This window comes from Cottoperca gobio, chromosome 17, assembly GCF_900634415.1.
Source record: "Cottoperca gobio chromosome 17, fCotGob3.1, whole genome shotgun sequence".
Taxonomy (NCBI): domain Eukaryota; kingdom Metazoa; phylum Chordata; class Actinopteri; order Perciformes; family Bovichtidae; genus Cottoperca; species Cottoperca gobio.
Window position 1 is genome coordinate 15,128,562 of NC_041371.1, and position 70,243 is coordinate 15,198,804.

Here is a 70,243-nt window from a genome sequence, read left to right on the forward strand (position 1 = left end):
ATATAGGAGGACCCCATCCCACAGCTGTCTGTTGTGATGAACGACTAGGGACTTCCTTATAATAACTGACCTCCTTTGGTCCTTCAAAGTCTACTTGCTTCTCTTGACTGCGACTGAAGCCACTGAGTGTTGATTCTTCTGTAATGTAAGATAAATGAAAGTTAATCCTTGCCTGTTAATGTCATATTTCAAGTTTCTGCTGCACAATTTCACATTACATTCTATTTATTTTTATGTTCAGCACAAGTTAACAGTAAAACCACTTAAATCGCAGGATATAAAGAGAGTATTCTTCTGGAAAAAGTCCATGTTTTGCGCCCTGAGCAATGAGCGCTCTTAATGTCCCTGAATGAGTGGGGTTGGATGCACCAACACAACAGCCTTTGAGGCAGCAGTGCTCTCCTTTATCTACTTCTTTATTACAGCATGTCCCTGCTGTACCATGTATACACCAAGATGTGCTCTAATCAATATAATAAAAATGCTTTAAGTGTAGTGTATTCAGCAACATCAGGCCATTACGTAAGCATATATTACATACAGCATTTAAATGTTATAAAAATCATTGCAAATGTTTCGTTTCGGGCAACTTATCAATAAAGGGCAATAATATGTGATTGATGTCAGTAACACAATGGTGCTTGTGGAATATATTGTGAAATATGTCAGGGTTGTATGTACAGTACTGATAAATATAAATAAAGACTCCAGGAACACTGCACCTGGCCATGATCTACATGTCATAAGATATAACGTCTGTGAGATTTGAAGGTGCTGTAAGGCTGATGTTTTTAATCTTTGGACAGAGCCAGGCTCCCTCCTCCCCCTGAATTCAGTCTCAATTTATTTCATCTTATTTCATGGCGGCACTAATTCCAAAACAATTCCTCAAACAAAGGAGACTGAACTTGGTGCAGTTATCACAAGAGATAAATGACCATCGTTGACAGCATGAAGAAAGTAAAGTTCGGTTTGTGGAGAGATATCTGGTAATAATTTGGAAGGTATCAGGCATCACTTACTCCCAAACTGTGTACTTTCCCCAATGAGTCGTACCAAACATGTTTAGGTATAGACTTTGGTGTCCAGGCATCCTGTAGCAGTAACCTGCGTCTGCTCCCTGAACCACAGCTTGACCTCCCAGTGTACCATCTGTAACAACAAGGACAGTGATGGAAATGTTGAATTTCATAACCGTGCAGGCTGGAGACTCTAATCAATTATGACCCCAGTGGGCGGCCTGCTGGAGCACTGCTCGGTGTGATTTGATTACCAGCCCCTTGAGGACAGTGTGACAATGCACGGACTATTAATTAAACCTACAGGGAGATGTCATGCGGCCTCAGGCAGGGGAGATGTGGATGTGTACAGACTGCAATCTGTCCCAGTGTTTGTACAGTTTTAATTGTGTCAATTAATTACTTCTCACAGTCGGTGTCAGGAGCTGAGCCACAGGTGCAGTCAGGTTGCTCCACTTGTTTTGTTCCACGTCTTAATCCAGTACATTTCTTGCAGTTCAGCAAAACCTGCAAAGCAGTCTGACGTTAAACACAACTAAATAGTCTTATACAACCGACAATAATGAAGAAGTATTTCACCAAGTTTTTTTCTCTCTGAGGGAATTCCTCATAAAATCCACAACTGCCCCAAAACAAACCAGATTACATTGTTAGAAAGAAATGACGGACGAGTTACCCTTTTATTCTGTTTAGTTTGAAGCCCTCTCCTCGATTCAAGGAATAATGGTGAGAATAACTGAATCCTGGGGGGCAGGCTAGAAATAGGTCTTCTGGAATTAGCCTGAAATGTGTTCATTTGTAATTGTATTAAAACGCACCCAAGGTTGCAAAAACGTTCAAATTCTCAGAACAAATACAGAGGACGTCAGTGTCCTCAGTACTACAGCCCTCCATAATGTGATTACAGTTAGGGTCTCATCCCATTCGTCTTGTAATATATCTATTGCAAGAACTCCATTGTATAGTTCTTGTGAGTCACGGGAATTAGGTTATATTCAAATCCAGTCATTTTTATATATACAACCCAAAATTATAAATAGTCGAAGCCTTACAATTTGTAACTTTTTGTATTTTTCTTCGCACCTGTCACATTTCGACGTAACAAACGTTGTTTTAATTCGTATAGGATCGCTCTAGGAACATTTCAGTAATTATTTTGGAGTAAACAGTGGTATAACTCATGATGGCTGCATGCTGCCCTGGACCATCAGTGTCCCTGCCCTATGCACTTCTCTTACATAAAGCAAAAGCCACACATGGCTCCCGGCGCTTTACTCATCCAAACGAACAGATTATGTGTGCAGTCCATGCAGGCACAGTCATAAGTGGGCAGGGAGGTGGGGCGGATCTCTCAAACTGAGCAGACTTAAAGCTCCTGACAAAGCAGAGGAGGTGCTGCAGGATGTGACAGAGTTCAGACTTGAAGCTCCCGCGCGCAGGCTGAGCGAGCCCGGAGCTGTCTGCGGTGCTGAAGAGCTGCTGCTGCTGCTGCTGCTGCTGCAGGATCATCATCACAACTTCGTGTTTGTCATTACATGTCCTCACCTGCAACAACAGCCAGAAAGTAAGTTCTCTAATCGGATTGTCCTTTAGTTTGTCATCGTGTGAATTTCTGTATGTAGTCTGAGTGGAGATGTTATTGTCACACGTGGAGTTAGGCTACAACTTTGTGCTGTTGTGTAACTACATGTCACATTAAATTGAAGCATGAAAATGCAATGTTTCAAAAGAAAGGAAAATATTTGAATCCATCCCTTATTTAGACAGGGGTGCTACAATGAGATAAATACAGCATTGCGATAACACATGCATTATTAATGTCAGAACTTTTCTCCACGTCATTGTGCTTTATTTTTATAATATTGATTGATGAGGTGCCAAGATGTTAAACTGTACTCATGGTATCAGAGTTAATGAGCAAAGCTACACAATATAAAGGCAGATTCACCCACTGCATGATGTTCATCTTATGATATTTGAAATACATTGGAGTAGTTTTAAGTTTCAGTTGGTTTTAGAAAGAATAAATGAACAATCTGCTTCTTTCACTTTGTTTTAACAGCAGTTAGACAATAGTCTTTAAATCTTTAAACTAATTCATGTGATCAAGAAATGCTTTTCACCAGAAGAATAAACATGAAGCTACAGAAAGCCTTTGGGTGATATAACCAAAGATATTACCAGCGGGGATTAGAAACAACAGTGTTGTGTTGCACAAAGCTATTGTGCAGATGTCATATAATCAGAAGACAGATAGCTCATTGCTTCATAAATATTTGACTTTGTTTAGCAGGGCAGTCCTCTATTCTACTCAACATCATTTTTTATTGGGAGAAGTCCTTGACATTTTCAAAGCTGCCGTCATAATCCACAGGTATATATGGGAGGTATTACAGGTATTACAGCCATGAGGGACGGCCATATGTCCCTGCATGTGCTCTGTCCTCAGAAGTCATTGGCATTGCTTTGTGAGGCTTTAGTAAATTAACTTTATTTTATTGATGTTTTTAAATGTGAAACAGTGATTCTGTGACATTTGTCCACATTTGTCCTCCGATCCGGAGTCCAGAATAGCTAAAAGTAATTTTTAAATCAGATGTGGTCGGGCACCACAGTGAGATTTATCTGCTGCTTAGAAACCAAAGCAGGTCTCTCAATGAGGATCGATGAGCCATGAAATTGATGTTGGTCTTTCTTTTATATTCCTTAAAGCTATGTTTGTTTTTCTCCTTGATGTGACGGGGTTTCCATCCCCTATGGGGTTTTTATATCTTGATGACCTTGGGTAACCTGCAGAGACCTTTTGAAACCCCATCTTAAATGGATCCACATATCTGCTGAGCTTGCTTGTGAATAAGAATAACTTGGCAAGTTTGTGATATAAAAACAGTGTTTGCTCGACTTCCTGACTTGTGAATAAGCTGGGTCATGGGATAAAAAAGTGTAGGATGGAGCTGAATAATGTAACCCTCTCCTACTATATATTCTGCCAATGTAGCATAAAGTGAACTGTCAAGCAGAGTTGCAGTGAGTAGCAAAAAATGTTTCTTGTGTTGCGTAACTCTCTATATAAGTATATTTTGACTGGGCAGATAAGAATGTAAAAATCCAGTCTTGTGTTATTTTCTTTCATGTTTTCTGGCAGATGATAAAAACTTAAACTATAAAATCCTCCGTGCAGGAAAAGCAATGTTATGCAAGTAATTAAACAACATCACTTTCTTCAACTTCTATTCCCAGTATTCATTAGCAGCCTTGTTCTGAGTGCTTTGCACTTACTGACTGACTAATGTGGTGTCCTGTGCAAACTTACATGGCTCTCCATTGACTTTTGAGTCTTGTTCATTTAGCTTCTTTCTGTACAGTGATGTGAACTGTCCGGCCTGATGTAACCATTTGATGATTGATACTGATGCAGGCAGTTTCTTTCATTACTTCTTCAAGTCTCCTATTAAAGCTTTGCTTGGCCCTTAAGACCCATCATCCGGAGAGCAGGGAAGCTATCAACGTGTCTTTGCGAGGAGGTAAAGAGGGAGACGAAGCCTCCTGGAATAGAATCTGCTGACTGGGGACAGCAGGAAATGTCTCTCTACTCCGAGGCCCATTAAAGAGCCGACAAGAGTGCAGAAACTCTCTGAGGGTTTCCTCCACATTATTTCATCCGTCATCAATTTATTTATCTTGTACTAAGCTGCACCTGAGTTCAGGAGAGGGGTAGAGCTTCAGCCTTGTCTCAGTTATCTTTCTCTCAAGAAAGATTAGAAGGTCGGACAGGGAATGTAATAACAGTTTTAAAGTGAGACTGTGTGCTTGCAGGGGTACTTCTAGGTATCGGCCCCCTGAAACAGTAACAAACTATAATCCTTCACATGTTTCAAGGCCCCGGCAAAGCTCTGAACTCCTGAATCAATCAGACTTTTTCGTTCCATTCAGCACCTCTGCATGCTGGAAACTCACTCACTCACTCACGATGCGTCTTTTCTTTGTTTTTCCCCCTCAGGTATCTTGATGAATGAATCCCCAAAGGAAGACGTTCCTGGTGACTCAAGACATAAAAAAAGATCTTTGCAACACGGCCAAACCATTCAAGTGATTCATCATGAAAACATTCTCTGAAGCACCACAACGTGGATCTTTGACGGCCTGCGAACACTTTGATTGATCTATGGAACATCTTCAGCCACTCGATTGAGATTTATGCGTCACGTTGTAATCACAATAAATGCCCCTATAGGGCAGCTATTGGACAACACTTAAAATATTGACAAATAAACTGAGGACTCTGCAGATGATTTGAAGTTGAAGTAGGGACCTCAGCTTTTGTATTGTTAGCTTCTTTTGGGAGCAAGTGAGCCTCTGTGGGAGAAAGAGAGCGGGCCAGTTAAATCTAATTAAACCTGAGTGAGCATGCCTCAGCTTGCTGCTCGGCTCATCAGAGGGCTTAATCATTTGCACTACTGATTTGTCCCGTTATTTCTGCTGGAGCAATTTCTTTGCCCTCTGGCTTGTGGGAAGCACTGTGGTTGACCTCTGTCAGATTTCACAATGTGATCTCCCTCTGTGTTTAGAAATCACACTCACTAACGAAGATGACCCTGCAGAGCCATGCTGTCCCTCATAGCTTCTGACTGCGAAATAAAACGTATACATTAAACAATTTCAACCTTCAAAGCATTCCCTCACTTCCAAGATGAGCGACACAAACTACTGGGTTGTGAACTATGAGCTCTCCTCTCCTTCTCCACCCGGGTTCCCCAGGGGCCCGACGGTGCTGCAGCCCATGCCGGGGCACCCCGAGCAGGGAACGGCCCTGTGTTTCGTTGGCCTCCTCGTGCTGCTGCTGCTCTTTCTCCTCGTTCGCTGCGTCCGTATCTTATTAGACCCCTACAGCAGCATGCCGGCATCATCGTGGACGGACCATAAGGAGGGGCTGGACAGAGGACAGTTTGACTATGCACTGGTGTGAAGACGGAAGTGATCGGGACATCAGGAGAGGGATGAATAAGCAGACCTGTACAGGTTCTTGTGAGGGACCTTTGATGGGTGATGTTTGAACGGTGCCCTGTTAAAAGCTTCCAAAAGTGTCAGCTCCTGAAAATGAAAGAAACTGCAGTATGTTTGTGGTTTGGTTGGATAATGTAATGCAAGCTGTAAGAAATACAGCATAAAAACCCTTGAACAGTATCTGTACAAGTATTACATTCAGAGAGAAAAGGAGCAGACACACCAAATGTCCTGCATTCATTTTAATTCACAGTAATTCATGTATCATTGGAGTATCATGGTGTGTATTATGTTAAACTGCAGCTTGTACACCGACGTACCCTGCAGGAAGACAGGGATTAGCATCGCATCATTACATTATGACTCCTGTTATCATGTCATTTTGTAATTCTATAATGTTTTTACAAATCACAGGACTGAATTATAAACATAGAACAGAGCTGCTGCTGCTGCAAGAGATCCTGATTGAATAAAAGAGAAATACAATTAGTTTAGGGCAGACATAGAAGTCATTTAGACAAAACTAATACGCACTGTTAGAGCAGATTTATAGCAAGACTGTCAGCTTTACATGTTGATTTACTGTCAAAATGTAAACGTGACAGTTTTGAGCCTTTTTGGAAGTGCAGCGAAACAAACAATTAAGAAGATGTCATATTTCCTTTGCAGCTGGAAGCCTCTTTTTATTTATTTTTTTATGTGAACCATGCTGGATACCACATCTGTCATGATCCTCAGGTAAAATTATTTCTAACTAACAAAAGCTTCTGTAATTCGAAGAAATAACCTCCCGAAATTGAGCTTTAGCTGCTATTTGTATCACTCTTTGTTCTTTGAAAATCACTGTGTGCTCAATTTCAATCTTATCCCACTATAAAAGCGGATGTTTATAATACATAACAGTTCATACAACATATTTTATTTGGGGTTTTGCTATTTCATGTCGCGTCCCTTTAAGAGGCTTATGAGGCTCAGTGTGGAGGGTCGCAGCGCTGACTCAATATGTGTCACATAAAGTTATGATTATGAAATGCATGTACACCAATTTCCTACCCGTAATCCTTTTTTGCCTTTAGGCCCCGTCCACCAGCCAAATCTGTTCAACAGTGCCTGTAGGAATATGAGAAAAGCTAATATCTATTTCATACTAATGATACTGCTCCTTTTGCCACATGTTTTGTAATATTGTTTCTTCCCTTATTATACTGTAAAGTCTTCTCTTTATAAATAAAGTTTAGTATTGATATTTTACTGATTTGTTGAAACTATTGTACATGGTCCACCTTCCTGGATGTTGACACTTTTGCTGGAAAAATTAGATATTTTCCTAATGTTTCTTTAAAGTGGCATTTAGTTTTTTAATGAAATAAAATGCTTTTGTCTTGTCTTAATTATTAGAAAGTTTCGTGACTTTAGAGAACTGCAGTACACACACACACACACACACACACACACACACACACACACACACACACACACACACACACACACACACACACACACACAATTGGCGGCTCAGACACACAGTCAGTTCATTTTTGAGGACCCCCCCCCCCCCCCTCCAGATGAAATATATCTGAGTCAAACTGAGTGACTTAGACCCTCATCACAGCACTCTGCTTGTTTGGATGAGAGAAACATACTCAGGAGCAAATCAGTGGTCAATTGTTTCAAAAGACCCACATGAGTTATCCCAACAAAAGAATAGTAAAAGCACTAATCAAGAATGTTTAACGTGATTTAGGTAATAATTATTTGGGACTCAGTGCTACTCCTTCCACATCATTACTGTAAAATGCAGCTGATTCAGATCAGTAGTTAGAACGTTTTAAAGTGCATTTCCTGAAAGCATCTTAATTTGTGTTTCAGCAGGAGTTCCCCATATTTCCCTTTGCTTTGCTTTAGCTCTGTGGTAGATCTGCCTGGCCTTTGCTTCAGTTTGTGGGCGCTCTCGCTCAGGAACTTAGCTGATGAGCTATGACCTCTTCTGGATAGTTTGAGAACTACGCGTGTGAGTCAACTGATCACTGTGGGATCAATCAGCGCTCAAACGTTCTTCTAATCTACACCATGAGAAAACGCTTTTTACAATACATACAATTTAATTGAAAGAAAATTATTTTTGAGATAGAGGTGTAAGTGAAATGAGGAGAAAAGACGTGTCAAAATGAACGTGTCAGTGTGCTGACTAAATAATGATGAACTATACATGTCGAGTACACTTCCACCGTGCATATATTCAAGAGCTTTCCTGATATTATCTTATTTAGCTACTGCAGTTAATCTTATTACTTAAAGTGTAACAACTGTTGGAGGCATGATCACAAATACATTCGTGTCCCCCTCAGTATGAAATGTAGTAACTTTGGTCACTTTTTTCATCAGGTCAAAATATGATTATGAATAAAAACTTCCTATCAGCCTCAGCTCTTCTTTGTGTTTATTGTTAATTAGCTAATGTTAGCATGTTAATACGCCAAACTTAGAGGGTGAACAAGGTAAAGATTATACCTGCAGCAGATCTGCACGTTATCAAGGTCATGTCAGCAATTAGTCAGGGCACATTAACTGGTGTCCAAAACTTGACTTAAAAAAACAAATCAAGACTAAATATGATAACTACTAACGAGGACATTTGACAAAGGACTAAGACTAAATAACAAATAGCTGACGAAACAGCCAGACTAACTGGACTAACAGCTTGGCAGTTTACAGCTCACCAGGCTCCAACAGATGGTTGGAAGCACAGTGAGTGTAACACCCCCACCTCATTAGTCCGGCAATTAACGAGACTTTGCTTCAGTGGATCCTGACAATTAACATTCTTTGATAAAACAACAAAGGCATTCACTTCCTATCACCCTCTCACACACACACAAACATGTGCAATGTACACAGATACACACATATTACTGGATTACAGAAAAAAACATGACTTTTTCATTTATTTTAAGACATAAAACAGTTCCCTTCATTTTGAGTAAAACGTCTGTTGCGGTAATGGCAGCTGTTGCAGGCTCAGCTGATTGTATCTCACTCTCTCACATTTTACATGCAGACGTTAGACACCTGTCTCAGCTCATGGACACACATACAAGGCAGGTGGAAAACAGTATGCAAATACCTTCCTGAATCTGGACAGGATAATTTTCTGCTAGTCTGACTCCCACAGATGCACAGAAACACACCTGCACTTACACTCCCCACAGCCCACATCCACACGCATGCAAATCACGGAAGTCTGGTGTAAAACATACACAAACTCTTTCCCTTAGCTTCAGTATCTCCCAGTAAGTCCTCTAAACACATTTATCACAAACTTTACGCAAACACGACTGAATAATACACCTAAGCTTTACACATAACACAGCTGTGCTGACTGACCTTAAAATGATAGCTCATCAGCATAACAATAATGATGTTATCAGCAGACAGGCTCCTTATCTCCCTCAATGACAACACAAGGACTGGAGTGTGTGGTGTGTGTGTGTGTGTTGGCATGGGTTTAGGAGAAGTGTGTGACTGTGTGTTTTAAGGGAGTGTGTGTCATTAGAGTTTGTGTTATAGCAGCCGAACACAAAGCCCTCGAAGACACAATGCACATTTATTCAGTTACATTTGTGTGCTCAGCCCCCCCCCCCCCCCCCCCCCCCGGGCTAACCCTACCCCCCCCGGACTATGCACACACTTGTATGTTTACCTTCAAATGATGAAGTCCTGGAAGTGTCCTGGATTGTTGCTATGAGTGTCATCAGCTGCTTTCTTTGAGAGTGGTAACCCAGGAGATGTCTGTCTTGAACATAACCTACAATGGAGTATAAGGAAACGTAATAAGATATACTTAATACAACTTCTGGTGGAATATAAGGAAATATAATTACATATTACAATGCAGTGATACTCAATTTATGTCCTCTGGGCCAAATCTGGTCTGTGACGAATGTAAATAAGATGTCAGAGTGCATTAAAAAAAAATCCTCAAAATAGACTAATAGAGCTTGTTTATCAAAAGAAAATGCAATGCAAGGGGAGGATTCCCCAGACAGATGTTTGGGCCAAGCCTAGTCCCCTGTCATTTTGAAGAGTTGCTCCAGGACAAATTAAATGAGAATCCGCATTGAGCAATAGCAATTTCAAGTGAATGCTAAATGCTTAAATGTAGCATAACAAGAGCTCCAGTAGAGGAGGGGTCAAAAAGTCAGTGTCAGTTGCAGCAATATCTAAAGTTCGCTAACCTTAGCTCGCATTAACCTTGACATGTGTTTTATTTTATCATGCTTTCAACTTTTCATTTGAATGAAGATTATGTTTTCTCCTTTCAAGAGTTACATAGTGTGCAATCAATGCTGTAAACCCTAACTCAATATATTCAGTTTACATATCTATAACGCCAGTTTTAGCCTAAACCATTTCAGTTTTTATTAGACCCTATAAACTGTAGCCTGCTGATTCCCAGTGTTTCATGTGTTGCCCATGCTGAGTTCATTGTGAGCAGGAGACGCAACGTGTCTCGTGAAGCTGCATCAGACAAAGAATACCGAACGCCTTCAGAATAAAGGTAAACCTAAGTTACCTTTACGAAAATGGAGATATACCTAATTAAAGATGTTTAAGGCATCTGCACTTTTCTGTTTGTGTTGTGTCTTCATGAAGACTTGCTTTGGTTTCTTTGCAACCGCAGTTTCAGTTTGGTGCTTTAAAATCATTACAAACCGGTCTCTCACCGATGCTATTATTTTGAAATTCGTAGCATCTTCTCTTCGTCGTGCCTAACTTTACAGACTGAACGACTTTTTTCTTCTGTGGTGAAGTCGTTAGGGATACAGCGTAACTGAGGCGCATCTCTAGCCAAATAAAGCTGAAACAAATTTAGCTAAGGATTGATCTCAACATTTCTATAGAGCTGCTGCCAGGTGAGTTTCTGCTCTGCAGACTATTTCTTTCAACAGTTTGACTACAACTTAGTGTGTTATACCGTGAAAAGGAAAACACCTACTTTACTTCTAGCTGGTTTTCAACATAGAAAAGATATTGTTGCAGTGTGTCGTTTTTTTTGTATTTGCTTGTGGTATTCTTATGGTTCTTATTCTGATTTTTATAATACAGTGTACTATTATTTTAGGGCCTTTTTTAGTTTCACAGCTCTGTGAACTACATGTCTGGTTGTTGTGTGGCATTATTGACAATACACTGAATAATATTCCTAAAGGATGTTAAACTGAATGTATTGTTTATAGCTTTGCTATGACTAATAAATTATATTTTGATGGCAATTTTGTATTTAAGGTAGAGACAGGTATCAGATGTTAACAAATATGTAGTTGTCCATAAACCTTCAAGATTTTTAAGATATGCCAACATAATGTTCCGGTTTTTAATCTCCCTCCCTCCATCTCTCTCTCTCTCTCTCTCTCTCTCTCTCTCTCTCTCTCTCTCTCTCTCTCTCTCTCTCTCTCTCTCTCTCTCTCTCTCTGTCATGTGCCAACATACCTACCTACTGTACACAAACACACACAAACACACACAGACAAGGATTTAGAGACCGTGCCGAAATCACATGGGGTTGGGCTGAGGCTTAACTAGTTGTAAATCTAATTTTTAAACATAATCTTCACCATGTTTACTTATTCTTCTTCACCTCTGCCTGTCCCTCCACGGCAGAATGGACCTGCTGCCTGACATATGGAAGCAGGACTATTGGCTTCCTCCAGGTGTGACCTGGAGAGACGTGGAACAGCTGGCAGACTCTGACAGACCACGACCCCTTGACCTTCTCATAGCTCTGCCCCTCGCGCTGGGCTTTGTTGCCCTACGCTACTTGTTTGAGAGGTAAAACACACCTGTTCTCTTTGTTCTGTAAAGATCTGGGTGATGTGTTTGGGATACTGTTGTTCTCTACAGGAAGAAAATCAAACACTTATCCGGCCTGACCTGAAATAACACCCGAAACACAATCGTCTGAGTTTTTTTGAAAAAGCCAGTATTATTCAACATGGTTCTAAAATGTATTCAGCATTTCAGGCATGTCCTGTGGGTGAGCGAGCAGGTGTTAAAGCAGAGCAGGCATTGTTATCATCAGGAAAATAGAGGGCTTTGGGGACTAGAGAGAGAGAGAGAGAGAGAGAGAGAGAGAGAGAGAGAGAGAGAGAGAGAGAGAGAGAGAGAGAGAGAGAAATGTTCTTTCCTAAATTGAGGATTATCAATGTAAACATTATTTTGAATTAAAGCTGTAAACCAAAATTTGATTGAAATTGATTTTCAAAATCTAATGAAACACATGCCCAGTTGTCATCTTGAAAGAGAAACTATAGCTATAAGTAGTTGCATACTATAGTTGGCGGTGCAGTGGGCTTGTTAGGAGTGCACAACAAGCCTCATAGGCATTTTTACACACACACACACACACACACACACACACACACACATACACACACACACACACACACACACACACACACACACACACAGGTATTCTTCAGGGGTTTTGATTGGTTGATTACATCCCCAGAGTATTCACTGTTGTAACATTCGGTGAAGAGCCAGTGGACTCAAAAGGCTTGTTAAACCCAATTAAAATGTAATTGTTATTCCTATACTATTCTACTTCATTCTGTTGTATTCTGTTATCTCATGTATACTATATTAATTGTGTGTTTATATATACTGTTCATGTTATATTTGTTATTTTCACACACATTACATTATGCTTGGTTATGTTAATTTTGCATACATGCTAATATATACACACACTATATATATAACACCCGCCTGTACTTTGTACATTATACAGTACAGCCTTCAGTTATCTTAATTCTGAAGTATTTGCTTTAGACTGACTGTTAAATGGCTTCCTATGTAAATTGAGTAAACAACTGCAGGCTGGTGGCTTGACTGTCCCACAGTGGGTGTTACCGGTACATCATCATTTGGTAAGTTGTCTTTTGTTGCCTCCAGGTTTTTTGCTCCACCCATGGGCAGATGTTTGGGGGTGAAGAATAGGCAACAAGTGACTGCTGCCAATTCCCCAAAGCTAGAGGCGTTTTACACCCAGAGGAGCAGACAGCCGACACAGGTTAGTTTCAAAAGGCCTCCGCATAAAACATGCAACAGTTCAGCTCAATTCTTTGCACGTTTTAAGTTGGTAAAGGGTTTTTAATTTCTCCAATGCTCATTTAAATCATTTACGTGCTCTTGTTAGTTCGCTGTTGGGATAATATTCTGTGTAAAAAGCACAGAGGAGCATGAGTGTTGTAATGGTAACACATCCTGGTAAACCTATCCTGGGGGAAAACACCACGTTTACAGTCATATACACTCATTATTCTCTCTCAGTTTTTGGATACACTGGAAATGCTTCCAGGAAATTACTCATATTTATTTCTCTCTATGTATATAGAAAATACTTACAAAGAATATAAAAAGGATTTATTGCCTCCCACAACCCAATTTAATAAATCCCAGCAGGCCTGTTTGTTTAAAACCTGCAGATGATCAGGATACATAAATAAAATGCTTAACTTGTTCACTTTTTGCTGCGACACTTTGGGAGTAAGTTAACGGCAGTGTCCATTTAGAAGATGGTGAAGTTTAGATCTCTTTGCCCTTCATCTGTGTCTCACATCCTCCTTCTGTTTACATTATTCTCCCCATTTCATCAATGTCTCCCTTCAATTGTTGTTTCAGAGTGAAATTGTTAGTTTGACGGCGCTGTGTTGCAAAACCCAGAGGCAGATTGAGACGTGGTTCAGACTTCGCAGGAACCAGGACAGGCCCTGTCAAACCAAGAAGTTTGGTGAAGCTGCGTAAGTGCTCTCTCTCCTCAACCCTGTCATTGTTCAGTTTACAGATGACTTCCCTCAAGAACACTTCCGTCACCACTCACTGCTAAATACAGAGACAGTTGGGAAATAAACCCTTGAGAACCTTTGCAAGAGTTACCTCTGCAAATAGAGAATAGAGACTTGTTTACATTTTTAAAGAGCCTTTTGTTTCATTGTTCTAAATGTTTGATCTCAAGGGTTTTATTTTGCAGCTGGAGGTTCTTTTTCTACCTCGCAGCCTTCATGGCTGGACTGGCCTGTTTGATTGATGTGAGTATGAGCTTCAAAAAAGGTTTGAAGCAATAACATTGCTAATGAAGTGTTACGTGTTATAGCTTTAAAACTATCTTTATCTTTTCTCTACAGAGACCGTGGTTCTGGGACCGAAGGGAATGTTGGAAGCAATATCCAGTTCAGGTGAAACCATACATCTCACTGTGGATCATTACTGTGTCGTATTTCATTGTTACATTTTGTTGTTACTTTCCACCTATATTAAATGGAAAAACGTCGTAAGAAAAGCCTCGTTTGTGTGGAGTTTGAAGATTGCATTTGTTTTAAAGAGGAAAACAAGCGTACTATGGTGAACTAATCTCTTTCCTCATTCATATTACTGACAACAATGAATAATCTGTATGACTAATTTAGATTAAATTACTAATTTTATTGTTTTTAGTAGTTTTGCCAGAGTTCCCTCCTGCCATTTAAATCTTGCTATGAAAAATTGTGTTTTTTTAGCTTCCATATATTGATATTCAACTTCCTGCATCCAGAGCAATATATTTGCAAAACTAGAACTTTCATTTTAGTGCGATAAGTAATGTTTATCAATTAATCTGCCAAATGTATTGATTTAAAAGAAACTAACAACTGATGAACATTCCAAAACCTAGAAATAATTTGTTTCTTTGTAAAAGTGTCAATGTAGCAGAGGATGGTTTCGATCCATCGACCTCTGGGTTATGGGCCCAGCACGCTTCCGCTGCGCCACTCTGCTTCGTGTCCTGAGAGGGACTCAATGCTGATCAACTATTCATGATGATTGGCATTGATTTGACTTATATATTAGGCCTCAGGGGCTGCTGGGAAGCAACTGTGCACAAGTCAGTGACAGCAACACTGTCACTATAATCCTTTTTGCGTTAATCTTCCATATTTGTGAGGCGTAAAATCAGGGTTTGTGAAAGTCTTCATTGCCTGTGTGCCTACGCAGTGTTGGCTGCTATGGCTCCATCTTTGTGCCACCAGTAAATGGCCGGGTGTTTTTGAATCCCTTTTTATTGCATATTAAATAATGTTTGTCCACAGTCCATGGAGAGAGCTCATTACTGGTACTACATGCTAGAGTTGGGGTTTTATGGCTCTTTGCTCCTCCGGATCTCTGTGGACATCAAGAGGAAGGTGAGGACCTCAACATTCGTTCATTGATAAAAGTTGTTTCACTGAGTTGATATTCTACATACGTTTGCTTTGCCAGGATTTTAAAGAACAGGTGATCCACCATCTGGCCACCATCTTCCTGCTCAGCTTCTCCTACTGTGCCAACTACATTCGCATCGGCACCTTGGTCATGCTGCTTCATGACTCCTCTGACATCCTGCTCGAGGTAACGTGTCATTTCACATACTCTCCCACTTCATGCTGCTTTCATGTAATGTTGGAGGGACTCAAAATAACAACTTGTACATTAAGAGTCCCACGTTAACTGTTCAGGCTCTAGGGCCATAGACAAAGGCACATGGGGCCTTACAAATATAATTAATCAGGGCATGTCACTGTAGATTCACCTCCATGTTGGCCATTTGTCTGCCTCTGCAGCCCTACAAACTGGCTGTCTACATTTTGTAAAGCACGGTTGGAAGTTCACTCTGTGCTTGAGGTTGTTCTTAGAAAATAAGTGTCTAGTCTGAGCATGCAGATCCTGTGACTGAGACATGATAGCTAAAAGCACTTTAGTAGGCCGATGTGACCTTTGTCCACCTGTACAAAACAATGTATTGTACATGATGAGGATTTAAAGAATATTAGAAAAGACCCAGTTGTGCTGGATTCTTGGATTTAATAAGAAGTGTAATAGGAAGCAACAGCAAAGACAAGAATAAAGACATACAAATGATGCTGATCACATTTCAGTAATATAGTAGTAGTAGTATTTATATCCTGTAAGTCTGCTCGTGTTACTGACTAGTTAAAGCACACATGCTCATTTTTGTTTTCCCTTGTTGAAGACTCGTTTTCCTCTTTGCATTTCTTTTGCATTTTTCTTGGCATTAACTCCATCTGACGCTTAACTAGTGTTTTGTTCAGTGTGGTGACTTGGCTTTACATATAGCTTCAATTATGGTTTGTTTTTGTTTGATCAATACAATCATTTGTATTTTTTGCAGTCTGCCAAGATGTTCAACTACGGCACTGGCTGGAGGAAAACTTGTGACACGCTGTTCGTTGTGTTTACTGTGGCCTTCCTTGTGACTCGGCTGGTGATATTCCCCAGCAAGTAAGGTTTACTCTTGAGATGTTTTTTTCCATTCTTTGCAATAAAATGTTTGACTTATTAATACAGCACGGGTGACTTGCAACACTTTTTTCAACGTTTCAACTTTTATTACTTGATTACTTACAGGATCATACATACCACCCTGGTACTGTCGATGGAGGTGTTTGAACCTTTTGCCGGTTACTACTTTTTCAACGTCCTGCTGATGGTGCTGCAGGCTCTTCACATCTTCTGGGCTGGCTTAATCTTACGCATGGTTTATAAATTCCTGAAAGGCAAAGTGAGAATCAGTAGTTAAATCAACCATGGGGCATCGCTGACTAATATGTGTAATCCTTGCATAGTGGCTTTCATATGGAAAAACATGTAGTCAATTCCTAATTTAACATCCAAGATTAGACTTCTCAGCTTTGTCACACATTTTAAACCCTGTATCTGCTTCTGTCTCCAGCTGGAAAAAGATGAGCGCAGTGATGAAGAGAGCGAGGTTGAAGAGGAAGAGGACAATAAAGGAGAAAAGGAAAATGTGGATCAAGGAGGAGATTGTTGTTGGGAGAAAAGTAAAAACACCCTGAACTCCCAACTGTCTATGCTGACCAACAGTTGTGTCCTAAATAACTTGACCAACCACAGGGCATCTGTAGCCGACAGGATGCGTAAAGCTCAGTAAAGTCTTGATGATTCATTTTTACAAGTCCCAGTTCTTGTATGCCAGAATTAAAACAGCCGTGGTTTGCATATTGAGGGATCTGATCCTTGACTATCTTCATTACAATTCCTGTATGCTGATGCCACCGTGTCTCACTTTTATGCAGAGTAGAATTATACAAGTGAAGTGGTGGGGGGTTCATCATTAGTCTTTGTAAAAATACACTGATAGCAGAGGATAGTTTCGATCTACCGACCTCTGGGTTATGGGCCCAGCACGCTTCCGCTGCGCCACTCTGCTACACACTCAACATGGGACTCAAACCCTCAATCCCTGGCTTAGCAGGCCTTATCTATTAGGCCACTGGGGCAGTTCGAGGAGTTCTATTGTTCACTGAGAGTAACACAGTATAGTATATACACACGCAGTATGCACAATAATCATTAATGAGTCCCTTTTCTATGGACAGGGATGGTAGTCTGTGTGTGAAGTAAAATCAGAGTCATGAAAGTGTTCAGTCCATGCCTGATGGATGTTTTTCTTACTCATAGCCTACGCTGCTGTTTACACTGTTTGTAATACAACAAGTTCACAAAGCACTAGTTTTTAAACACAGTTTTTCATTTTAATTTAAATGTAAAGAGTTTGTGCTCTACAGCAACTCAAAAGAGATGTAAACTTAGATAGCTGATGTAAGACCCAGTATAGGCAGTAGTGGTTGTTTAGTGGCGTAAAATAATACATTTGTTACACAACATGCAGTAGATATTTTAAATCATAAAATAAAGTCATACTTTACTTACTTTTACTCTTTCCAGTATTTCTCTTGGGATGATTTAAGACATTAACATAGTTTTTATATGTTTTTATCTTGTTCAGTCCATGTACATCATTAGACAGGTTCTTTAAGTGTTTACTTAACTTTTACTTTTTTACAGTTTACAGCAAAAAAGATAATCTGTTATAAATGCAACCTTTTGTATTTCAAAAGCTATATTTTATTTATTGTTTTAGAATAATAACTCTTTTTGTGCCTCACTGTTAAACGGTTTATATTATATTGATACTGCTAACCTGTTTTGTTTTTTTAAATGCATCTGCATATATTGTATATATTTTGGATGTGCTCATGTTATTAATATTTTTTGTTATTTTCCTGTGGGATAAATAAAGTTATATCTTATCTTTTCCGTCACAGACTCATGGCGTTGAGCTCCTTCTGTACCGCAGTGCCATCTGGTGGCTTACACTGGGATGACACTAAGAGTGGACGCTATCCTGAAATGTAACAGATGTGTAATACTACTTGTAATGCATCAACTCAAATATGGTGTAATTGAGGTAACATTAAGAGGTGGGCTACATATACGTACAGTCTATGATACCTACTATTTGTTTGATAAATATAGCTAAAAAGCGTGAATGAGGGAGGGGCATGGATGCACCTTTACCAAGAAAACACGTGATACATTACCTGCTCCAACCACTTGTCCTTGGTCCGGAGGGATGCAGTGATTATGGGCTTTAATTTGCTGGCTTTTCGTTAGAAGTGAGTTTTATCCTGTTAATACTACTTATATGTGTTGTAAAACTAATTAAGATATATTATTCGTTCGCGCTAGCTATTCAAGTGGTTTGTCCAGTAAGCTAATGTTAAGTTATATCTGTGAACACTTTTGCTCGTGCCAATGCTAGTGTTGCCGTTAATTAAGCTAACATTAGCTTATATGTCGGCCTTCCAATGTCGTAACATTATGTTACTCAATTATTGGTTACTTTGATCGTCTTTGTAGGCATGGATATTTTCCTCAGAGGAAAAAGTGCTATAGTATATTTTTCTTTTGCACAAAGTTAAGTTAACTATTTTAAGTTAACTGTCATTAATCTAGCTAGCGTTATATACCGAGCAGGCTATGACCTTATCGCAGCGCGTAATTTCGCGTTATATGAGGCAGCAGGTAAGCTAAGCTAACGTTAGCTGTTTTTCGACAGGATTTTGAGATATTAAAAGTTCAGCGTTTAACGTTAGGTCAAATGTATCGGTACATACCCTCTACCAGCGTTTATTCTCGCTTCTTGTTGGCTGCTATCTTGTACTCGTATGCGTTTATCTCTTTTAATTATATCTTCATATTTTTATATTTCGCCTATGATTAGCCACCTAGCGGTGAACAAAAGACATGCTCTCGCGTGAAGTGAACGCATATCGGAGTTGCCACAAGGGGGCGCTATAACACCAGTGATCAACACAACATAATCACCGCAGCTGTTCAGCGAGTAGGTTCGGGCCTCTCAATTCATAAAGGAATATGGATAATTCTGGGATACGGCTGTCTCTGTGGCGCAATTGGTTAGCGCGTTCGGCTGTTAACCGAAAGGTTGGTGGTTCGAGCCCACCCAGGGACGCTACGTTTTCATTATGTACTGTTCTAAAAAAAATTAAAACATCTTTATTTCCCCCTTTTATTAGTGTTAATACTAAATTCGCGCGTATGACCGTGTATCTTATAAATGCTGCAGACATGTCAATACGTAGCCAATAAAGCTGCAACATGTCAGTACCTGTGATACACAGCAACTCTCCTCTATCTGTGGCAATGTGTCAGCAGACCAGATAAAACAAGAACTGGATGAGCTTGTTTGCCTTCTTAAGCACAGAACTCGGATCAGCAAGTTCCTGATTTGCCTTACCGCTGGTGAATGGTCTCGTAAGTGCAGATTTTCTAACTTAACCGATCGTTTTTGTTCGATTATGGGAAATACGCTATAATATTAATGAAATGACTGCGGTAGTTATCTATGTGGTGTATTTTGGGCTATTTATAATTAGTATTTCACACACACTTGTGCATAAATGTAGTCGTTGCTTTCTTTTATGTTAAGTTTGTAGTGAATGCGACCTTTCAATCTGCACCTGCAAACTGAAAAAAATATATATATGAGGAAGTGATTTATAATCAAAAGTGCAGGAACAGGTTTGAAGTGTTTTTCTCTTATTTCTATGTGTTCTTTCTAGTGAGCAAAGATGCAGATTTTTGTGAAAACGCTGACTGGTAAAACCATTACCCTCGAGGTGGAGCCCAGTGACACTATCGACAATGTCAAAGCCAAAATCCAAGACAAGGAAGGTACTCTTTAGTGCAGGGGTCGGGTACCTATGGCTCGCGAGCCATATATGGCTCTTTCGATAACGCAATATGGCTCGCAGACAATTTTGAGCTGACATTTAACATGATTAACAGGTAATAAATAATTATATTGTGTCATTTTAAAGTAAAACATTTATCAGCGGATTTGTTTTTAGTTCTCCCCTCTCCTTTCCTCCGCCCTGTCTGGCTGTAGGTTAAGGTGTGTTCACACGTGTGTGCGTAGGTGAAACCGAGCAGAGGAGAAACTGCACAAAGCAAGCAGTAGACCGGGGGTGTCAAACTCAATCACAGAGAGGGCCAACATTAAAAACTGGGACTACGTCGAGGGCCAAACACGGTCCACATTTATTGAACAGGATACACATATTGGATAAAGTGCAAAAAGATATGGAACATATTTAAGTCAACTGCAAACGCATTGCTGAGCAGTTCAATTTTAATATCTGAGCTGCAAAGTCGGCAAATGCGCTCAGTTGATCAGCAGAATGCTGTCGGGAACACAGAGGTGGAGATGTTTGTCAGTGTTTGGAAACACGTAGTGACTAAAGTTTCCTTCTGCATCCAAGTCTCCCACAGGCAGCTCGGCATCATACATGTCCGTGATCACACGGCCCTGAAGCTGCAGGTTTAACAGTGAGATGCTTCGTTATGTCGCACAAACAGTCCAGCTCACATCGTCCCAGAGATCTGTGGTGTGTTTCCCTTTGCTTTCCAAAAACTTTCATTCCATTCACATATTTAGATACTTCTTCGAATGTATTTCCCCGTGGTTGTGCCATGCATTGATTTAATTATCAAAACCGGCGGGCCAGTTATGACAGACATGATATTTTCTCGCGGGCCGGATATAATTGCCTTGAGTTTGACACCCGTGCAGTAAACACTGAAACGTGCTCATAAATGAGATAAATAACGTAAGCGTTTAGTTTATTTAATAAAAGAGCACGTGTTCAATGAAACACTGATACCGCTATTAGTACTCGGAGAAGTGTTATTCTTAAAAAATGCACGCATAAAGTTGCATTCAAATCTATTAAATATATGGCTCTGAAGGAAATACATAAAAAAAATATTTGGCTTTTATGGCTCTCCCAGCCAAAAAGGTTCCCGACCCCTGCTTTAGTGTGAGGAGTAAAATGTGCTAATACATAATAATTGGTCCTACAGATCATTATCAGGGTGATGATGTATGTTGTTTAATATTTAATTAAACTATAATATTTAATATATTGTGTAATCAGCTAGGGTGGCATATGGTTTTTTCCCTGCGTGCACAAATTCCTGTGTACTTCTATGATTTCAACAAATAAATACATTTAATAAGTTTTTTCAAATTAACATGGTCCGTCACTTTACTCCGATTTCTAAACCTCTTTTTCTTGCTGGAGTTAGAGAGATGGAATTACATATTTTCTTCCTTTACTGTCACCAACCAGTATCACTCGTTTTAATGCTCTGGTGATCATTAAACTGTTTTGATAAAATTGATCTATGAACAAGTCACGAACAATAAAAAAATATTCATAGCATTGTTTTTGCTTTTCTCTGCCCCTACATATTAGCATTAAATAGATTGCAGTGTAGTGTCGCAACATCCTAATAAAGACCGTATAAGCAACCTAAATATACCTTTTCACGTTTTAATTAAACATTAGCTAGTACTTTATGTTGGACAATCACCATGTTTTTATAAAAAGGGTTTTAGATTGCTTCATAAACTCTCAGTTTACCTCTGATCGTATATGTTATTATTTCTGTACATACACTGTGCCATGCTTTTAATCAAAGCGCCAATGTTAATCCCCACAGCTTTCTGAAATCTGTCACTTTGTATATTTAAATATGTATATAATAAAATATAGGAAGGGTTGTGAAAGGTCATGCCATTCATCATAAATATTAAGGATACCATTATTATATTTAGTTCATATAAGAGCTGTTGCATCAGAGCACAAGTAGTGAACAGTATATAACTCACTCCAAATATATACTTACATGTATGGGTAACTCCTTCGACTGCAGGGGTAACATTTGATTGGCAGGTGTAAACGTTTCTTTCCATGCCTTCTACGAGCACCAATTCACAACTGTTCTGTTTGTAGGTATCCCCCCTGATCAGCAGCGTCTCATCTTTGCTGGAAAACAGCTGGAGGATGGACGCACCTTGTCAGATTATAACATCCAGAAGGGTATGTTAGATTTCCACAGGGCCGAACAACCACTGATGTATCATGATTATTATACGATTCATTTCCTTCCGCAGAGTCCACCCTCCACCTTGTCCTGCGTCTAAGAGGGGGCATCATCGAGCCCTCATTGAGACAGCTGGCTCAAAAGTACAACTGTGACAAGATGATCTGCCGCAAGTATGTTTACAAACCCAGTACAGTGTCACATTGGTGAGATTGGCCCAAAGCTGCCAGCATAAGAAACTTTTATATATTTCATATAAAAACTTGCCAAATCCAAAGTCTCTTACATGTAATGACATTCTTTAAAAAAATAAAAATAAAATCTGTATCCTCAGGTGTAAAGCTTCCTAACCCAGTTGTTCTCAAACTTTGGAATGAATGCAGTTAATGTTCTTCATGATGTAACTTATCAAATAAGACTCATTTTGACTCTTTGTTGCCATTTTCCACCCAATATTATTCTTAATAATTGAAAAATGTTTTGACAAACACTGACCTAACCATGTAATCACATTGTAGATGTACAAGTACACCGTAAACCAATAAGCCGTTGTGCACTTAGAGGAAAGGTGGAGAGAGAAAGCCTGAACAAAGGGATTCGTATTAGTTGTGTGATTATTAAAAAGAGGGAAAAGATGTAGACATTGAAACATTTGTTGGTGAGAGTGACAGGATGGTTATTTTGCTTCTCTCGTGCTCAGGTGCTATGCTCGTTTGCATCCACGTGCCGTCAACTGCCGCAAGAGGAAGTGCGGACACACCAATCACATCAGACCCAAGAAGAAGCTGAAGTAGACAGCTGGAATAAATATTGTCAATAAAATATGTTTGACAAAGCAAGATTGAGTTATTATGGTTTCTTACCTACAGTTACGGAATATTTTCCTGGTTTGTGTGAATGCATCAAATCAAATTTGCAGTGGGGGTGTCCTGTAGATACAGTAGCTACATATGATCAAAAGACTGGCATATTGACACATTTTCAGCAAGTTTCTTTCAAATTACAAAACTGAAATCATCGATGATGACACATAGATACCAAACATGGGCTGGTGTGTCTGCATGCACAGCATATACCCGGGAAGGCTTAAAGCTGAATAGAGTCCCTTAGCATCCTTAGCAGCAGTATTTGGGGGTAAGGACCTTGCCTGAGGGCGTCTTAGTGGAAATAATGTGAGAGGTTGAAGCACAGCTGTTTTACTTTTTCACTTTGTCCTGCAGATCCGAGGATCGACCGGTAACCTTGTGGTCACAAATCTGTTTCTCTAACCCTTCGAGTGCAATTGCACTTTTGCATGACAATACCTGCAGAGCACAAGTGACAAACAAAACAAAACAAATAATTTGACTTCAAATTTGAGAGTTTGGACTATTTTGCTTCCATAACATGTCTTCTTTCAGACTAGTGGAAAGAAAACATCCAAAATACACACGTTTATTTTACTAGACTTTGACAGTTTGTGTCTATAGATTTCTTCTAAATGCATCAAAGGTTATTTAAATATTTAAACATAACATCTCAACAGAAAACTTGTAATCCAAAAAATGATTGTCTTATCGTAAATAATCAAACGTTGTTTCACGTCCCTCACCCACATTTAACCTGCAAGTCGAAGATCGAACCTCCTGGTCAACAAACTGATTCTCTAACCTTTACATACCAAATGCACTTTCCCGTGACGATACCTGCAGATCGTAACCAAAGTGACAAACTGACGGATCAAGCCACACAATTCTAATTTATAAGGCAAATGATTGGGTTTGTTTAGTTTGAATTAATCACTGAAGATAAAGGTTTATGTTAATATTAAATTGAATCCACTTGCTGAAACACATTGGGATGAATGCTACGGTAGAAATAAACCAGATGTCCCACAGAAGAAAAAACACGAAAGAAGCACATAAAAAATGACTGAGTGACTGTATTTGCTTTTATTTCCAAACTAGTCATGATCAGCTCAAAGTTTCAGACACAGCTGGCATGAATATCAACAACTATTCTTGAAATGCTAACAATAAGGCATTAAAACAACAATACAAACAGCATTATGTTAAACAACACAGTGTGTGATAAAAGACTCTGAAGTAGACATTGTGTTTTTAAATAAATTCACTTTTCATACAGTACAGCCACACTCTCAGGCGTGTGGCATATTGTCCACAGCTAAAGGTAACGTGCTGAGAACTGACCGAAGGCAGAAAATGCGTTTATCGTAAATATGTTATTAAATCAGTAGTTTGTTGCACAGGACGATTATTCAGGACCAGTTAAACTTATCTGCAATACTGAGCAATGACTTTTTTTCTTGTGTCTACTAACTAGAATTATTGATTCATATCATGTGGCGAATACTTATTTATCCTAAATGTAATTACGCATTGTATTAATCTATTTACAGGTTACTGTCACATATCTTGGATTTAAAGGTTTCTTACGAGCTTAAATGAAGACGAGATATTTGACGAGCTGCTGAAAGACCTTATCGATGACTCTGCTCTTAACATCTGATCTTTGGTGTCAATATTTAGATCTAATGTTTCAGGTTAAGTTGTGCGGACATGCCTTACCCAAATATAAAACACTATTGGCATACTTTTTTACTGACCTTAAATATATGTCATTGCTAATTCCTGTGGGAAAAGCCCCAACTACAATCACTTTGTGCTCACTTTACACAACGTTACAGCTGCTACTTTATACAAGACCATACACGAGTTTATCTCTGCACAAATCGAACTTGTACTGTTAATTCAGTAATAATTATATTGTATGCAGGTAATTGTATGCAATTTTGTCTTGTGCTCGTTTTTATTAGCATTCCCTTTGTGGACTCATTTTGTTGTAAAGATTTTTAAATATCACCTGTAAATTGAAAAGAAAAACAAGGCCTCATATTTATATTGACACTGCATCGCCACTTGGTGTACGAAAGTCTGACTTATGAAAAACTACAAGCACCAATTCTCAATATTGAATGTCTAGCGGTGTTAAGCACTTACCTTAAAGTTGGTTTATTGCATTGAATGTTACCCTTGAAAGCATCATGAAGCGTTACATTAGATTGGACAAGCAAAACCGTGTCTATGCTGCTCCCTCCCTGCAGCCGAGGTGGTTCTTGTGCCTGAAGAGGACAGGGACCAGCTCCATCTTGTTTTGTTTACTCCCCGCTGCGTTGGCCACGACATATCTCACCCTGTCATCTGTCCCATCTCTCTTTCTTGGGTTGGGTTTTTCCTCTTATTTGTCGATGAGTTTAACCAGGCTCTGGCGAAGGTCATTAAGGTCAAAGATCTTGATGTCCAGAATTTCGATGGCCCTCTGGATTTCAGAGTCCATGCGATCCCGGTCCTCCAGAGAGTTACTCAGGGTCTGCTCTGTGTTCTGGATGCGACGCTCCATCTCTGCATTACGCATCTCCGTCTCCTACAGACAAGAGGAGGCTGTTGTCAACTTAACTACTTGATTATTTCACTATTACCCAACAAATGTGTACATATTTTTATAAAAGCATACCACGTTGTTATACTAATCTAACTCCTACCCGTAATCTGTGAATGGCCTCATCCCTGTCGTGTTCCATCTCGTGGTACTCCACTTTCTTGTTTTGCAAAATGTGGATTTCCTGGATAAGTTTTAAAAGGCACACTTGAGTTTCAGTGTCTGAATCTTTCATCAACACCTGTGATGAACATTGCAGCTTCCCGCCTCTGACCACCGCTGATTATTAAACTGGAACAATAAGCACCAACCTCATCTTTGGCCTTGAGCAAAGCCTCCAGCTCCTCCAGGGACTGGGTCAGCTCATCCTTCAGCAGGTCGCTGGGGCCTTGACCTCCATGGGCCTCTAACTCAGCCACCTTACAACAAACGCACAGACAGAATTATTTAAGCATGTAGTATACTTAAAGGCCTAGATTAAATTTAAATAAGGGGAGACCAAACATTTGCTGTATTTGCCCCCAAAGTCTGAAATAGTTTACCTCTCAATATTAGCTCATCCAATCGAATTTCTTTTTTTTACTTCTCGATACTTATTTTCTCTCACTTTTCTTAACTGATGTCTGAGTTTGTATTCATTTAATTTTGTTACTCTTGTGTTTATTGGCATCCTGTGTGTTTGATATTTTGTGCTAAATGTAAAGCATTGTGTAACAATTTCTGTAATTCTTCAAAGATACTTTAAGACAGTGTCAGTGATCTTGAAATGTTTTATTTGGTTCTTTGTGAGGATTCTCGACCTCACATGCTTTTAGTTGTATCTGCACATCAAGACTCTTTTTTGTTGTTGTTTACTGTATGTACAAGTTAGAAGATGCTACAACGTCAACTAGGATTCATCTACAGGCACATGAGCGAGTCATGTCGCCATTATCTGGTGAACAGGAGTGAAATCTTTGCTGCTCTGTCATCTGAGCCTCGTGAATCAGAAAAAAAACCTAGAAGAACAACCTCTAAAACTGCTTCCTACGTCTGACAGGGACAGGCTGGATTATTTTAAACCATGTATGGTTGAGACTAGAAGGAGCTGTAGAAAGAAAAGAAAAAGAAAGAGAGAAGCGTGTGGATGCCAGCTCCCTCTGGTGATTTTTCATTTTCTCCTAACTGGGGCATTGAAAGTAGGATACTGCTGGCCTACAAACCCCTCTCGCTCTCTCACCACCCCAGAGACGTGAACCATTTTCAGCCACCTGGTCCCCTTCCTCAGATAGAGGGAACAAGCTCAGTTGAAAGAAGACAGAGACAGGGTTCTCACAAATGAATTTGTTGATGTGTATGAAAAAGGCGAAAACTATTTCTTGGTGAAATACAAGACGAGTGGTAGAGAATTAAAAAAAGAGTAGTGATGGATCCTGTAAAGCTGGGCTATAATGGAAAGGGATCAAGGTATTAAAGTATTGAATCCGAGAGGTTTGAAATTTTCAGCCTGCATTCACTGGAACCTGAGAGGTAATTCAAGTGTAAAGGTCTCCTGAGGCTCGGGGTATTTACACCGAACTCCCTTGTGGTGAAACGTGACATTGTCGTGTGCATGGTGAACCGGTTCAACCGGCAGGGAACACCTCGATTAAAGGAGGGAAAACGCCTGCAGCACAAGTCCTTTTATAGAATGATGAACTGTGTAACCAGCCTGACTAACTTGTCCTTTTGGAATTTTGCTGAACAAGTGCTTTTCAAAACAAGGAAATTAAGTGACGAGCCAATCAAAAGCAGCATGACCTCCCTCTGCAGGCTCTGTCACTGAGTCCCTGAGGGACAGAGTCCCGTCAGCCTCACCTTGCTCTTGTTTGAGCGAGGCTTTACTTCAGCAACAATCGGAGTGTCTGCTCCGGCTTCAGAGCTTCACAGCTCCTGCATTGATAATGTGTGACCTCAGCCATCTGATTCTGCCCTGCAGGTTACTACAGAGTAAACAAGGCTGCACATGAAGCCACACAAAGTAGAGATGTAAACGATTAGTCTTCCTACAGAAAAAAATAATCGCCAACTATTTTGATAATGAAAAATTAAAAAACAGCCTCTCAAATACGTAGTTTTCATATTAAACTGAATATGTTTGGGTTCTGGACTGACAAAACAAGACATTTTAATATATCACCTTTGACTTTGAGAAACTGGGATATTTTACTATTTTCTGACATTTTATAGACCAAACAATTAATTGAGAAAATAATCAGCAGAATAATCAATAATGAAAATAATCGTTGGTTAAAATTTAATGAGTTAAGACTCTTCAGATCCAAAATGCAGCGGCACGTGTCTTGACAAGAACAAGGAAACGGGATCATATTACTCCTCTATTAGCTGCTCTGCACTGGCTCCCGGTAAAATACAGAATACAATTCAAAATCCTTCTCCTGACTTACAAAGCAATTAATGGTCAGGCTCCAGCATATCTTAAAGATCTCATAGTACCTTATAAACCAACTAGAGCATTGCGCTCCCAGACTGCAGGGTTACTTGTAGTTCCTAGAGTCTCTAAGAGTACAATGGGAGCCAGAGCCTTCAGCCATCAAGCTCCTCTCCAGTGGAACCAGCTTCCAGTTTGTGTTCGGGAGGCAGACACACTCTCCACATTTAAGAGTAGGCTAAAGACTTTCCTTTTTGATAAAGCTTATAGTTAGGGCTGGCTCAGGTTTGCCCTGGATCAGCCCCTAGTTATGCTGCTATAGGCTTAGACTGCCGGGGGACACCTCCCTGCTCTCTTCCTTCTCTTCCTCTCTCCTCCCCTCCCTCTCTCTCCTTCTCTCCCTCTCTATCTGTATGCATTTATATAAATGTATGTTACTAACTCATCATCCAGAGTATCATCCCCGCAGTTTCTGTGTCTCTCATGTGGCAGGTTGCCACTGATAAAGTTTACGTCAGGATCATGAATCGTGGCTGCGCCTGCTGCCCTGGTCCTGCTGGACACCAGGAAACCTTTTTGACATTTTCCTGGATTCATCCAAACTTTCTCTTTTTCAACACAACATCATTTCTGTCAAATGTTGTATTTGTACTATGTTGTTTATCCTGTACACACGACATCTATTGCACGTCTGTCCGTCCTGGGAGAGGGATCCCTCCTCAGTTGCTCTCCCTGAGGTTTCGAACATTTTTCCCCCTTTAATTTTGGGGTTTCTTTTAGGAAGTTTTTCACAGAGGGTGTCGTAACCTGTACAGTCTGTAAAGCACACTGAGACAAATGTATAATTTGTGATATTGGGCTATACAAATAAATTTGATTTGATTTGATTTGATTTGCAGCTCTGCTTCTCAGTGTTTGACTCAATAATGCATGAAGGTTTTTTGGCCTGATTTAACTTTAACCAGTGGTGTTTCACCTTGGAACAGATCTGTTTCACCACTCTCCTCTGGTAGAGAGGTCTTAGTAATTCATGAAATATTTAGAGTTTGAGGTCAACTTTCCCACAAAACTCATGTAACAGTTAATCCATGCATCAACCATTGCTGCATCCATTCATATAAACCTCTTATCCTGATCAGCATGCCCTGGGTAAGAGGCAGGCTACTTCCTGGACAGGTCACAAGGCTATCACAACATTAAAAAAAACTATTTAGTGTTTGTATTTCACAGGAGCTATATTTATTTGGACCAAGTACTTGGGGGACCAGTTCATTTAATATAAATCCAACTGTTACCACAGTAAAGCTAATTTAATATGTGACAAGATATATTTTCATTTACTTTTAAATTAAGAAGTAGGAGTGTATGAAGACGATGTGAAGGCAGCAACACTGTTCATCTTCACATATTGTACTTCTGAACCAACTACTGAAGGCTTCAGAATATTAAAATATGTTCCGAGTCATTCTACGGCCATTGTTTGCTTGTTGTTTTGGAGATGGCGGACATGAAGACACACAACCGGTGTATGGGCTTTGGATTAATATCTTGATAACGAATAATTCAGAGTTCACTGTAAGCACAATTAAACCCAGCATCTTCAAAGTGCACTCTGTACCTGGCTCACCTGCTCTCTGAGTCTGTCTGTCTCCTCCTGATATGCTGCCAGCTGTTTCTTCCACTGCTCCACATTAGCATTAGCCTCATGCAAAGCTGCCACCAGTTTGGTGTTGCTGTCCTGCAGAGTGAAGAGCTCGGCTTCCAGGTTCATCTCACAGATTGACCTAAAAAACACAAACACAAAACTGTGAACCAGTGAAACATATTACATGATATATATATAATACTGTACATATAAGCCTTATGATAATGTGGTTTATATCGCACATAATTATTATGCATATTTTAGCCAACCGCTGAAAACTGAGTCTTGTGTAAACACTGCAATATTGAGACTAATGTCTACTGAATACCACGGCTGGCTGTGCAGTAACATGATGAGAGACCTTGTTGGCCTGGTTAATACAAGCAGCCACTATAACAGTCAGCACCACACCTACTGCCCAGACTGAAGGTCACGTCACAGGTCTTGTACCAATGCAAAGATACACTCATTAAGATGCCCAGAGTGCAAACAACAAGAACAAACTGTCCCCACGGTAATCCTCTAATCCTGGGGGGCTCACTGTCTAAAAGTCATCTTCATCATAAATCTGAATGTGACACTGAGACTTTTTAAAGGAAATTAAAGTGCTGACATGTTCCTAATAAGTTGCAACCATCAAATGTCATTTCATTTGTTAGCATCAGGGAACAAACGAGAAGGAAATAGTTGTCATTGAAGATGGCTGGTAGTAAAAATGGCATCATACAGTCTTCTTTTGTGTAGTTATTCCCATTGAATGGTTCCTGATCAAATATGTTGTGAGCATGAAGCGTCACCATCTGTGTGGCTTAAAGCTGAATCTTACTTGGGACTGCATTTAAAATGTATTTAGTCCAAATATATGAAACACTCATTGTTAAAAAAGGCCTCTTCCCAGTTTATGGGGACACCTATATGCTATTTGATTCTATAAGTTATTAACATAAGAGACATATGAAATCAATAAATGTTATCAATTTGAATGTACTGTGGTACAACCTGCAGGAAGGACCATATTCTGTCTACATCCTCGATCCTTCGCCTTTGTTCCCTCGACATCTAGAAAGCTTGAGTTTGTCCCATGGCAGCAGTTTACCATGGCAACCACTAAGGAGCAGCTTTGTGTCGTAATAACTGGACTGCAGGATATAAAAGCACTGCGGGGGGCTCAGACCCACTTATGAAGAGATGTTTACCAGCCCTATTCGGTGTTATATACGAGTCAACACCTGAACACCTCACTTCCTATGAAGCTTGACAAACGGAATGACGTCAAACTGTAATTAATCCTCCAAATGAAAACCATGTTAACACTCAGTGAACTGAGGGGGGATGTTTGAGGTAATGGATTACCTGCTCAAGTGCAATCAATACATTGATCAAATGACATCTGAAGCAACCTCATGTAGTTTAGCTGATGTGTACAAAATCATGTATTTTCCAAACTGCAACGTGAATACCAGCATCATCATAAGGATTAATCTGTTTGATGACAATTAATACAATCACTTGTAATAATGTTGTAAATGTCTCAAAAGTCATGATTGTTCTTACTAACTTGATAAGAAATCATATTCTGTCTCAAAACTATGGATTTCATCTCCGCGTGTTTACATTGTATTTGGCTAGTTTTTAGTGTGTAATCATTGCTCTTCTAGTTATGGGATTTGGACACCGACATTGTGTGGTGAGAGGATGTTCAAACAGTGGGAGAAAGCTAAATAAATGGGAAGAATCTCATTGTGAGCTTCACGATTGCACTCGTTTGATGAAAGATTGCGACTACAAGCCCCCGTTCGAACTATTTTCATTTCCAACAGCACTAAAGAACAATGACAGAAGGCTAGCATGGACCAAAGCTGTAAAGAGACAGCATTACAATGGGAAGTCTTGGGAGCCCAAGAAATCTTTGCGGATTTGCAGTGAGCATTTCATGCAAGGAAAACCAACAAATGAATTCCCTGATCCTGAACTCGACCTGGGGTATGTGTCAAACTCCAAATCATCAAAAAGGAAAGCGCCTACTATATATATATATATATATATATATATATATATATATATATATATATATATATATATAAAATTAAACACAAGTTAGGTATATATTTATAATAGCTTACCCTGCAACACAACTGCAATAAGCACTTATGATATCGCCAGTTTTCTTGACTGCGCAGATCCATGCTGAATGTGGCGTATGGGAAGTTTTCATTGAATGAGTACATTTTGCTTTCAAAAAGCAATACTCAGAATCTGCGAGAGGATTGAAAGATATTTGTTTCAACCAGCCAGAGTCAAACAGTCTAAATGCTTTGCCTTCTTTGTATTCGTTCAAAGTTCGTTTATGAAACTCGACATCGTTCCCTGGGTGGTCAGACATTAAACATAATGTTATATCGCTGAGGTATATCGGCGGCCAAGAAGTCATGCTGTTGTTTTCATTGACCCAGCCATCCTGCGATGTCAAGAGATCAGGCACTGAAACGCCACTCGGCATAACCAAAAGCTTAGTCTTTTCTTTTTCTGTGATTGAAAGTCTTTCGTTAGCTGTTGGTTGCTCCTCAATGCCCATCTCTGATGCAGCAAACACCCTGGCAATAAGCTCGACTTTTGTTCCTGAAACCTTTAAATTCCGCTTGCGGCAAAATACTTTCAAAGCTTCGACTTTCCACATCTGAACCTCATCATAAGAAAGGAGTTCAGAACTCATTGTAGAGTAGTAGGTTTGTTTACAACACGCTTGAAGAATAAGCTAAATACAATGTAAACACGTAGAGAAGAAATCCAATATGGCGGCCCTTGTAGAGTTGGTGCTCACTTTTCTAAATGAATTAATTAATGAATTGATTAAACAAAGAATTCTTAGAACAATTTACTGAAATGTTTCATCGAGATGTTATCACGTGACTGAAAAACCACACTTAGGTCACATGATAACGGAACCCTCTCCCTGACAACTACATACACTGATGAAGGACATGAGATGTGTTGAAAGCTCCAGACACTTTTTAGTGAATGCAACATTGTGCTGAGATTTGATTTGTCAAACTACTACGTCCATTGTAAAAACAAAAAGGGAAGAGAATTCAAGCGTAGTTTGTACATGTTTGTGAGCACTGGATAAAGTGTCTTCTTTGAAATTGCAATGCACATTTTCTAAAGAAGAAGTAGATACATGAACACTAAATTGAAACAGTTTCTTAACACCAACACAAAACAAGCATTTCACAAAGGGATTCTTATCAGAGCACTGGTGTTTGAACAGAAGGTGAGATTGGAAGTGTTTGTGGTCTCCTCACATACCATTCTGCTGATCTGTGTGTGTGTGTGTGTGTGTGTGTGTGTGTGTGTGTGTGTGTGTGTGTGCCCGTGTGCGTGTGATGTGCGTGTGTGTGTGTGCATGTGTATAACTAAGTTACCCTTCAGAGAGCATCTTCTTAATGCGCTCCTTCTCAGAAGACAGGGTGATGTCCGCGCTCTGGCTGCGGAACAGCTTGTCCTCGGGTCCGTTCACACACATCACCGGTGGAGACTGGAGTTCATCCGAGAGGTCCTGAGAAACACATCAGTAAATGGACTCTACTGATAACACACACAGCATTACAACACAGAGACTAAACAGAGACTACTACTTTCAGATCATAACATTCTTATTCACCTCAGAGTTCACTAAGAATCTCAATGTTTTCAGTATAAGTATAAAGTGAAGCTACTTTTCTGTCTCTGGTCTTGATGGACTCATGGTGATGTGAGCTGGATTATTGAGTCTGATAACAAAAAGGGCTGTCGGCCGTAAATAAATTCAAATGTATTTTTCTTCAGTTTCTGTTTTGTGTAGTGCCAAACAAACTGTTTTTCAAGAGCCAGAAGATAAAACAGTCTCACCTGTGAGTACTACAGAGAGATCCATCAGGTGGGGGAAAAAACAGACAAAGAAAGATGTCATCACAAAGCTCACCATACATAATGACCTTTCCAAAGATATCTCAACCACAAGCAGTTATGCAGCTCAGCGCTACATAGCAAGAATCAAGTACAATGAATGACAATTGTCTGGAGCTTCTCCAATGTCGATAAAGACGTGAAGCGAAAGACATTACTTGGAATCTGTTCAGCCATAGAATTAAAAGGAAATGGGCATGTTTCTCATGACCAAGCAGATGTAACTGATGGGTAATTATTCTCTATTGATCAAAAGAGAATAAAGAAGAAGCCGTAATCCGAGTACAGTTTCATCATTGTAGCGTTTGAGTCGAAGGGTCCTCTGTAGCGGTGGATGCGGTGCACCGCTGAGCAGCACGGGATAATTTTACCATCGTCCTAGTTTTCCTCACTTTCTCTTCCCTCCGAGACAAGTGACCCAGCTCATCTTTCTTCTGCCTGTCCTTTCTCTCTCTCCATCCCTCCTTTGAATTAATAACAGTGGCCCTGTCTAATAGCTGAACTGCTGCAAAGTAATGGAGCTGCATTCATCTAACCTTGGCTAGTGCTCATAGCGTCTCCTCAATCCTAAAAATGGCAACAAACAAATGTATCACTGGATGTTTCTGTGGATCGTGACAACCTTTTCACATCTACACTTTCTGCCTGATACCTGCAGAGGTTTGCTCTACTTTCTTTTGCTCACCTGAGGAGCAGCGATGTTAAGTGCAGTGTTGGCCAGTTCTTTATCCTGCGACTTTTCTCGCGCCAGACGAGCTGCATCTTTCACCTCCTTAAACTTATCTGAGAACTTTTAAAAAGAGAGACAAGTGATAAACCGTTTCAGGTAATGAAACATTAATAATGCAGCCCTCATTAGCCCAAGTACAATGATGGGGGAGTTTTGATAAATGAAGAAGATTCGTTTTTAATTAGTACTTATCAGTGCTTTGACCTCCATTGATTTTGGATTACCTGATGCAGCTGTTGCTCTGTAGCAAAACCAAGACCATACACAGTGTTGGCCCTGCTGTCCGCCCACTGACCAAACTTCTGGGACGTCTTGGTGAATGTCATGCTGGGTGTAATGGAGCAGTTGATGATCGCCTGTAAATGCAGAGATAACAAAGATGATCATCCTGCAGGTTCTATGTAGTTCAGCAGCAGATCCAAGAATCCAGATTAAACAAACATCTGGATAATAGAAGTATTTTTATATTACCTTCCTTATTTTAACTGACATTTTGTTTCTCCAGACCTTGCATATACTTTGCTCAGTCATTCTCACACTATATATATATCTGTATATCTATAGCACTACAGAATCTTCTGTCATTTTGATTGATAATTTTTCTATTCTTGTGCTGGAAAACAATGAAGGTGCAAAGCAAATATTAGCTACTCACTTATCTGTACTCGATGCTTCGCTCATAGATGTGTGTGGAATTAAATAATTCACTTTATAGATTGGTACTGAGGGATTTAGTTTTGCAATTCCATAACCTTTGTTTTGGCTCACAAAAGAGAGATTAAGAAAAAAGATCAAGATTTTTGTCCTTACTATGGGTTTAGGTACGATTTTCAGTAATAAATGTGAATGTGTCGTCAGACAAAGCTCCTTCAGAGGTGCTGAAGACACGCCGGCATTTACAAGCCGAGTAATTCTCTGAATAATTCATAAAAAAAAATGGCGCATACACTGATGTTAATGTGTAAAATAGGTGAGGTGCCCATTTTTCTCTACCGTTTGACACTATTTTAACACATGACGGTATGTGAAAGCACATCTTTTATTTTGAAATGAAAATACCCGATGCTCATCCGACGTGTCAACATTTCGTATTTGAGATGTTTGCAGGACAAGTGAAGAACACAGGGAAACATCTGTCCTTTTGGTGAAGCATTAACTTTCCTCTGGGATTCCCGTCAATCAGCTATTTTCATGCACTTCCTCCCTTGAGACATGTTTGTTATTTTCGGAAAGGATTGTTTTGAACATAATCAAAAACTCCAGCTCTGCCACGCCACAAGCTCTTATTGTTCAAATCAAATTCAGACCAGAGGCACATTTAAATCACATTTGTGTCAAAGCAGCAAAGACACACAAACAAAGCACGTCCACCAGGTTCATCACCTCAGTGTACGCAGAGGACATGGGGAAAAAAATGATTAGAGCAGACCTATTTATAAATCTTTTTACGTCATCTCCAGCCTTACTATAATGGACCTGATTAAAACCCCAGCATCGCAGGGCAATAGCAGATTAGGAGGATGCTTTTTCATCCTTCTCTCCCCTCCAACAAATGATTACATAAACTAGTCTACATTTCTGCGCTGACATGTTTGACACAACATATTGGATGGTGGCGACAGCAGTGAAGATTATTGTGGAGCCAGACACCAGTCGTGGAAGGATTGGGCTGCTGACCGACTAACTGCTTCCCCCCCCCCCCTCCTCTCCCCCCCCCACTCGCAAAGCCTTCTGGGAGTCAGAAATGTGGGTCAGACCAGAGGAGGTGCTAAGAAGAAATCAGATCGACCCGACCCCTCCTCGCTAGCGATTGATGTGGCCTCTCCCTCATAATCTAAATCCACAGGCCTGCGATAAAGACGCTCCGGCTGCTGATTTGTTGACACCCACTGTGGTTAAATTCACTACATATTTCGTAACCTTACAGATTTTTCTGGTAGGAGGGACCACTGGTGAAGAGGAACATTTATGTGAAGCTGTTATGTTTGGCAAATACTGAATAGCCTCTTGTGTTGCCAAGGACACCATCTTCACTGCAATCAAACAGAATAACACTACTGTGAGAAAACCCTTCAGAAATAGGGTGTTTTAATTATGAAAGATATACATGGTTCACATTTCAGCTCTGGATATCAAATCTACTGGAACTACATGTTATGTTTCTTCATTGAAATGACAAATTTATCTACATTATTCACATTTTCCTCCCCCTCACCTTGGTCCCACCCACACTGATGATGCGGTAGACATTACGGTTGGCATCATAGAAGAAGGACACGGTGACGGCATGTTTGCTGGCAGGGATCCAGTTCCTCTTGGTGGCAGGGTCGATCTGGAAAACATGGGCCCGGGCGCTGAAGATCGGCTGCTCCCTGGAGGAGGAAGCACAGAGATGAGGATGATGGGAAAACTATTTCCGTATAGAGAAATGTCAAAGAGCAAACCCTTTCAAACGCTTCAGGTTTATTAATGATGGTTGAGAAGTGGATATAATGTTGTTAAGTTTCAGTGAAGAATAGGACACTCTGGATTTTAAAATCTTAAAAACAAGACAAAAAGTTGTTGCTTAGACTAGCATACTCCAACTGTTCAAATCGTGTGTCTCTGTTTTGTTTCGAAAGGAGATCCTTCATTATTTTCATAACTGTACGTCTCCATCTGTCCCTGCCATCCAGGGACAGATGCTGGAATCATCCTTTGGCTTCTCCCACACTTTTCCCTGCGTCATTCACCATACAGGGCTGTGACTTAGCTGGCAAATGATGTTGACTAAAAACGCTCTGAACCCTCTCTCGAGTCGTTCACCCTCCACCCTCTGCTCTGCTCCTGCCAGTATTTGCAGAGATGTATCCTGGATACGAGGTAAATATATCAAAGCAACAAAGTCTCTAGTGTTGGGAGGTGGTTTAGCCAGTCATGTGGTATGAATAAAAGACTGCTAAAAGGTCTTTCTCTCTTTTTTAACTCCCCTGTTGTTCCTCTTTAGTACATTTACAGCACTTTGTAATCCCACACTTTGATTTAAAATAAAGCATATGACAAAATATCAAACTAAAGGTTATGCGTCAGTCTGAACATGCAACCAAATCAAGTCACAGTGCACACTATCAAACTGCCAAACAGCCATTCTCGCAACCCTGTGAGGTTGCACTTCTCACAATGACAAGTCGCACGTGTTAATGTGTAGCAGGCATAACGTTTACCATGTTCACCATCTTACGCATGTTAGCGTGATACAATTAGCTAATTAGCACTTAACAGGACTTAAAGCTGAGGCTGATGGGATTACTTTTGCAGGCATTTGGTCATAAAGTGTAAAACATCGCCATTCCCTAGAGCCATGCCGCTAACACGGCTAGCAACATGAATAACTTACTAAATAAATCCTTTGTGTCAATGTGATGGCAGAATAAAAGCTGGACTGACCATCTCAGTGTCCATGCCATCATAACAATATGGCACACAGGGAGCTCCAGACATACAGGACTGAGGTGTTCGCTGTAAACGTCTTCTCTAAGATTATAAACACAACACTCATGTATTTTGGTGCAGGCAAGACAGACAGTGATCACAACAAGACGCTGCTGTTCATCCCTCTTATCTTTGCTGCTCGTCTCCATCCCTTCAAAACATTCCTTAAATGAGGTGTCAAGTTAAAACATAAAATGGTAAAAACCACAAAACTTCTTCTTCTTCTATGCAGCATTGTAAGTTGCAGCAGCTGTTCCCAATAGAGCTGTATGTTTGCCAGTCATTGTACATTTATATCTGACTCCATTAGTGACACACAAATCCAATCATGGTCTCTTTGTGTTTCCCAGCACAGGGAGATGATGATAAAAAGAAACATTATATGGACATAGACAGTGTTTCAAGGACTGACTGCAAAGGTGTTGATATGAATGGTGGCATTTTGACAGCTGATCCACTCTTATCTGATAATAACCTGCGCTATAATTCTCCTTCCCCTCTCACAGTAATCCTCCCTGTTGTCAGTGGATCTCCTGCTGAAACCCCTGAAACACTGATCTGAGGTCTGACTTGACAAGACACTGCGATGAGCACTGTTTGAAGCTGGGAGGGAGATCTGTGCTCTGGCTTTCTATTGATAGAAATGTAACTATCATATTAGAAGAAACAAGAAAGCAGTACAAATTACAGCCCCTAAACTATTTTAAAGAAGCCTTCCTTTGCACTCACACAAGGTTGGGGGTCTTTCACAACACAGATTAAAACAAGTATGATCAAATCTGAAGCATCAGGTATTCTGATTTTACTCTGTGGTATGAGTAAAGCTTCAAATATTCATTATATTATATTAATATTCATTGTTTGGTCTATAAAACGTCAGAAAACAGTGAAAAATGCTGATTAGAGTTTCCTAAAACACAAGGTGATGTTTGCTCATTTCTTTTCTTGTCTGAGCAACAGTTCTAAACCTAAAGATATTCTGTTTATTCTCATATAAGACAAAGAAAAACAGCCAATCTTCAGTCATAGCTATATGTATCACTACAGCACTGAACTTTGACCATCCCTCACATGTTTATGGAGGCCCATATTACTACAAGTGATGTCGACGATTGTAACGTTAGACAATAAGATGCACATCCAGACGTCACTCACTGCATGGAGTGGTCCCAAAGAGCAGTGCAGAAAGGCTCCACACTACAAACATAAAGTTATCCCATTAAGCTTTAACTGCACCTCAGTTTTGGCATCTGTGCTCTGCTACTGAATTCACCAGAGCAGCAATCAAACCTGGAACATCCTATAGCGGAGTTAGATGTTACACAGTCATGTTTGAACAGAGCATCGTGTGTGTGTGTGTGTGTGTGTGTGTGTGTGCCGACACTTTCTCCTTCCTGTGTGTGAAATTGGTGTTGCAACACTATGGTGGTGTAAAAAAAGAAATTGTGTGTGTGATCATGTTTCTCTGCATGTTTTCTGGTCAGCCCTCGCACTGATCAAGGATGTTCAGCCACTTGACCTTCATCCTCAGCACATGGATGTGACCTACAAGGCTTAAAGGGGTCTCTCAGCATAACACAGCCTGGGAATGATTGGATGGGGGTCGGGGCTGCTGCACCTCATGATGAACAACTCCACTAATTCCTACCACAACCTGCTTTACTGGGTTTCTCCTGTCCCCTCTGATCTGATCTATATACATCTTTTACACACAGATGTTAAACATTAAGATAGATTTCTAAATGTAGGAATGGTTGCTACTCTCCTTTAGCACCAATCCTCCAGTCTAAACAAAGGAAGTGCAACTATATGGTCTTTAAATAATCTATCTAAATACAGCAGTGCAACAATATGCGACAGCACAACCGTCTGTGGCAGTTCACAGCTGTCCTACTGCAGATTCATTCTCACACATCTTTGTTATTACACTCATATTTAACAAATCAGACAGAAGTTTAACATTATTTGTAAAGAAATTAGCAGTTACATACACTAATTCCCTCCTATGATCCTCTGTGCGACCGGTCCTTGGTCCTTTCTTAGTTACAACTACAATAAAAGCACCCTAAGCACAGTCATTATGGAGAATTATGGGTCAAATAATATGAAGACTCTGGGGCCAAACAGAGGACAAATAATACAAAAGATTATCACTTTAATTTAACAGATTCATCAGTCTGAAATGCCCCTGTTGAATCTGTGTTAGTACAAGGGGGAAAAGAAACCACAGCATTGCTCCACATGGACTGCACAGAAAAATCCTTTAATGTGATGCAAGTTTCCTAAATCTGTGTTTCAGCATTACAATAATTTTATATTAGTACTATTGTCTAACTTTCTTCAAGTTAAGGCTAACTTTCCCTTGTTCTTAAATCAAGAACACATTGTTATTTAAGGTTTATGTGAAGTGGTTGGCATCCTAAGGTCACAAGAAATCAAATGTCATATGGGAGAAACTTAAATGTTCAAACTCAAACTGTTCTTACCTTTCTCTGTGGTGAGGAAACATCTTACAAGCTGACTAAGACTTCTTTTCTACAAACAGAAGAGAAAGAGTTGATCCGTTAATCCAACAAGCATTTGTTCACGGTCAAAATATGAACAGAAAAAAACAAACTCTTTGCTCTCAAATAGTCACACTTACCCCATTTCGGTATAAACCCTTGGTAAATCTGTGTTTTATCAAAAAATTATTCCGCACTGGTGTCGCTGTCCCAGACTTCTTTTTCTTTCAGTCTGAGCTACCAGATGCTTTATTCTCCAGGGGGAGGTTTCACTGCAAAGCGCTGCCCGCAAAGTGTCCGTACCGTCCGGTCCTGTTCACCGGCGTCTACCGCTCTCCTCTGCGGTGCCCGGAGAGTCACAACCCGGCGGAGGGAGAGCTGCTGACCTCGGTGACTGAAGTGACCACGGTCCGGTGTGTGTCCATCTTCCGCTGGAGAAGAAACAGCTTTTCTTTTCTCTTTCTGACCCCCTCCCGGTGTTGTCCAGGTCTCTCCGCTCTCCTCTCTCTAGTTTTCAGCTCTTCATCCAGCCGGCTGCACGCATTCAACAGTCGGACTCAGCCGGCGGGAGAGTACCACCTGCTGGCTCTACAAGCTCCGAGCACCCGCTACAGCTGCACGAGGCAGTGAAGCAGCGAAACTATGTCAAGCTGCCTGCAGCCAATGAGCCTGCATTAGTGCATACTGCAAAGTGGATCTCATAGGTCTGCTTGACGCTGCCAGTGTTAAGGCTTAATGAAATATAGTCCCGGAGGTAAGTCGTGACCTAAAAATACTTTTTAGGAGTAGGGCATACAGCTTGAATGTTTTTTTTAATCCTTACATTTTAAGTTCTGATTTAAGAGAGCCTTACATGCTATGTGTCAGACGGTCAATCCATCAACAAAAAAGAAACCGCCTCACAGTTGTGCCTCTGGCAACCAGTTGCAGTTTACATCCATGTCTGTCATACCTCATCATTTTTACCCTATTAGACATTTGTGTGAAATTGTCATAATTACTGTATGAAATATTCAGTTATGGCCATAACGTGTTTTGTGAGGTCAAGGTGACCTTGACTTTTGACCCCAAAATCGTATGAGTTCATCCCGGAGTCCAAGTGGACGTTTGTGACAACATTTAAAGAAATTCCCTGAAGGCGTTCCCGAGATATCACGTTTAGGAGGATGAGACGTTTGGACGCATTAAACAGAAATACTGTGAAGTCAAGTTAAAGGAGCAAAGAAGAAGCAAACTTTAATTTTCCAAGATCATCAACAGGAAATGTTAGTGACCATAATAAAACATCAATTAGTGGGCAGAAATACAAAATCGTGCAAACATGAAACTTCATTTTCAGTTCAGTTCTGCAATATGCCAAACAAAGATTTTCAAGACATGCACAAAACTACTGAGTGTAATGTTGGTAAGGGATGGAGTGATTTTATTTATTGGTAAATACTTCTCCTTTAAAAGAAAAGCATGACATTATCTTTATAGTGTGCAACTAGCTAGTATTGGTGATTTGATCCAGATAGAAAGTAACATAAATTAAGAGAGTAAACAGATACTAACCTACAGATGATTTATACAGAAAAGGGGAATAAACAATCAGTTGTCCACTACAGTAAAATATACAACCTGCGCCGCTGAAGTTGGGCCTGACCTGGGTTAGTTTGTAATCCATTATGGTGGGAATATGAACATGTAAAATAGCTCCTTAGTGAGTGAGTGAGCAAGTGTTCTGTGCAACTGATGGCTCCAATAAGCATTTATGACTAATGTCATGAAAACAACTGTTAGTAGACCTCTTAAGTATATTAGATACTGAAGAAAACAAGCTTCATGGAAACAAGGTCTATCTAAAGCACGTGAAATGAGAAGTAACAACACATGCAGAGTGCTGAAACTAAGACACAAAGTTCACTCATGTTTACAAATGTTATAGAACAAACTGTGTGACAGTTTAACTTTTCTACAAGACCAACATTTTAGGGCGACAAAGGACCACTAAATAAATAAAACTAGGGGAAAACCACAACGTTACACTTGGGTCATCGTGTCTTCACAATTTAAAGAGGTCTTTATGCCAAATTTCACAGTGTTACAACATATAACCTCTCTAGTTATAATCATTGGAATTTCCAAATTGCTAAATCTTTCACCAGTCTAACACGGTGAGTCTATTATCACGTTTCTCTTCAACACATTTGTTCTCAGCTCGGCCCTTATATGACTTGAGTACTCAAGTCAGGGGCTCCATGGGCATGAAAACTCAAGTTCATGATTTCTATAATAAAAGTGATTTCTTATTTCACTTTACTACGATAATAAGGTGCTTAAATTGTTCATAAATAATCTCATTGTATGCATGTTTTTCTTACTTTTGGAGAAGGTTCTTTGGGAATTACTGCCCTCATGATTTGGCTCATTTGATACATCTAGCTATATATGCTGAAGATCATCCCTGTCTGCGAGCTTTAGTGGCTTCAGGGTCAGCAAAAAGATGACAGCTTCATTCAGTTTTAAGCTGGTTATGGTGTTCACGCTCACTCTTTTACTAAAAATATACATTTAGATGAACAAAGACAAAATTGTCTGCCTATATTCAGATGTTAGGAGCCTTCCTCCTCAGATCCCGAGACAAAGATGTTTTTCTTTTACGTTTATATTTGTAAGAGCTCATCACCACCACTTGTTCTTTGCAGACTACCTTGAGACAGACCTGCTTGAAAGTTGGCAAACTACACTAGCTTACATCACTGAATACAGCCGTTACTTTAGAAAACTTTCCAACTCAAAGCTGAGAAAGAAAGCGAATGATCCGCGGTTAAGTAATCCTCAAATCTCATTTGAACTCTTTGAGGCACAATAACACAAGCACTTTTGAGTTCACTTGAATAGCCTTCTCTCCTGGATGCTTAGATGTGATCAAATGCAGAGCCTCAATTCAAACTTTGAGTTTAAAAAAGTTGCCATATCAACTGCTTCAAGAGTTGTGTCCCCTTTTTGTTTTCCCTCTCTCCAAGTCACAGAAGACGTCCTGTTGAGTTAGCTTGGAGGACATTTGTGTGAGACACTTTCTCTCCATCTTTCTCAGCTTTTAGAGCAAGATTCCCAACCATACCGCCTGGAGATCCCAGAGGATTCAGGGACATGCGAGGGACAAGATGACACAGTCAACCCCATTTCCTTCCTCCAGGATCGTTCCTCCTTCCACCTTCTTTGACCCGTCGAAGGTCTCGCCTCTCCGACTGCGCTGCTCGGACAACGACAGCTTTCACCTCCGCCATGTCCTTGTCCGTGTGAGCAGCAGTGCCTTCTCTCCTCCACCAGCCTGCCACTCGCTCGTCTCTTGCTCGCTTCCTGTCCAGCTCTACTCCCATTTTTGCTCTCACACTTGTGATTGGTTGGTTTCTCACGGTCTCTCTCCTGTTACTTTCACACAGTGGTGCTTCTGTTGTAGCAGTGGAAAACGGGTATCCATGTTTGTTCTTTTTTGTTATTACCCAGATTAAAATACCGTTGAACTAAGCTTCACACAGGCCTAGCTCCTTTCCAACAACCTGTCAGATAAATGCAACATATTTAAACATGTTAATACTTGTTTGAGGAAATATTCACGAGTCTTTTCAACATATGAAAAGATGAACTTTTTATTTAAAGGAATAGTTCCATGTTTTGGAAAATGTCTCGTCTTTCTTGCAGAGAGTTAAATGAGAAGATCGATACCACTCTCATGTCCATATAGTAAATATTAAGCTGGAGGCAGCAGCCAGTTAGACTGAAATATGGGAGAAACAGCTATATAGGTAACACATTCTGCCTACCAGCACTTTTAAAGATCAACAATTAACCCAGTATATCACATTTGTTTAATTTGGACTGTTTCTTGGTCAGGTGAGGTGTCTTTCTTAAGTCTTGGCTTCACCGTGAAGCTGCCAACAACCAAAGGAAACTCCAGGCAATCATTGGTCTTGGCCAAGGTATAGTCTGGCACATAACCCCTAATAAACTAATTGCTTTTACACTTTTGTACAGATTATAGTGTCAACATACAACTCCCCTCGTCCCCTAGCTTTTCCAAGTGGTATTATCGTCAGTGCTGCTGACGCAAAGATCCTGTTTCTAGCAACAACACAGGACACACTGCATTTGTTTCCAAAACAAACTGTGCAACAGAGCAACATAACTTAATCTACTTGGTAATTTACCGTTAGCAGCCTGTCCACGGCAAGAAACAACGGGAAGAGTCCTAATTTGAACAAGAAACCCTGATCTCAGTGCTGTGATGAAGGCAGAGTAAATCACCCGGTATCTTTAATAAGTAGGCAGGTTTTGTTACTTACTGATCAAGCTTAGTAGAAAGAATGTTTTTCTATCACTCTCCCTCTTTGTAAGCCATTGTGTTGAGTCTCTTAGCGAAATGCTCTCTGGTAAGCAGTGACGCACTTGTCTATTGCCACTTTAAGTCTTGGCAAGGTGGTGAACAAGCTATTTTCCCAAAATGTCAAACTATTCCTTTAAATTAATTTAATCATCATAGTTTTAGTCCACAGTGGAATTACTTACAGTCTAGTACTGGGACAGTCCAGTCACACCGTGTTGGTAGGCCCGTTCCCCCTGGTAGGTGGAGTCCTGGGACAACGCCACATCAATCTGGGACTTGAACTCGTCTCCTAGGTAACTGTCCTATAATGGGACAAACAAAAAGTGAAAGAGGCCACTCCTTAATTTCTTTCCAGGGAGAAAAGGAATAAGTGGTTTTGGACAAGATGAAGAAGTCGTTACTTGAAGGGGAAACCTGGACAAACACTTGGAATATATGTGCTAACAGACCTGGCAATAAACGGACTACAGAAAGCTTGCTTCATGAAGTGCACCTACTTAACACTTCATAAAATCTCTTAAATACTGACGTTATAATTAAGATTTATTCCCAATGTATGGCAGTTCAGAGAACGAACCTGTGAAAGTTCAGGCTGGGAGAGCCCGGGCTGGCTCATCTGAGACGGCTGGCTCATGTTGATGTAGCCCTGCGTCAGCGGCCCCTGGGAGAACGACTGGGAGCCCAGGTCCTGGCTGGCCTGGCTGCCACTCATGTGGCCTCCATGCCGGTCGGCTCCTCCATTCCCTCCGCTGTGGTTCCCCATGTTGCCGCGGTGTCTTTGACGGCCACCTCGAGTCCCGCCGCCTCCTCCACTGCCTCCCTTGCCTTTCATCCCTCCACCACGACCTGGAGGAGAAAATATGTGCGTTAGAAGTGTTTCATAGCAGCGTTAACTGAACAACACATACAAACAACTTAGTGTGACCCTACAGTTTCATGTCTTACTCACCTGCTGATGGTCCATTGACCTGTCCCATGTACCCGGGTGGAGGTATGGGGGGCATCACGAGGTTAAAGGGGATGGGGATGTTCAGGGAAGTCATGGGACTGGGGCCGGTGCCGATCATACCAATCTGGTCATGAGTCTGGAAATACATATCGGACGAACGTCCTGTAGTGGAAAGAAATACAGGTTAATTTCACTTCCTTTTAAATGATATGGCGGTGTTGTGTTACACAGAACAGTGCACATGGCTAATGTTTTTGTATTTATTAAGCACATTCAACCTGTTTGCAATGAACTACCAAAGTAAATACGGTACATGCCCTTTGTAATAAGTGCAATTAGTAAGACATTTTCAGAAGAAAAAAAAAATAGAAGTGTTTTGCTAATAGCTTCTCACCGTTGCTGCGGTCATACACAGATCCAGGAATGAGGGCCTCCCTGGCATCATACATGGCTGTGCTCATGAATCGACCCCCCTGCAAAACAAAAGAAAAAGCAATGCTACTTTGAGTGTTTTCAGCACATGTCTCGTTACTTCTTGCATGTACAGATTTATTATTATTTAAACTATCTGTCCTTCGTGCATGAGTACACACACACACACACACACACACACCTCACACAACTCACACAACTCACACAACTCACAGGGTTGATGGTGTTGACGAGCTTGCGGGGCTTGCTGAATTGCATGAGGCTCTCCCTCAGGTTGTTAAGGGGCCCTTCAACCAGGACCTTCTGCTCCTTGTAGTAGTTCAACAGGTGGTTCCACAGAGGCTGCTTGGACAGGGCCTTGGGGTTTCCCACTATAATCACACCATACCTACGTGACATAAGCAAAAGATGACTTAATGATTAAAAGTTAAAGTTAAGAATGCGTAGGAATAACAGGGATGGCATCAACACATCAAAAATACTTAGCAGAACCAGAAATTAAAAGTATAAAAGAACATTCAATATGCAATAAATGCAAAATGTCTAGATTACAAAAACATTTATGGAATTAGACACAGAGGGCCCTCTGGAGCTGGTGTTGTATTTTTACCTCGCCCTAGTGAGTGCCACATTGAGACGTCTGGGATCGTTGAGGAAGCCGATGCCCTGGTGCTCATTGGCCCTCACACAGGACAGGATGATGAAGTCCTTCTCTCTGCCTTGAAAGGCATCTACACTGGCTATCTCCACCTCCTACAGGGAGAATAAAGAGAAATCAGTGGAAAAAATACTTCCTGATCATTTATGATAATACATTTACTAATTAGAGAAATAATTTGGTTGTGCTTTCTTCACAAATATTAGATTGTTTAATTGTTGTGTAAAAATGGCTACAAACTATAGGTTTTTGGAGCCATTTCAACCTCCTCTTAGTCTAAAGATGATGATGATGATGATGATGATGGTGTTGGTGGTGGTGGTGACGAGGATGATACTTTATTTTCAGATCAAGTCTGAAACTTTTCTTGCATCACAGCAGCTACATTTGCAACATCAACAAAGACAAACATTCAGGACAAAAAACAAGAATAATAAGGATTTAACATAACATTACAATCAAAGACAATATAATCAAGACCCTAAACTCAACACTAGGGATGTTAAAATAAAGTTATTTTGGGACACATCCTAATCCTTTAATATTCTGTATCTGCTTATACCGAGTATGATCCGATAAATCTATTTACATAGCAGCAGAATGCAGAACAATATGTATCTGAAACAGCAGCTGTAACACTTTAGTTTTTATGTTACTTGATCCAAATACTGAAGGTCCTCCTTTAAAACCATTAAGTTGATAAGCTCAAATTATTGAACGGTTGACTGGGAGAAAGCGAGTGATGAAATTGACGCGACCCTATTTGCTAGAAGAAGTGTCACGCCGTAATCTGTAATCGTTGGACCATCAAAACCCCTCACGGTTGTACAGCGGAGATACAAAGCGGCTCTTTGGCAGAGTATAAACGCCAGCGTGCAGATAGCGCATAAACCCAAAAACTGACAACTTTCATTCATCAACTCACTCACAATTAACGTTACCTAGCAGTGGCTAGGTAGTGGCTCCTTTTTTATCATTAGCTCAGCAAGTATTTTGCCAACTTCGGTTAGAATTCAGACCAAATCATTTGTTCAGCTTTCATTTTCATTCGCATATGGACCCAAAAGCTTGAAGTGCTCAATACAACATTTAAACTGCAAAAATATTTGTAAGTTTACCTGGTAGAGCTTGGTATGAAGGGAGCCGCTGAACTGCATGTACTGCACCAGGTAGGACCTCTGTCCCTCGTAGGGCGTAATGATGCCAATCTGATTGGGTTTCGCTCCAGCCTTCAGCAACCTTGTGGTTATTTTCTCCACATTGGCTGCTTCAGTCCTGCAGCGATAAGAAGGGTGATTATTTGACAAGAACAATTTATATAATTTTAAATGTCACAGGACCTAGCTATGCTAGACTGAAACACTGTATAGAAAGTGATGTGATCTCTTTTATGACAACGGTTTTTGAACACCTAAGCCTCGAGCCACCATTGGCTGCATGTGTATGAGCCAAGGGTTGAAGTGACTCAGGAAAATGTTTTAAGTTCGAACAGAACTGTCAAATGTTAAGAAAGCGTTCGCTATTTTCACATATACTGCTTAATATAGAAGTGCAAAAGATAAATATCAGGTAAAAATAACGATCAATGAAGTTGAAACCTGTTGAGATAAGATGTTCCAGAGCTGGCTATTTCCTCTTGGCCTTGGGTGACATAAAAGAACATAGGCTTGTCGGGCTGCGGCCACTGGAAGTCAAAGCCTTTCTTCACACGGTCCGCTGTAGAAGAGACAAACAAACAGATAAGAATCAAGACTAGTGCAGCTGATGTACAGAGAAGTACACGGACTAAAGTCAAATAAGTCAAATACAAACACTTTTCAAGCATTTCAAGGTGCATTTTCAAGCTTGTCCAGCACATCCAGCACCTTACAGCTGTGGTAAATTACATATGTAAATACAGTACATTCAATTTTATTGTGCAATAAACAACTAAAAGTATGTTTTTTTATTAGCACCAGTAAGCCTGCAACCAGGAAAAAGCAAAAGCTGAGCTGCATTCAAGCAGCCTGGAAAAACATCTGAGGTAAAAATGTCTCATATGTTCACCACAAATTCTCTAAATAGATTAATGACTATTTCCAAGGTCTCACAGGATTACTGGACAATAGAGGTATTTTTTAAACGGTCTGCGGTGGGGGGAAAGCATTGAAGGAAATGTAAGGGAGCAGCGTCATGTTACTTAGGAGCATTTAGCTGCACGCTGAAGCCTGAGAAAGAATTTAGAGGGCGTTTAACTGGCAATAAAAGGGAAGTAAAAACTTTTTTTTTTTTTCTCACCTTTATTAGCATACCTGAAGATTGGAAAAAACGCTTCATCTTACCGGCAGTGACTCCGTTCTGCAGAGAGCCCTCATAGAAGATGTTGGAGGGAAAGGCGCTGAGGGCCGGGTGCATGCGGTACTGGACCTGCAGACGGATTGGCCGGATCCCCAAAACTACCAGACGCTCAAACAGAGACTGGGACAGACCTGCTTTAGCTGCCTTCTTACACATCACCACAGGGCCCAGCTGGCAGTGATCACCCACCAGAATCAGCTACGAAACAAAGTCATCAAGACAGTATAAATAACTTTGGACATGATAGAACCCACAACTGGGGAAGGACAGCAGTTTTAGCAGATAGCTGATGCCAGGAAGCTCCTACCTGTTTGGCTCCCAGGACGACAGGTACCATGCACTCTGGTTCGGTGGCCTGGGTGCTCTCGTCAATCAGGATGGAGCGGAACTGCATTTTGGCCAGTCGAGGATCCCCCGCCCCAACACAGGTACAGCATATCACATCGGCATTCTGGGAAAGAGCGAAGGAATAAATTAAACACGTTTATGAAAAGTGAAAGATTACTTGTTGCAAAGCTTTGCTACCTCTTTGGTTTTTGACTTTTAGAAAGCATGACACATACTGTTTTCAATAGGCCTGAACGGATTAGCATAAAAACCATTAGACACTTGACAATAACCATCAAATCTAATAGGGCTGTATCGAATGTCATTTTGGGGTTTTTTTTTACATTCAAAGTTTCTAGTGAGGTTTTCAAATGAAGCTTTGAATGTTTGTTGCCATATTTTACAACGTCATCATCACAAAAAAGTTAGACTGCTGCTATCCCGCTAAACGCCAACAAATATAGATTGAAGCAGAATATTTATTGGAAATGTTTCGATGACACAAGTTGAAACAATGCTACGCAGCCACCACTAGAATCTAAAGAAGAAGCTGCGCAGCATTCAAATGTTGATTTAGAATTTGAATGTAAACGTTATAAATGAAGCTTCAAACTATTTGGTACAGCCTAACCTAAAATCTAAGTTTGTGTACTGTGTACAAACAGGGCAATATTTAGTAGCGCTTTTATAAAACCAGTGTTCATACCATAAGCAGCTCCCTCTCAGCGGTGCGTCTCAGAGCTCTGTAGCGCTTCTCGTCTGAGGAGGAAAGTTCTCCAGTCTCGTCCTTCAGCTGTTGGAGCTTCTGAAGTTCTGGCATACTGCAGGTATGAATCATTTCAATACAGTGTGAGTTCAATTATGTGCTTGTGAGCTGAGATTTACATCTGTAACATGCTGTACTTTTGCTCTAAGTACTTTGTACTTTCAAGATTTCCATTTGTCGCTACACAATATTAGGCTAAGCCAATGTTACTAACAAGACTTATTAGAAATGATGCTGCATACACACACACACACGTTACCTGTCCATGTTACGGGTCTGGTTGTGCAGAGCCAGGAAGGACACAGGCGAGTCGATGGCCTCCCTACTCTTGGCACACAGCCTCACCACCTTGAGGCCTGTCTGGTGGATCTTTTCTGTCAGCTGGTCGACGGCGATGTTACTGGGAGCACACACCAGCACTGGCCTGGAGGAACAAAAGTCACAATACTGTCTTAGACCAAAACACTAAGCCATGCCTTTCTTTAAGAACATAAACGTAAATAGTAGGGCTGTACCAAATAGTTCAAAGCTTCATTCATAATGTTGACATTGGAACTCTTAATCAAAATTTGAATGCTCGCCGGTTTTTCATTTTGCATTTTGGTTATTCATTGTGTTTGGAAATGATCCAAACATTTCTATTAACTCCAGAGCGTTGTAAAGTTTGAAAGCCAAAATATATTGAAAAAAAGATGGACGTAATCATTTCCAAAATCCACAATAAGTATTTATCTAATGAAGTATTCTGATTCAATCTTTAACATTTTCACAGCAGTCAAAAAAACAGCTCTCCCGCTTGTCGCACACAAAGGGAGGCTCGCAGCTGTATTAAAGGGGCGGTCTAGCAGCAATCTAACAGCTCCATAATTACATTTATGTTTTTATATAACAGAAAATCTATTTTGTTCAGGGTGATGACGTCATAAAATATGACGACAGCTACATTCGATAACCTCAATAGAAGCTTTGAATGTAAAGAAATTACATTTGGTGCATCCGATGTAAATAGTCCCAGTCGAACTAAACAGTAATGCTATATTGTTATCATAGTATCAGCCCATACATACAAAATACACGCAAAGTAATAAAATACTGTTGTATGTGTCTTACCCGTTGCCCTGTCTGGCCAGGTGGTAGACGATGGTCGCAGAGGTTACTGTCTTCCCCGTTCCAGGAGGCCCCTGGATCAGACTGAGAGGACGCTGCAGCACCGTCTTCACAGCGTACACCTGCGACATAACACACAAGACCAACACTGCTTCTTACAGTCACTATATGAAAGAGTTATATTCCTTGGACTTGAGATACCACTAGAGGTTTGGGATATGAGTGAACTGTGTATGATCGCTGCTGTGTTGTTTATGTGATCTGTAATGTAGGGTAGGACATACAGTAGATTTAACTTTTCTGATTATACATTGAAAAAGTCGCTCACTGACATGACATTATCCCATCTCTTCATCTCACCTGTGAGTGGTTAAGGTCAGGCAGGCCTTGAGCGGTGAAGCGTTTGGGCAGCTGGCACTTGATAACCACGTCCTCGACCTCGTGTCCCAGCAGCTTGTGGTAGATGTAACCAGACACTGAAGTCTCGTCCACAGCAAATATCTTTAGGGCACTCTGCATCCTGGATGATGAAAACAGGAATATAGAGATAAAGTTGTACATTGGATCAAAAAAAGACCAATCATTCAGTTAAAAAACCTTTTTAAAAAATGAACTGCTCCAAATTACTCACTGACAACATTAGCGTATTAATTGACCTTTTTAAGGAATGGTTTCATAACCATTAAATTAGATACAGAGCAAAGTCCTTCATTGCACATTGAAAAGCTTCAGAGCTCATAAACTGTTGTCACCTGACTCAACTAAAGATGAGCTGAACTGTTGGGTTTCAAGCCTTACTCACATATATCACAGCAAGAGACAAGAGTGTGTGGTTTTTCTTGTGACTACCTGTCAAAGGAAGTGGACTTCCACACAAAGTCGACCTGAAAGTTGTGAGGGATCTCCACCGGAGCCCCGGCGCTGCTCCTTAGCTCTATGGCAATCTCATCACCGTAGTCTGGTACAGTAAGTCAAGGAAGAGGTCAAACCTTCGGCCATAATACTACTGCACAAAGTGTTGCTCACCAGTGCCAGTTACTCATATGTTACCTCAATGGCTGCTGACATTTCAAACTCTCTAAAAACAGGTAAAGCCTCTGCGCATTTTGTTTTGCTTAATCAAAACGCAGCTGAACATCAGTGTAGCATTTGCAAGGTGAAGAGAGCGTTGGACTCGGCAGAATTTCAGAGTTGATGTTATAGTTTATGTAGTGCCCATCTAACTAACATTGGCTGCATAAGGTAATGTATTAGCCATGTGTTGGTTATTACAGGAATTAAGCACATGAGGCATAGAAACCTTTTGTTTGTCCTGCTAGCTGGAACTGTGTAGCACCACTTCACATTAGTTAGTAAAAGAAAACACACATTTTGCTATACAAATACAGACAACAATAAGTATCATTACTTAATCTCAGTATATATTATTCTGGTGTACACTGTACAGATAAACTAGGCTTGATGCTATTACATCATACACTGTGACACTTTACCTCATGACTTGTCACTTACCTCGTACATTTGTCTTTAATTGCTGTTTATAGTTCTTGAAGAGTGTCTACTCTTATGCTAGTTGTATATATGTCTTATCTTATTTTCTATTTTTACTTTATCTGTACTTATTTCTGTCTTATACTGAATTTCTACTGAGTTTTTCATCCCGTAATACTTTTCAGAGTAAAGTTTAGAAATGTTGAGTATATGTACCAACAATAGTTATGATATGCAGCCTCATGTCTTATTTAGTACTTTAACAGGTGGTACACTGTGTAAGCAAAATCTTAATATAGAATTGTCTTTCAAAAAACACAGAGGAGTGCAGAGACGCTGTGTAGAGACGAGTTTGCAGACGTTGTTGTAGTCTCCTACAGCTGCCACTAGATGTTACTAAAGACTCATTTAAATAATGAGCACAGTGTAAGTGAAGCTCAACTTAATTAACAGGCCTATAAAACAAATAGATAATGGTTTGAATTTCAGATTATAGAAGTAAAATATGGTTGATTATAGTACGTATTTTGTAACAGCATCCTTATTGTAACAGAAAGGATACTATCAGGGACTTTGATGACATGTCCAATGCCTTTCCACGGAGAGGCCAGGTCTCCTTTGTACCTCAGGCAAATTTCATCTCCCTGCATCAGTCGCATGTCTACAGGAGAGCAGATGAGATGGACAAAAAAGTAAGTTCAGTATACATCACTGCATGGAGTAAAGAAAAAAATAAAATGACACACCATTCAGGCCACACAGACAAATATTTACATTAGAATGCCAGAATAACATATTACTCATAGACAAAGCATGATGATGATGATGATGATGATGATGATGATGATGATGATGATGATGATGAAAAACTTTAAGCAAAACTACAAATAAATACCTGAATCTGTCTTGGGAATAGTGAAATAAGCAATCCTCTTTTTATTCAGGCCCAAGTCCCATCTGACAGTAATGTTGTCTTGAGTCTGTTAGGAAGAAACATTCAAGTATATTTTTAATATCTGAAACAACTTTAAGTCAAAATTACGACTGCGAGTACTACTGAAACACAGATATAATCATTTAATTTAACTACAGCATTAGTAAATAAACTAAATTCAACTGAATCAGTTTGTTGTGTAATTCATTATTTGTTCAAATGTAAAATGACTCATTGTTACATTACATGTGTATTACAACATACATAGGACAAATGTTTTTTAATAAATACATTTTCTCTCTTTTTCTCTACCTGAGACTCTTTGAGTTTCTTATCGTAGTCAGCCTCCAGCTTCACAAGAGGACCAAAGATGTTCTGGTACTGGTAGGCATCCTCATAGCGGAGCAGCACATGTTGGGGCTCCTCATCCACACCAGGCTTCTCCAAGTCCTCCAAGGTCGCAGTGGGATTTTCCTGCAAGAAGGAAACACACACACAATCACACACGATGAGAGGAAGTTTAAAATATGGACAGAAGTTGAGTTGAGTGCTTTCTTTCATAATGCTTAAATGTCATATTCAGACAATAGGCCCTTTTCACAATCAGTCATATAAGCAAAAGCACAAGTGTAAATAATAAATGTAATAAATTCCATTTAGCTGCTTCAGTTTCAGGGTCCTGCTGTTGTGCATGCTGCCTTACTGTCACGGATTACTGGGACACTTTATTATAAACAGAGCCATTGTTAATGTTAGTAGTAATACCTGTGCTTTTACTACTAGGACAAGTTAAAATGTCTGCAGTATAGAAAAGTACACAATATTACACAAAAAGACCTGTTAGGTAAATGTGACTTTATATACAAAAGGAAACAAAGAATAGAAACACAGGCAGGAAACGGGCAGAGGAACCGGAAAAATAATCGCTCAGTAAACACGGAGTAAAGTTATTTGCATCACACCCAACTGTATGACTATATCTGGTTAACTGTAAGTTATGTGCCTTCAGAATATTTGCATAGTACAATGCCGGTTGCCTTGAAATACCTTCCAGAGTTCCTCCAGCTTGTTGATCTGTTGGGCGGTGATCTGACGAGCCCTGAGCTGCTCCTGCTCTGAAGGGATTTTCACCAGCCAGGACAGAAAGCAGCGGTCCTGAATGAGAGGCTGCCACTGCGAGCTGTCCCAGTTGATGTCCTTCAGGCTGCTCTGGCTGGCACATGGCTGCCTTTGTTACAAACAAAGCCCAAATGTCAAACAATCAAATGTTGTATTCTCCCCCTAGGATGGTCAGTGTGCATGGTCAGCTGACATTAAAACATCACTTTCTTTTTAGCAGCTGTTCATATTAACTTTGATTAAATGTTTTGATCATGATTATTAAAGGCCCGCTCAACGTCTAGTGTGAGACGCAACAAATATGACAATGGGACTGTTTTCCTTTTAAATATTAAAATGTTTTTGGTTTGGAGTGATTTTGTAGAACTACAAATCAAGTATTTTTCAAAGAGTATATTCAAATGTAAGCATATTCCTAACCTTGCAAACATAATAGTTCAAATTGAGCATTTTCAAAACTTTCAAGACTTTGTACGAACCCTGTATAAAGCGCCCTTACCTGCACAGTAACACCACTACTGAGTCGGCTTTGGCCGGGATGAAGCCCAGAAGGAAGACATTGCGACAGCCACAGTTGTAACACTCCAGGACCGTTTCCCCCAGAGGGCCATCTTTATGCAGGGTAACCTCCTTGGACTTTGCTCTCACCAGGTGGTTTACAATGTGGCTAAAAGTGAAGAGAATGACAATGAATGTACCAGAGGGAGGAAATGCAAACAACTACAGTCCTCAATAGAATGAGGGTAGATTGTAAACTATTAATATGTCAATGTTTATTTTTATTCAGACTCAAATAAAACATGACTACACAATAATACAGGAGAAATATCTTGAAGTTGCACTGAAGAGAAATTATCATTATTATATAATTAACATAAGATGCAGTCATCTGCTATACTGATACAGCGTAATGCAATTTCTGATAGGAATTTGGTATTTTGCCAAATAAGTGTTTACTAAAACAGATTTAAATAGCAACTATCATGCAGCAAATGGAAATACAAGTTCAGCAAAACTTTAAGTAGTAGTGTGGGTTTACAGCATTACCAAATGTGTTACTATGTATTTTTTGCCTAGAGCTATCAAAGTGCAGTCCACAGTGTCAGAACATCCAGAGCATGAAGGGGCAAAAGCAGCATCAATAGTACATGACTGAATGATGATTGACAATAACGCCTCAAAGTTCAGTTATTAAATAAATGTAACCACGTATAAAAGGAGACCAGGATATTAAAGACGTGTCTCTAATTCACGAAAATTATTTGTCTGGGCACGAAAACGTTGCCCTTAAAAGTCAGTAAACATAATTCTTTATAATTATGTTTTTAACTCCATAACCAAACATTCATTATTACAGTCGCTGTGTGCTGTAATCCTTGTATGAGGATATTGAACATGTAAAATGATCCTAGCTAAGTACACCAACAGGCAGGGTCAAGAAAAACCTGATAAGTCACTGTATGCATCTTACCTGCCGGATGTGTTTCCCCGGCCATTACAAAACCACTTCTTGCTGGTGTTGCAGTAGACCACACAGGCTGGATCATGAATACCACAGTAACTAAAACAGAAGAGAGTCAACATTTAAAAAAAGAAACACTAGACATTACTATTAAGTGCATAGACCAGTTTAAAATATGTCAGTACGTCAGAGAACAAGAAAAATAAGCACATAACTGGCTCATTTTGGATTATACTGCAGGATCTCTAGTGTCGCAAACCCATGCTTTACTGATGCAACTAAAATCAAAAGTGATGCAACAATCCATGCTATATTTATTGTATAACAAACAAACAAACAAAATATAGAGGCTTACAGTAGTTGATGGGATAGACTTGTGCAATATTTTCAGCCTAAAAAAAATCTTTTATCAGTCAGGCTATAATGTTAATGTGGACTATTCAGAAAACTGTGAGTGTTGTGAGCTTTGGAAAAACTTCCTTGAGGAAACTATGTATCCAGGTTGTATGCAGAATTTAATTAATATGCCACTTCATACACAAAATACATACATCATAGCCTGTCAAACAGTATTGGATCGAGCTGCATACCTAAAAAAACAAAATCAAACTCTATGTTACTGATGCGTATCAAAGTTTATGAAAAGATAATGATGGCAAGAAAATCAAGGGCCTCATTCTCTGTCCAAAAAACTCTGTTTTCATTGCCAAACTTTAGTAAAAAGTATTAAAATGATTTAAAATAGCTACTGATCTGCTGCTGAAAGATATGGTGATACATCACTCTTAGTATAGAGTATCACTACTAGAGAGACGAAGCTAGGCAACTGAGAATGTCTGGGATGTCAGACATACTCAGCAGGAGTGATTTGACACTGGCCAAACTAACGGCTGACATCCAACTTGTTAGATAGAGAGCATACAATCTGTGAGCATGAGAAGAGCCGTACAGCTTAGCATGATGTAACAATAATAGTGATTAACCAATAGTTGACATTAGACATGATTCAAGATGTTTTGATAATTTGGCTTGTGTGCCATCTGTAAAGTGGGTGAGTTGGTGTCTGTGGAGAAGTGAAAAGATATGTCCAGTCAGCAATTTTTACTTTTCCTCCAACGCACCAGTATACAACAAATTGAAGTTGTGCATCAGCCTTCAGACTTGAGTTTGAAAAGTAGTGTTTAAAATTTGTTTGAAATTTAGAAAAACCTTTTACCAAATGTTTACTTTTGCACCAGCTATACTGCAAATTAAGATGTATTTTTAGACATTATGGTCAACAAAAAAATGCCCACAACCCACTGAGACTGTAAACAGGGGTTATACTGTATAGTTGTATCAAATAACAACAACCATCAACAACTGAAAACACAAACTACATGCAAAAAAACAAAAACAAAATTAAATACAACCACAACAAGTGATTCTTTTCCAATCTGACGACAGCTGTGGCACCAGCCACATCAATCTTTACCTGCAGGCATGTAAAGGAAGATCCTTGGTGTAGTACGTGTCCTCCTCATCCTCCTCAAAGTTCAACTCTGCCAGCAAGTGACTGGCTTTTGCCACAGGGTCGTCTCCATTCTGTAGCATGCCATCAGGGCCATTAACCTGAGGAGAGAGATGTATAGAATCAAACTATGAACTGAAACTTAATGTCAACATTATGCGGGTTACACTAAGATAACATAACATAACATGAAACTTTAATAATCCTGAAGGAAATTCTTGTGCCAGAGATTGCTCAAAGCAAAGAAAAATAAGTAATTCTAACACCAGTGCCTAGTAGAATAACAGTAAGCAAGTAAATGAGGAAAACTTAAACAGAAAAGTAATATTGAACATGACATTGAAAGTAACATTGGCAATGATATTGAAAAATATATCAACAAATAATAATGCATATGATATTGAAAATAATAAAACTAACAATGAAGTGTCACAGATAGAAAATAGATGTTAAAACTGGAGAGCTAATGAGATACATAAAGCCTTATATGGTCAAATATTTCAGTGTTGCTTGCTGTCATGAACATCAACAGACGGTTTGTTGACAGACTGTATCAAACTAACTGTATCTACCGATCTCTGTGATTGTTGTTGTCAGTGTACACTGTAAGCCTTTAATGCTTATAAGAGCTAATAAGTATAAATATGGGCATTTGATGCTGTCACTCTTGATTTATATGGCAATAAAGTCCTGCAGTGACGTGCTAGCTGTGTCAGAATGCTAACTGTCAGTCTAGCTAGCGGGATGAAAGCATGGAAACAGATGGAAGGCGTCACCATGCTAACCGGAGGTAGTCAGGGATGTTGTTAGCTCACGTTAGCTAATTCACATTTTGTCAACACAGGGGGAGACATCTTTTGACACTGAGATGCCACAATTAACCACACGCACCTGGTTGTCTAGCTGACTCTGGGTTTGGCCTTGGGTCTGGGTCTGGCTCGGCAGGGTGAAATCGGTGAAGTCGTACTCCGAGCCCTGGGTGTCCGCTCCCAGCAGCTCGCCTTCCTCGGTGTCGAGGAACGTTAGAGTCTGAGAGCTCGGCCCGTACGCCTCGACACTCATGTTGTTGCTTATTTACGGTATTCACCCGTCCCGACGAATAATCCACAAACTGTTGCTATTCCAGAATAAACGGAATAATTTAGACACAGTGCTGCTGAGAAAATTACAAACCCTGGTGGGGATAGAGATGGAGGGAGCCTCGTCTACGGTTGCATTCCGTTTGTCTTCTCCCCCGCACGTTTCCTCTCCTCCCTCACTCTCACTTGTCTCCTACAGTAAGTCACCTGCAGGAAGCGAGGGAAGGAAAGGAGACAAGGATACATACGTGAGCAGAATTTAATGTGGGACTATGGATTTCTGGTCGTAAAAGTCCCCTCTGTCATTTAATTAGTCTAACTGTGCAATACTCTGGTTTACTCTGGTACTAATACTTCATATGGGCCTACTGTACATTTCAACTAATATTTTGCATTTTAACACACTCAATTAAAGATCACATTTTTCAGAATTATTATTTACACTGTGGTTATATATTGTAGTATACATATATTTAAATATTTCTAATTTTCCATATTCATTGTTGTTATATAATGCGCATATTTCTTCACAACTATACTATTATTATTCTTAGAATTGATCTATGTGTATATATATTTCTATTCTAGAACAGAAGCAACTGTAACTAAATGCAATTTCCCTTGGGGATCATTAAAGTATTTCTGATTCTGATAACCATTAAGAAATAATTGTGCAATAATTGAGTCAAAGAGATATGAAGCGTATTTAAAGCTTTTTCACATTTTATTTTATTTGATCAGTTTATTTGACAGTGTCAATGTTCAGTGATAAACAGAAAAAAAGATTTGTACATTGTTAGACTATAAAGCCTCATAAATTAGTTTGTCTAATTTTTATTTGTTATCCCTTCTCAGAATTTTACAAAGGCATGTTAAAAAATAATATTGTGTTTTTTAATGGGTTGTACCTTGTTTGTGTTGTATATTTTCTTTTACGGATTTTGAGTCTTACAATAAAGATGAACTCAATTAAACTGAATGAAATGACGTATATAATAAAATGTGTACACAACATATTAAATAATTAAATAGTCTAGATATTCCAGTACACATTCAGCAATAAATCATGCCACTGAATGGTAACACATACTTCATTTGTAAGACAAAAACAAGCAACGGAAGGAAAAATAGAGATGAAGATATTTATTTTCTCTTATATTTTCTCACTATATGTGGGAAAAATCTGTGTACTGTTAGTATGCACCTTTAAAGAGCTGTATGGGTTTATGAAGCCATGATCATGGCATTATAATAATTCCTTAAAGGCTCGGGCTCAAATCTTTGGGGCCCTGAAAAAAGCCTTATATCTATTTAACAATAGGTATTTGTTGTACATCATACTTTTGTCCAGCTTTACCACTCCTGAACCATTCTGAATCTTATATTTTACTACAATGATGTATTTATAAGAAGCAGGTAGACCTTCAGATTCATGTGACAAGATTGGCAAATGTTTAGTCATATATACTTAAATTCAGTCAGTGAAAAATTGGTTTTCTCCTGTGACAAAGGATTGGGCTAATTATGCATCAGTGTGAGGGTTTTTGACAAGTTAGGACCAATTTCCTATTTGAGACATTACATTAATACAGTCCTTAATATTGAGTGTTCAAGTTGACTTTAATACCTTTTAATGTTCTTGTAACACCATGTTCCTTTCACTCCGTCTTGCACAGATCTGTCAGGTCAGAACAGGTTCAGCAGGTCTGTAGGATGAACTACACCCAGTGTTATCGTACCTCACCCTGCATTAAAGGAATCTGAAAGTATTCAATAATTAACTGGAAAATTACACATGACAAAGCAGGGCATGGTTTGCACAACAAATGTAAATGTCAACAATCACAGACTTAAAACACACTTGCCTTTCTAACATCAAAAGTCTATAAAAGAAATCCCTAAATTCTTCTCATCTTAAACTATCTGAAATGACTTAAATCTTCAAATCTTTCTGTCTTGCTCAGTCTTGCCCTTTCAGGTATATCGACAAAGGCCTCATACAAGTCTTTATTCATCTACAGTAGCAGACTTGGTGAGAAACCGGATTTACATAATTCAGAAATAAATTAAAAAGGCAACGCCAGCATTTCAAAAGTACACAATGCTCTGAGTCACTTTGTAATCACAGATCATAAATTGCTTTGGCACTTATCTATTAATTATTTTAGTAGTTGACATTTCATGGGTCCGGTTCTTTGTTCAACACAAAGTCAAATAATATTTGCATTTATTGTAGATAAGAACATTAAAAACGTGAACAATGAGTCTTTTAGGATTATTCACTGGACATTATGTTTATTGTAGTGCACATTCGTAAATGTAAAAAAAAAATTATAAGCAATACTTTAGTTTTTGAGAGACAATGTGTTGTACTCAAAGTATAAGCAGTGGAAGCAGTATTTTATCTGACTGAAGATTTCAGATTGACATGAACAAATAACAAAAAAAGCCTGTGTGTGAAGTGTTTTAATTACACATAACTTTAAGCTGGCTTTGCCTTGCAAAGATGCACTGCATACTGTACATAGGACAGACACATTGATCACAATTGATCAGTTTACTTAATATTGATTGTGTGTGCAATATATTCCCTGAGTTAAACAAATCATTATAAGTGTGAATCTTTACATTTCAGTTCAATGTCATCATATTTCTCTGGATCGAAAACAAGCAACACAAAGGAATGGCAGCCTAATTCCAAGACGACAACCAAATCCTCTCAAGAGGACGTGCGAGAAAACAGAAACACTTCAAAACAGTGAGAGGACAGACTCACAGGTGGGATGTGGCTTAAAAGGTTAGTGTAGCCATAAAAGTTCCCACAATGTGCAACAATAACTTGTAATTTCAGCTACTACCTTGACAGTGCTACTATTGTATCTTAATATAGTCACATAAATCCCCCTTTTCACATGATACAATGTTAATACAGACATAATTGTTGCTGACATCTATTTTCACAGTCTTATCAGAGGCATGACTAACACTCAGATGTCCACTACTCCTGCACACACATTCGAACCCACAGATGCAAAGACCAGGCCAACAATAAACAGATGTAAAACCTTCAATATTTTTAAGATACAACACATGGTTTATAATTGACACTGATATTACAGTTAAAAGCACCTAATTCAGACACAAGCTCCTGTTCTTGACAACAATTGTTAAATTCATGCCATTCGTTTCTGGAGCTAATGGTTGACTATGTTGGAGTCGCCGCTCGCCACGCTATAAGTCATTAGTGGTCGTGCTGGTGTTGATGCTCGTGATTGCAGTGCTGGTTGTGTTTGGGATCCAGTTCCAGCTGTTTCAGCATCTCCTGTACAGCGGCCTGAAGAGCTCGACCCAGGTCCTGGCTGCTGTAGGGTTTTCCAAGTGGAGGCACATGGATGAAGGCGGAGTGACCCTGCCCCAGGTACAGAGAGGTGTAGTAGGTGTAGTCACACAGATACCTGCCAGGGAGCCACAGGATGGATGTTAGGTTATTACGTTAAGTATTATCACATGTCTACTTTGCCAAACAGATAAGAGAGTATCATGTGACAAGGGCAACGAGTCAACTTTACAAAACAATAGATGCCGGATGTTGAGACCCCACAACATTTCAAAATGATATGGATATTTATGAGTGGAAGATGTTTACAGAAATCTTACTGAAACCAAATTCAACAGGCCAAAAAGCAAAATACAATAGACATAATGTATCTTTTATATAAAATAAACAGACCTAAGAAAATGAATGTTTACATTATGCAATGTTTAGTAATCATGTTATCACTTACTGCATATTATTATAATATATTTCTGTGTGTGCAAAATAACAATGGCAACAACTGAATAATGACATGACTATTGTTACAGTATTACTGATCATGTGCTGATATATGGACATACTCAAATAACTGCCCCACCTATATACACACACACACACACACACACACACACACACACACACACACACACACACACACACACACACACACACACACACAGTCCATGAGCTGAACATTTATTTGATGTATTTTAAATGCCCCTTACTGTCTATTTGACCTTGTGTTGCTTGACAATGACAATAAAGTAATTCCTATTTTTATTAACAGACTTTATCAATTTACATTTTATTTACTGTATTTAATTATAAAATCTAAAAACAAGTCAAGACACAATTTTAGTTTGAGACCATCATGTCTTTTTCACAAAAGACATTTTGACATTTCACAGTAGGAAAAACAAACAGGTGTAAATAATAACAACAATGATGGGTGAATTCCATTTAGCTGCTTCAGTTTCAGGGTGCTGGTGTTGTGCATGCTGACTCACTGGGACACGTCATGGCTTACTTGGACATTTGAATAGCAGAGCCATCACTAATGTTATTACTCACACCTGTGCTTTTCCTAGTAGAGTCTGTGCTTGTGTGAATTTTCCCTTTTGTGTAAGTTATATTACGTACCTTCCAGCATCCTTAGATACGGAAAGAGCGACCCCAAGGTCGGAGTCATTGACCCTTTTGCAGACTGTGTCCATGTCCAGGACTGAGCGTATGCATTCGGGGCCCCTGTCCATGCAACACTGGGAAGCCGGGCAGAAGCTGCAGTTGTCCAGGCGTTTGTAACCCTTGTTGTGGCCGCACTGCTCCAGAGTGACAGTGGTGGCTAACCCAGAAACACCGACATGGACCATCAACTGCTCACAGGACCCCAAAAGACAAAGGTGGGTTGTTATTGCTTGATGGATTGATTTTAACATTACATTTCATGTACAACATGATGGAAACATTATATTTTTATGTACAGTATTGTGTATGTATTGTGTATTTTCTTGAATACCTGCGGCTGGTGTTCTTTCCACAGAGATGGCAGTAGGCCCCGAACAGCCTGGTATTCAACAGGCACCTCACAAATATGAAGGTCTACTGCTTCACCCAGCCCTAACCGCTCCAGCTCCTATGAGCACAGGAAACGCATATATAGAACTCAGTTGCAGTCTTAAAGGGCTTTACAGGCCAACAATGAACAATGAAACGACAACCCCTGAATCAGATGAGGAAAATAAGTGCATAAATCCACTTAAAATGCTAATTATGAAATGTACTTCCCTGTTTCAATGTTTATTTAAGTACAAGTCCTTAATGGCACCTTTGTTAAAAATGGACAACCTGATTACTGATTACCTGCACTGCCACCCAGCTGGAGTTCACTGCATGCTCACCAAAAGGCTCAAAACCTGCAAAGTTAGCAAATGATTTTTCACTGCAGTAATGAGACACAGTGCAGCAAAGTAAATAAAAGAAACTGTGAGGATGCTAATCAGTAAGGGAGAGAAGTGATAAGGGCGAATGCAAAAAAAAATCAAAGTCCAAAGGTTGCAAGTTAAACATTAATTGTCATAAAAGCACAGTAGAGGAACAGGATTCTTTCTCTCTCGCAGTTGAGCACGGAGTTTTGTGTGACAAAAAAAGGACATTCAGTCTCCTCCTGATGCATGTCTGTTTCCTTATTTAAACCAGCAGACAAAACCTTCATCTACTCACAGCAGCATTACTGTCTGCAGTGTTATTACATATTTATAATAGAAACACAAGCATTACAGAGCAGCTCTGACACAAGTAGAAAACTCTATGAGCTGTAACTGTAGCACTGTAGTGACAATAAAGAAATAATTTAACACACATTAGTCTCTCTCCAGTCCTCTGACCAATTAAAACCTCTCACCTGTTACTATTACTTTCTTCTTATTGGCCATCATTCCTGGTTGTTATGACAGGAATTGTCATAGATATATAATAAGGGGATCAAATATCCCAAACAAGAATCCTAGGATTGTCTACGCTTGCTGCCGTCTTCTTCTGCCTCATAGGTGAAAGGAAGTGACACACCAGATCTGGATGGATCATACTGCCATCTACTGTATGGGCATGCAATCCTCAACAGCAGCTCCAACAATGCATTTGGCTAACAAGTGAAAAAGAAATCAACAGAAGAGGACTCATGAATGTGCTGTTCTTCTACATGCAGCACATTGCAGTTTTGGAAAAGGGACAGGAGATGATGAAAACTGATCCTTTTAATGCAACAGTTTTTAATGCAATAGAATGTAATTCAAAGCATGTGTGCGCTGAAAATGAAAACCAAGCATCTGTACTGCATTCACAGATGAAAGGTTAGAGAAGCCGTCTGTTTAAGTGAATGAAAAACAAACCTCCCCTCCATCAATAAGAACTGTTGAGACAGCCCATGAATGAACATTTAACCCCCAACCAGCTGCTCCCAGGTGTCAATGTATGCACTGTAACAGTGTGAGAGTGACGCAGGGCGTTGCTGAACGTGAGGGGGATTTATACTCAAAGGACGTTTCTCTGGCTGAGGGAGGAGAAATCATATCTTACAAAACCTCTGACACGCGCCATTACCTGAGTTTAGAGGACAAACCTTCTTCCCAGTTTGTTGTCATGAAGGCAGAGTTAATCTAATATCGTCTAACAGCCTTTTTTTTCATTCGCGGTGCCGTCCACACCCTTGGGTTGCGAAATGACTCACACATTCTGGACACTGCACCCTATGTGGCTCCAAAGTGGCACTAAGAAGAAAATATGCTCTCCATAGGGTGGATATTTCTTTTCTCGGTAGAGTGTTTTGAGGTGAATGTTTCAAACTAATTTCTCTCATTCATGCCTCTAGGTTTACAGAATCAACATTGATTTCTGCTTCTGAACCATATTACACACACACACACACACACACACACACACACACACACACACACACAAACAACCTGCAGTGCAGTTGCTAACAGCCGCCTCTTCTCCCTCAACCCATTCACCTTCCTCTCTCTATCTCGCCTGCGTCACTTGCTATGTCAGAGTTGCCATGGAAACTAATGATGCCCTTTCTGCTCCGTGGTGCTGATGCAGACAGTCTGCTGACGTCCTCGCTGTGTATGGGCGGAATAACAATATTCTACTGAGGTTCCCACCACAGGAAGTCAAATCCTTATATAATGTGTACTGGATGTAGATTTGTATCTTTTACTTTTCTGTTCCGCTTTATTATATTCTATAATGCTATATCTGTTCTTCTTTATTCCTTTCTGTTATACTTTATTCTATGTTTTATTTCTACTCTATTATATAATGTTGTACTCTATTATATTATGTTCTGTGATGTTTAATTCTATTTTATTTATAATAATAATAATACATTTTACTTGTATAGCGCTTTTCTAGAAACTCAAAGACGCTTGACAGAGTAAGTAAAACAAAAATAAATAAATAAACAAAACAACACAAAAGGAAGGAGAAGAAGAGACGGTCAGTGTTTGAAGGCGGTGTTGAACAGGTGAGTCAGTGATGTTTTGAATGTGGTGAGTGAAGAGGAGTCTCTGAGGGTCTGAGGTAGAGAGTTCCAGAGGGTGGGAGCAGCGATGGAGAAGGCCCTGTCCCCCCCAGGATCTGAGCTTGGTCCGGATGGGGGGGGCAGGTGGTTAGCAGCAGCAGAGCGGAGGGTGCGGGTGGGAGTGTGTCTGTGGAGGAGGTCCGTCAGGTGGGAAGGGGCAGGTTTCGCGGATTTATAATACTTTATTCAATAATGTTTTTATTATATTCCATAATGCTCTACACTATTCTATTTTATTATTTTCTATAATGTTTTATTATATTATATTTATGATACTCTATTCTATAATGTTCCATTATGTTCTCTTCTATAATGCTCTGTACTATTCCATGTCGTTCCATTATATTCTATATTATAATGTTTTATCTATTGATTTCTTAATTATGTTATAATGAATATACTACTATATATGCCTGAAATGTCACAGTTTTGTGTTCCATTTTATGATTACTAAAATGTATTTTGGAACAAATTATAAATAATAAATAAAGAGACTGAGGGTATAACTACATTCAGCCACAGCCATTAAACATTTAACCTTTCCACATTTCAATCACAGAAAACACATGGTTTCCTCATTCTACTGTCACTGTTTCCTTCCCTTTTTCTAGTGTATGCTCAGTTTCACCAGAAACACTTTCAGAGCACTTTGTAACACCTAATTTAATTTCACTCTCTTGGTTTTGTGTGAGCACTGAATGCGACCATTGATCCTTAAAAAGCTGGAACAAGAGGTGTTGGCATGGTTAGTGTAAGAAGTCTGATAATTTGGAAGAAAATGTGAGTTCAGTTTGAACTCGAACACATACTTTAAGACCAAAGTAGGACTCTGGATCCTGTAGAGCCTGGTTTTATAGAATAGTACACGATTAATCTTCACTTGTATGTTAATACTTATGTAGAATCAAATCTGCCATTATCTAAACCTAACTATTATATTCTATTCTACTCTTAAAGTCTTTTAAAAGTGCATTAGCCTGCCTTAGTTGAAGGAATACTTTTCTGTAAGGCCTGTTCCTCTGTTCTTTCCTTGGCCCTCGCCTCTTACACCTTCCCCGCCCAGTCTCTGCTCTCTTTTGGCGACCCTGAGCTTTTTTATGCTATGACATCAAACCACAATGCATTGCACTGTTTGTAGTTTACCCAAAGTCTCCATGGCAATAAAGACCGGCTCTGCCCCTTATTCAAATTAAACCGGAAACCAACGTCATTTTGGGCCAATCTCCGCGCTCTGGAGTGACATAATGGAATTTTTAGGGCTAGAAAGCGAGCGAGGTCTGGCGCTGCGCATCGTAGTCGTGCCATCGGGAAAAGACAATATCACCCGCGCGCTGAACAGACACATCAGAGCCCCTCAGGCACGACAGCTCAAGTAGTCTTCTGATAGAGCGATTGATACACGAGAAGGGGACAAGGAAACAGGATCGCACGAGAATAAGGATCAGCTGATTTCCTCATGTCTGAATGATTGTTGAACGATCGTTAATGCGTAACGCTCAGCACTCCCTCGTGTGAGGGTATAGAATGGAAACAACCCTCTACCCAGGCACCGTGGTGAATACTCAGAAGATCCCTAGCATCTATTCCCAGATCACAATGATGAAGAAGGATATTAATCTGAACCTGGACGACCACAACTCCGAGCTCAAATCTAACCCGCTCCGGGACACAGACGGACTCCTAAACTCTCCAGACTTGGGACTCTTGAAACTAACCTCCCCGGACCTGGAGCGCCTTATTATCCAGTCAAACGGTCTGGTTACCACAGCCAACCCGGCCTCCCAATTCCTCTACCCGAAGTCGGCCAGTGACGAGCAGGAGTTCGCGGAAGGCTTCGTGAAGGCGCTGGAGGATCTTCACAAGCAGAATCAGCTGAGCGAAGCGGGCTGCGTCTCCGTGGATAGACTGGAGCTCCTCGGATCCGCCAACGCAATCGGGTCGGTCGGGCTTCATAATTCAGACCTCCCTGTTTACACTACTTTGAACGGCTATGCGGCCAGTCCGATCGGAGCCACCACCATCAACTACTCCACGGACACCATCCCCTTCCCGCCGCCTCCGTCTCATCTGGCCAGCGCGCAGCAACAGGCGGCTGCTCTGTCACGACTCCAGTCTGCCGGTTTGGTGAAGGACGAGCCTCAGATTGTGCCAGACATGCAGAGCTTCGGGGACAGCCCCCCTCTGTCTCCCATCGACATGGACAACCAGGAGCGCATCAAGGCGGAGAGGAAAAAGCTGCGGAACAGGATAGCCGCCTCCAAATGCCGCAAGAGAAAACTGGAGAGGATCTCTCGGCTGGAAGACAAGGTCAAGAGCCTGAAAACGCAGAATACAGAACTGGCCTCCACAGCCAGCGTCCTCAGGGAGCAAGTGGCCCAGCTGAAGCAGAAGGTGATGAGCCATGTCAGCAGTGGATGCCAGCTTTTACCAAACCAGGTCCAGGCGTACTAAATCCTCTTTATGGATGTTTATGCAGCTTTAAATATGCTCTGATTGAGGATACAGGCCTGTATTATGAGGAACATTTGCCTTTTGTAACACAGAATCCTTATCAGAGACTTGATATGAGGCCATTGTAAATGCACCCTCCAGATAAAGCCTGTAACTGAGAAACAAAGCAGACATATGCACTGCACAGTGCAATGAACATGCCTTGATAAAGGCTGCAAGTCTACTGGAATGATGACAGGTTAACCAGCAGCAGGTGGGCTGCAGCCTGAACTCCGCCAGTGTTATGCTGCAAACAGACTTATTTTGTTGCCCTAATGTTTTTTGGGAAGCCATGTAGCAAACTCCTATCCAGTGGACTGGTGCAGGATAGCGTGTATCTGTGTGTAAGCTGGACAATCTCAACTAGAGTGCAACCAAACACCAGGGTGTCACCAAGTGCTGTCACCCACTGTGTAATATAATGCCTTACTTGTTTACAAGCACTTAGCAATGACAAATATATATTTTATTTACTGAAACATTTCTTATTTTACATATGGTCTTACTTCTTTTTTTGGTTATTGCAAAAAATGAACACTGCATGTATTGTCGCTCTTGTGTACAGTAACTATTGTATTTTTCATTATGGCGGCTGCTGTGTAGTTCTTCAGTCGCCAAACTTCCATGAATGTATGTGTACGTGCTGAGAAACCCTATCTATCCATGTATAATGGACTTTCAAGTCTCAACCTTACATTTATTAAATTCACTACATTACTAAAGCTCATGTGTTTGGTTTCTTACAAAGACAGGAGGCTCTGCTTGCTTTGTTATAGTTGTCTTACATTTGTCTTTTCACTGTGGGAGTTGTATTAAGTGCAGTAGAGGAGCTGAACCGAACCATAGATGGTCAAACAACTGAGGGTAGAAAACAAGACATTATTGTAGCATTATGCCCTCTGCTGGTCAGTTATTCTAAACCATTTCCAAAACATCACATGCACTTCTTGTAACTCACTTACCTTTGGGAAGAACTAACAAAACTCCTGCTTTTAGAATTTGTTTATTGATTCCTCATTTTAGCAAATCTGGCATTACAGAATTACAGCACAATTCACACAACTAATACCCGACGGTCAGAAAATTCCTATTTACAAGAGTTATTTATGACAGCGGGCGGAAGAGGAGTTGAAAAGGATTTATACGTGTTCCTAAGTCACAGGAAAGTTTACAGCTGTAGCAAAACACAATAAATAAAGTAACAAAAATCAACAAACAAGTCAAAAGTGAACCAATGCAGTAAGAATCACTATTTTAATGAAGTGTTCAGAGTATTCAGTTTACTTCCCAAATATTTTCCCTTTTTGTAGCTACTGCACAGAGTAGGAAAACACGACCACAC

The 70,243-nt window shown here is 40.0% G+C and overlaps 7 protein-coding genes and 2 non-coding genes across 17 annotated transcripts; 5 read left to right on the forward strand and 4 right to left on the reverse strand.

Annotated features, from left to right (window-relative positions):
* Positions 1-5,709: 5,709 nt before the first annotated feature.
* On the forward strand, positions 5,710-5,985 carry ctxn1 (cortexin 1). Its single transcript, XM_029454043.1, has one exon. It carries the CDS (start codon positions 5,710-5,712, stop codon positions 5,983-5,985), a length of 276 nt encoding a protein of 91 aa, XP_029309903.1.
* A 4,828-nt stretch (positions 5,986-10,813) lies between these two features.
* LOC115022640 (ceramide synthase 2-like) lies at positions 10,814-18,112 on the forward strand. The gene is made up of 11 exons (XM_029453693.1): positions 10,814-10,936; positions 11,685-11,852; positions 12,978-13,095; positions 13,707-13,825; positions 14,056-14,113; positions 14,210-14,260; positions 15,152-15,244; positions 15,321-15,449; positions 16,231-16,340; positions 16,467-16,620; positions 16,792-18,112. Exons 2-11 carry the CDS (start codon positions 11,686-11,688, stop codon positions 17,008-17,010), a joined length of 1,218 nt encoding a protein of 405 aa, XP_029309553.1. The 5' UTR covers positions 10,814-10,936; position 11,685; the 3' UTR covers positions 17,011-18,112.
* On the reverse strand, positions 14,769-14,840 carry trnam-cau (transfer RNA methionine (anticodon CAU)). The gene has a single exon. It is a non-coding gene; the product is annotated as a tRNA-Met (tRNA).
* A 360-nt stretch (positions 18,113-18,472) lies between the features above and the next one.
* Positions 18,473-23,125, forward strand: LOC115022757 (ubiquitin-60S ribosomal protein L40-like). 3 transcript variants are annotated; one of them, XM_029453843.1, is made up of 6 exons: positions 18,473-18,538; positions 19,599-19,697; positions 20,006-20,117; positions 22,241-22,327; positions 22,402-22,504; positions 23,032-23,125. In XM_029453843.1, exons 3-6 carry the CDS (start codon positions 20,015-20,017, stop codon positions 23,123-23,125), a joined length of 387 nt encoding a protein of 128 aa, XP_029309703.1. In that variant the 5' UTR covers positions 18,473-18,538; positions 19,599-19,697; positions 20,006-20,014. The 3 variants fall into 3 exon arrangements, with proteins under 3 accessions (XP_029309703.1, XP_029309702.1, XP_029309704.1); XM_029453842.1 differs by having other exon boundaries at positions 18,498-18,538; positions 19,596-19,697; XM_029453844.1 differs by having other exon boundaries at positions 18,500-18,538; positions 19,648-19,697.
* On the forward strand, positions 19,322-19,395 carry trnan-guu (transfer RNA asparagine (anticodon GUU)). Its single transcript has one exon. It is a non-coding gene; the product is annotated as a tRNA-Asn (tRNA).
* Positions 23,126-24,254: 1,129 nt separating the features above from the next.
* On the reverse strand, positions 24,255-41,168 carry LOC115022755 (homer protein homolog 3-like). 7 transcript variants are annotated; one of them, XM_029453841.1, is made up of 11 exons: positions 40,615-41,168; positions 40,457-40,505; positions 36,753-36,871; positions 34,724-34,855; positions 34,455-34,559; positions 33,713-33,721; positions 33,247-33,380; positions 29,798-29,963; positions 26,081-26,188; positions 25,873-25,953; positions 24,255-25,754 (listed from the first exon to the last, which is right to left on the reverse strand). In XM_029453841.1, exons 3-11 carry the CDS (start codon positions 36,840-36,842, stop codon positions 25,569-25,571), a joined length of 1,011 nt encoding a protein of 336 aa, XP_029309701.1. In that variant the 5' UTR covers positions 36,843-36,871; positions 40,457-40,505; positions 40,615-41,168; the 3' UTR covers positions 24,255-25,568. The 7 variants fall into 7 exon arrangements, with proteins under 7 accessions (XP_029309701.1, XP_029309698.1, XP_029309696.1 ...); XM_029453838.1 differs by having other exon boundaries at positions 33,247-33,359; positions 36,715-36,871; XM_029453836.1 differs by having other exon boundaries at positions 29,807-29,963; positions 36,715-36,871.
* Positions 41,169-41,892: 724 nt separating this feature from the next.
* Positions 41,893-59,194, reverse strand: LOC115022798 (regulator of nonsense transcripts 1-like). Its single transcript, XM_029453893.1, has 24 exons — positions 58,827-59,194; positions 57,900-58,036; positions 56,435-56,524; positions 55,463-55,630; positions 54,892-55,072; positions 54,157-54,318; positions 53,806-53,890; positions 53,473-53,571; positions 52,269-52,377; positions 51,780-51,939; positions 51,423-51,541; positions 50,572-50,736; positions 50,253-50,367; positions 49,527-49,670; positions 49,204-49,417; positions 48,481-48,598; positions 48,001-48,157; positions 46,835-46,977; positions 46,438-46,612; positions 46,187-46,265; positions 45,793-45,954; positions 45,421-45,689; positions 45,026-45,145; positions 41,893-44,019 (listed from the first exon to the last, which is right to left on the reverse strand). The coding sequence occupies exons 1-23, from the start codon at positions 58,995-58,997 to the stop codon at positions 45,029-45,031; spliced, it is 3,339 nt and encodes a 1,112-aa protein (XP_029309753.1). The 5' UTR covers positions 58,998-59,194; the 3' UTR covers positions 41,893-44,019; positions 45,026-45,028.
* Positions 59,195-61,298: 2,104 nt separating this feature from the next.
* LOC115022603 (pyroglutamyl-peptidase 1-like) lies at positions 61,299-64,868 on the reverse strand. Its single transcript, XM_029453648.1, has 5 exons — positions 64,732-64,868; positions 64,191-64,243; positions 63,847-63,963; positions 63,471-63,703; positions 61,299-62,469 (listed from the first exon to the last, which is right to left on the reverse strand). Exons 1-5 carry the CDS (start codon positions 64,763-64,765, stop codon positions 62,256-62,258), a joined length of 651 nt encoding a protein of 216 aa, XP_029309508.1. The 5' UTR covers positions 64,766-64,868; the 3' UTR covers positions 61,299-62,255.
* Positions 64,869-67,664: 2,796 nt separating this feature from the next.
* LOC115023074 (transcription factor jun-D-like) lies at positions 67,665-69,623 on the forward strand. The gene has a single exon (XM_029454218.1). It carries the CDS (start codon positions 67,936-67,938, stop codon positions 68,860-68,862), a length of 927 nt encoding a protein of 308 aa, XP_029310078.1. The 5' UTR covers positions 67,665-67,935; the 3' UTR covers positions 68,863-69,623.
* Positions 69,624-70,243: the final 620 nt, after the last annotated feature.

Bases quoted from the DNA above. Each gene is read 5' to 3' on its own strand.
- LOC115022755 (XM_029453835.1), bottom strand. From the start codon at position 40,479: ATGTTTCCTCACCACAGAGAAAG. The intron at 34,856-36,714 runs GTGAGGGGGAGG...CTGCATTTACAG, and splicing joins TCAGTGTGGGTGGGACCAAG to GCGATCATCAACTGCTCCAT. The intron at 25,954-26,080 runs GTTGGTGCTTAT...AAACTTATCCAG, and splicing joins TGCTCAAGGCCAAAGATGAG to GAAATCCACATTTTGCAAAA.
- LOC115022603 (XM_029453648.1), bottom strand. From the start codon at position 64,765: ATGATGGCCAATAAGAAGAAAGTAATAGTAACAG. The intron at 63,964-64,190 runs GTAATCAGTAAT...CTGTGCTCATAG, and splicing joins CCAGCTGGGTGGCAGTGCAG to GAGCTGGAGCGGTTAGGGCT. The intron at 63,704-63,846 runs GTATTCAAGAAA...TCCTGTGAGCAG, and splicing joins GGAAAGAACACCAGCCGCAG to TTGATGGTCCATGTCGGTGT.
- ctxn1 (XM_029454043.1), top strand. From the start codon at position 5,710: ATGAGCGACACAAACTACTGGGTTGTGAACTATGAGCTCTCCTCTCCT.
- LOC115022798 (XM_029453893.1), bottom strand. From the start codon at position 58,997: ATGAGTGTCGAGGCGTACGGGCCGAGCTCTCAGACTCTAACGTTCCTC. The intron at 46,613-46,834 runs GTAAAAATACAA...TATGTCACGTAG, and splicing joins GTGGCACTCACTAGGGCGAG to GTATGGTGTGATTATAGTGG. The intron at 45,690-45,792 runs GTGAGTAAGACA...TTTCTCCTCCAG, and splicing joins GGTCAATGGACCATCAGCAG to GTCGTGGTGGAGGGATGAAA.
- LOC115022640 (XM_029453693.1), top strand. From the start codon at position 11,686: ATGGACCTGCTGCCTGACATATGGAAGCAGGACTATTGGCTTCCTCCA. The intron at 14,114-14,209 runs GTGAGTATGAGC...TTTTCTCTACAG, and splicing joins GACTGGCCTGTTTGATTGAT to AGACCGTGGTTCTGGGACCG. The intron at 14,261-15,151 runs GTGAAACCATAC...GTTTGTCCACAG, and splicing joins GGAAGCAATATCCAGTTCAG to TCCATGGAGAGAGCTCATTA.
- LOC115023074 (XM_029454218.1), top strand. From the start codon at position 67,936: ATGGAAACAACCCTCTACCCAGGCACCGTGGTGAATACTCAGAAGATC.
- LOC115022757 (XM_029453843.1), top strand. From the start codon at position 20,015: ATGCAGATTTTTGTGAAAACGCTGACTGGTAAAACCATTACCCTCGAG. The intron at 20,118-22,240 runs GTACTCTTTAGT...TTCTGTTTGTAG, and splicing joins CAAAATCCAAGACAAGGAAG to GTATCCCCCCTGATCAGCAG. The intron at 22,505-23,031 runs GTATGTTTACAA...TCTCGTGCTCAG, and splicing joins GACAAGATGATCTGCCGCAA to GTGCTATGCTCGTTTGCATC.